The sequence below is a fragment of the Eriocheir sinensis genome, unplaced genomic scaffold (genome assembly GCF_024679095.1).
Source record: "Eriocheir sinensis breed Jianghai 21 unplaced genomic scaffold, ASM2467909v1 Scaffold1012, whole genome shotgun sequence".
In the NCBI taxonomy this organism is placed as follows: Eukaryota; Metazoa; Arthropoda; class Malacostraca; order Decapoda; family Varunidae; genus Eriocheir; species Eriocheir sinensis.
The window spans coordinates 53,546-125,634 of NW_026110311.1; the positions used below are offsets into that span (position 1 = coordinate 53,546).

The following is a 72,089-nucleotide window of genomic DNA, read 5'->3' on the forward strand; positions in this document are numbered from 1 at the left end:
AGAGAGAGAGAGAAACAGTCAATTTTCAAACCACTAAGCATATGGAACCCACATGTATGCAATATCAACTTGGCTTACTACTAAAGTGCAACCATTTTAGCGAGTCCATTGGGGCGTTGTTTCATCAAGGGTCCTTTCCTTTCAGCTGCCACACAGTCCCAACACCTATTTTTTCCTCTCATGTGTTGCCTGTAGCTGACACATGAGAGGAAGGGACAGGTGCTGGGACTGTGTGGCAGAGCGGAGGGAAGGACAGGACCCAAGGAAGCCAACGCCTCAACAGACTCGCTAAAATGGTTTCACTATAACACTACTACAATTATTACTGCTATTTCTGCTGCTGCTGCTACTACTACTACTACTACTACTACTACTACTACTACTACTACTACAATTATTACTGCTATTTCTGCTGCTACTACTACTACTACTACAATTATTACTGCTATTTCTGCTACTACTACTACTACTACTACTACTACTACTACTACTACTACAATTATTACTGCTATTTTTGCTGCTGCTGCTACTACTACTACTACTACTACTACAATTATTACTGCTATTTCTGCTACTACTACTATTACTTCTACTACTACTATATTACTGCTATTTCTGCTGCTGCTATCACTACCACTTCAACTGCTACTTCTACTACTATGGTCACATATAAATAAATTGCCTCTCTTTCTATCTTCTGTCGATATACTCACGCTGACTGCTCTTCTGAACTTGCTAACTGCATGCCTCCCCCCCTCCTGCGGCCTCATCTCACACGACTTTCTAATCAAGCTCATCCCTATACTGTCCAAACCCCTTATGCAAGAGTCAACCAGCACCTTCACTCTTTCATCCCTCACGCTGGTAAACTCTGGAACAATCTTCCTTCATCTGAATTTCCTTCTGCCTACGATATGAACTCTTTCAAGAGGAGGGTATCGGGAGCAGTAAGTAGTGGGCTTTTTTTTCATTATTTTTTTTTATGCCCTTTAACTGTCTCCTTTGCTGTAAAAAACAAAATAATAATAATAATTCATCTCTTCTCAGGTACACAAAAATACATCTGGCTCTGTAAGTAAAAATAAAAGTTATTTCTAATAATTTACTGTGATTTTTAGAACCTTTGCTTCTTGTGAAGAATTTCTATCAGGAAATGTTGAAGGCCATGAGGAGGAAAGAGAAGAATGAGGCAGAATGTGCAAGTGTGATGGAAGGGAGATCATGTTGCCCTCCCTGAAAGATGTAAAGCATTGTACTCGGTCACCAGCCACACACACACACACATGCAGGACTCTCCCAGATACAACCCTTACTTATTATGATGTGTTCTGACCCCTGTGCTGATCTAGACATCCACCCAGACACACACACACAAGACTGCAAAGGGGAGAATGCAGAAATATCGTAGTGGTGTATGTCCCTCCTAAAAACAATTCATTGACAGAAGAATTGTACAAGAAGAAGCTGGAAGATACATTGGATTGCTGGAGGAGAAAGATAAGATTCTGATAATGGGAGATTTTAATTGTAAGGAAGTGTCATGGGAAAACTGGTCAACGGAGGGAAGTGAAGCTTCATGGGGGAATAAGGTTTTGGAATTGGTTATAGATAACGTCCTCACACAGTGGGTAGAAGAAAATATGAGATGCAGAGGAGACGAGCCATCTAAATTGGCCTTGATAATCACCAGGGAGCTGGTTATCATAGAGATTATTAACTATAAGAGCCGTATATGTAAGAGCGATCACGTACTTATCGAGTACATATTACGAGGAGGTAAAATAAACAGGAATGAGGACTGCAGGAAAGAATGGTTTAACTTTAATAAGGCAAATTTTTAACAACTTGGGAAACATTTTGAGGAAGCACAATGGGATACTTTTTTTGAGGCTGAAAATGTGGAGGAAAAATGGGCTATCTTTCTACGGATTTACAACGAAGGAGTGGAAAAGTGGGTACCAAGGATGAAAGAAGGCCAGACATCAAGAGAAGAGTGGTACAATAGAAAGTGTGTTGACGCCAAGCAGGATAAGGAGAAGGCATGGAACAAATGGAGAAAAAATAGGAGGATGGATCTATGGAATGAGTACAAGAGGAAGAGGAGTGCTTATGTCAAAGTAAGAAGAAAAGAAAAAAAGAATTTTGAGAAAAAATATTGTAGACCAGCCAAAACTGCTTTATAAGTTCATAAATGGAAAGTTGATAAAATAGAGATGAGATTCAGAAAGTTAAAGTTAGTGGTGAAACTTTTGATAGTATAAGTGAAATAGTAGAAGTGATGAATAATTGTTTGCAAACAGTGTTCACAAAGGAGAGTGAGTTTGAAGGTGTAGATGCAGTGCCGGGGAATAGAGTGCATGGGTCTGGAGAGAATACAAACATCAGCAGATGAAGTTATAAAATTATTGGAAGAATTGGATGCGAGAAAATCAGCAGGACCGGATGGTATATCAAATTGGGTGCTAAAAGAGTGTAACCAGCAAATAGCTGAAAAGTTGAGCAACTTGATTAATGTTTCACAAGCACAAGGGAAGGTACCGAGAGACTGGAAGAGGGCTAACATCGTCCCAATACATAAAGGAGGAAGTAAAGAAGACCTGTTGAACTATAGGCCAGTGTCATTAACAAGTGTAGTAGCAAAGATGTGTGTGAAAATTATAAAAAAACAGATGGGTGGAGTATTTAGAAGAAAACAGTACATTAACAAATAGCCAATTTGGATTCAGAGGAGAACAGTCTTGTGTAACTAATCTGATCAGCTTCTATTCAAGAGTAATTGATATAATACAGGAAAGGGACGGTTGGGCAGATTGTGTGTATCTGGACTTAAAGAAGGCATGTGATAAAGTACCACACAAGCGATTAATATGGAAACTTAATCATGTTGGAGGTGTGGGTGGTTCAATATTGGATTGGATTGTGGACTTTTTGACGAAGAGAGAAATGAGAACAGTAATTAGGAATAATAAATCAAGCTGGATGGAAGTGACCAGTGGAGTCCCCCAAGGATCGGTGTTGGCTCCGATTATGTTTGTAATATATATTAATGACATAACAGAAGGGGCGACAAGCTATATGAATATTATGTTTGCTGATGATGCTGAAATAATGAAGAAGACTGTGTAGCCCTGAGCCAAGATCTTGATATAATAAGCGAATGGTCATGCAAATGGGAAATGACATTCAATACTGAGAAGTGTAGCGTAATGGAGTTTGGTAAGAGCAGTAGATGAATATCGGGGAACTACTCTCTGAGTAATGAAAGAATCATGAAAAAAAACTGAAGAAAAAGATTTGGGAGTGATCATAACAGACAAGTTATCCTTTGGAAAACATATAGACCGGATAACTGGGGAAACATACAATCCTCTTAGAAACATAAAAGCAGCATTAATATATTTAGATGAAGAAATGGTAAAGAAACTAATAACATCGATGATACGTCCAAGACTGGAATATGCAGCATTAGTGTGGTCACCTAGATTGAAGACAGAAATTAGAAAGTTGGAAAGAGTACAAAGAGCAGCGACTAAATTACCGGAAACTCTGAGAGAACATACCTATGAAGAAAGACTGGAGAAATTGGGACTAACAAAACTAGAGAGAAGAGAGAGAGGGGACCTAATAGCATTGTACAGGATACAAGAGGGATTGGAGAAATTGGACAGGGAAGACCTAGTGGTACGTGACAGAAGTGTGACAAGAGGCAGTGATAAGAAATGACAAGAAATACAGTTTTCCATACAGAAGTATAACAACATGGAACGGACTGACAAGGAGACTGTGTGTGCAAAAACGATTCATGAATTTAAAGCCAAACTGGATAATAAGCATTATGGAGATGGGACAGCACGAGCCTAGTACGGTATTTCACAACTAGGTAAATACACACACACACACACACACACACACACACACACACACACACACACACACACACACACACACACACACACACACACACACACACACACACACACACACACACACACACACACACACACACACACACACACACACACACACACACACACACACACACACACACACATGCAAGACACTTGGTCTGCTGCTTGATCTAGAGTACCCGCTGCAAAGAGGCCTGGAGGACAACACTGAAGTCTTCTCCCCTGTACAAGCAGCATGACTGGTGAAGCTTTTCTCACCAACCAAACTACTAATGGTGTCTCTCTTCTCCAAGGAGTCGTGGTAACTACATTTTTCACCTTTCAGCTCACCCCTGCAGGAAGGTTTGCATAGATATGACACTTTCTCTTGAGCGTTCCCCTTGGCTGCTGAAGTGTTTTCAAAATCACACAAAGAAGTAAAGAGAGCACCTTGCTGGGATCCTGCTGAACCTGATCTCCATTCTGGCCAGCAGCAGTATTTTGTAGCCAGTTTTATGTAAAATGTCTCCTGGTGACTGTAGTGCTGCTTCCTGCCTGTGTGCATGCCTCACTGTTAAACATACCTCTTGGGAGATGGTGCAGGCTGCTCTCCTCGCCCACAATATGAGGCACGGGTGAATACTCTTGTGGTCTCCAGCGAGCAAAACTTGCATCATCTACCAAGGTCTTTTCTGGTGAGTCTCCCGAGTTTGGCCGCCAAGAAACACCTCCTTCGTCCAGGGGTGAAGACCTGAGGCTTAAGGGTTCTGCTTCACCTGCTGTCTTGGCCCCAGCAGCCACTTCCCTCCTGGCTTGTGGTGGCTTGACATCCTCACACCTGCAACAATCATCATCATCATCATCACCCCAAGCTTCACCCCCTGCCCAAGTGTTGCCTCTCACCGGCAGTCACTAACAAGGACTGGACCTTACAAAAGAGTCTGTTGGAGAAAATCCTGAGCTGACTTTGCTTTTTAGAGAATGCAAGAGGATTTTCAATATCAGTTTTGATTAAAAATATGCATCTTTAACCCCTTGACTGCAAATTTCCTACCAGAAGACCTCACCAAGCTACAGGAATGGAACAAAAAGTGGCTGCTACAATAATGAAAAAAAATGGCAACAGGAATGGAACAAAAAGCAGCTGCTACAATAATGAAGAAAAATATAAAGTCCTGCACCTTGGGAGGGAATATCCAGCACACCAATACCACATGGGAAACACTCCACTATCCACCACAGAGCCAGAGAAAGACCTGGTAGTACATGTTTTCATGGTACCAATGAAACCAAATACATGCCCATCGCAGCGGACGGGTTAAAGATGCTTTATACCATAAGTTTTCCCAAGGATAATTTCCAAAAAAGCTCAAGGCTTCTCACCTGGACATTGAAGTGTTCCTCGGGATGCTCTCGGGCGACGGTGGCCTGCTGCTGTGCAGCCTTCATGGAGAGACTCATCGTCACTGCTGAGGGCGCTGTCCTGCTGCCCCGCGCTGACCTCTGTGAGTCTGCTCCCAGGCAGGCGGCAACCTTGGAAACATTTATAAAGAATAAGAAGAGGCGACACTGGCCACACTTATAACTACCATGTCTGTTTTGTTTATATTCCCTGCCTGTTCCCTTGTCAGTAATCTGTCAGCTGCAACACTTACCAGCATCTTGGTCCACCTGGGCACTCTGAGCCTGTGTCCGCACCACTGCACAGCCTTCAGACACCAGTACCAGCACAAGATCTTGTGTCAGCCAGTCTTTGGGTGTCTCAGGGAGGCCGCTTGCCTTCAGCCGGGGCACCAGGCCGCCCAGCACTCCCTGGAAGGCTCACGGCCAGCCTGCCGCTCACACAGCCTGAGAGTGAGGAAATAATCAGAATAAAAAAAAAATAACATGGAAACAAATACCTCACATACACAGTTTCTTACTAACTAAGAGTGAATGTTCATATTCTTGTCAAAACATTCAATCATTATACCTTAGGAACACTTTGGGGTTATCCAGATGATGCACAATGATACAACTAAATATTTACTGCAATATCAGAGTGAAACATCAACCAACATGAATCAATTAGGAGGTTATCAACGGAACATGACAATGACTCCATGCGCACCCTCATGGTTGAGGCCGACCGACTCAAACTCCACCTTGGCTGATTTCCCACACATTGACCCAACAAGGCTTGCAGTGGCCGGGCCCAGCGCTGGACGGGCTCTGCAGAAGAAAGTTGAAAAACAGTGTTTGTAGAAAGAAGAAAAAAGATGCTGCAACAACCACAAGAATCACCTCATTGTGTCCATCAGTATACTGGAGACAAGAATGGAAACTAATTCAGTCTTGCTAAATAACTGTTGAGCAAGCCCTTCAGTTCGGCAAAGAATTGTAAAAAGAAAAAATACACTCCCAAACCCCAGTGCTTGGTCTGCTTGAGGATCCTGATCACTGTACTGCTGAACAACAACCAAACATGACTTTTCATTCCTCTCAAACGACAAATTTCACATCAGGGTCACACAGTACTAATACACATCCCATGCAAGAAAATGGCATTACATTACTATGTTTAACCCTTGACTGTGGATTTCCTACCAGAAGACCTCACCAAGCTACAGGAGTGGAACAAAGTGTCTGCTATAATTCAATGAAGAAAAATGTAAAGTCCTGCACCTTGGGAGAGGATATCCAGCACACCAATACCACATGGGAAACACTCCACTATCCACCACAGAGGCAGAGAAAGACCTGGGAGTGTATGTTACCAGGTTACCAGCGAAGGACAAATCCCTGACAATCGCAGCGGACAGGTTAACCATCAACAGTCCACTACAGGATTATGGCCTTTCCTAGGATGCTCTAACTCTCCTGTCCTGTTAGTATACTCCTCCCTGTTCAGGCTAATGCAGGCTAATTCCATTTTTCCGCCTAGTTCTCTGTCTGGCGTTAGTGTGCTCCATCCTGCCCCGGCAAATGTTCTAATTACACCTCCACCTGGTTCTCTGTTTGGTGTTAGTGTGCCCATCCTGCCCAGTAAGGTTATAATTCCCCACCTGGTTCTGTCTGGTGTTAGTCTATCAATCCTGCCCCAAAAATGGTTCTAATTCCACCTCTCCACCTGCTGGTGAAGAGGTGGATTAGATCCTTTGTTGGGGCAGGATGGAACACACTAACACCAGACAGAGAACCAGGTGGAGCGGTGGAATTATAAACTTTGCTGGGGCAGGATGGAACACACTAACACCAGACAGAGAACCAGGTGGAGCGGTGGAATTATAAACTTTGCTGGGGCAGGATGGAGCACACTAACACCTGACAGAGAACCAGGTGGAGCGGTAGAATTAGAACCCTTTGTTGGGGCACGATGGAGCACACTAACACCAGACAGAGAACCAGGTGGAGAGGTAGAGTGCAGGCGAGATTGAGGAGGCGGGGTATAAGGACACCACTGCCTACAGTAACTTTCGGTAATGTACAATCAACTCGAAATAAAATAGATGAATTAGCAGCAAACTGTGAATATATAGGGAACTACCGAGAGAGTAGCTTCATAGCATTAACCGAAACCTGGCTTGAAGACAAGGATGTTGACGAAACAGTAAATATTGATGGTTTCTTGATAGTCAGGGGAGACATGAAGGACGTGGTGAAACAGAAGGGAGGAGGGGCGGCGGTGTACATAAATGAGAGATGGTGTACTCAGGTTAACATAAAGGAACATTTTTGTTGTGACGACCTGGAATATTTAGTAATATCATGTAGACCTTTTTACCTACCACGTGAATTTAATAATGTGACGATTATAATTGTATACATCCCGACTGATGCCACTGAGGCAATAGCGAGTAAGTTATCACTAAATTGTGTTAGAAAATACGAAAATGAAAATCCTGAAGGAATTATGAAAGTGTTGGGGGATTTTAACCACTGTAATTTCCAACCATATGTACCTTTGTATCAGCAAACTGTAACTTGCCCCACTAGAGATAATAATATTTAAGATAAAATGTATTGTAATGTAAGGAACGGTTATCGTTCTTATCAAAAGCCTAAATTAGGTAAATCTGGCCACAATATGGTGTTTTTGGCTCCCACATGTAAGCAAACTCTGAAATGTAAACTGTGCAAGAAAATTAAGGTGCAGGATTGGAATAATGAGCACATGGTGAGTCTTCAAGGCTGTTTTGATTGTACAGACTGGGATGTGTTGTATAGTGAGTCCAACTCTATTAGTGCAAATGTAGATGTTTTAAATTCATATATTGTACAGACTGGGATGTGTTGTATGATGAGTCCAACTCTATTAGTGCAAATATAGATGTTTTAAATTCATATATTGTACAGACTGGGATGTGTTGTATAGTGAGTCCAACTCTATTAGTGCAAATGTAGATGTTTTAAATTCATATATTGTACAGACTGGGATGTGTTGTATGATGAGTCCAACTCTATTAGTGCAAATGTAGATGTTTTAAATTCATATATTGTACAGACTGGGATGTGTTGTATAATAAGTCCAACTCTATTATAATGTAAATGTAGATGTTTTAAATTCATAAATTAACTTTTGTACCAACATGATTGTTCCAACTAAGGAAATTAGCATTTATCCAAATAACAAACCCTGGATAAATTCTGATATCAAAGCGTTATTGATTGAAAAGAAGATAACTTTTATAAATGGTGACTGCATGCAAAGTAAAGTGATACAAAGCCAATTAAATAGGAAAATACTAGATGCTAAACAGTCAAATAAAGTTAAAATTGAAAACTTATTTAAGTCAAATAAGTCAAAAGATGCTTGGACAGGGGTAAACTACTGAGTGGCTCTAAAAAGAAAAGGTCATTAAAAGACCCACCAAACATGTAAATGATTTGAACTCCTTTTATGCAAGGTTTGATGTGCACCATTTTAATACTGAATGTGAAAATATTTTGTCAATGGTTAGGGGCATCAATGTAGAACGAATAATAATAACTCGTGATGATACGATGAACTCCATGAAACGTATACAATGTGGAAAAGCAAGTGGACCCGATAAAATTGGTTCTAAACTACTAAAATCCTGTGCCGAGCAACTTGCTGATCCACTGTGTAAACTTTTCCAAGCTTCACTTGATCAGAGTACAGTACCGGATGTGTGGAAAATGTCAGAGATTATTCCAGTACCCAAAACAACCACCCAAGGGAGTTTAATGATCTTCGACCCGTAGCCTTAACATCAATTATAATGAAATGTTTGGAGCACATTGTGAAGAGGTACATTTGTTCAAGCGTAGATCCCTTGAAAGATATTTTGCAATTTGCTTATTGTCAAGGTATGAGTGTTCAGGATGCTGGGTTAACCTTACTTCACCAAACTTACGAACATTTAGAAATCCGAAATTCACAGGTTAGAATTATATTTATAGATTTTAGCAGCGCTTTCATTACAATTCAGCCACATATTTTACTTAACAAATTACCAGAGATGAATATCAACAGTAATCTAATACTGTGGATCTATAGTTATCTTTTGCAAAGACCTCAATACACCAAATATTTATATATATATATATATATATATATATATATATATATATATATATATATATATATATATATATATATATATATATATATATATATATATATTTTTTTTTTGTCGCGGCCTATTGCGCCGGTAGGCTTCTTCCCGGTGGGGCCTGATGGTCAGCCCAAGGCTTCTTCCCGGTGGGGCCTGATGGTCGGCCCAGCCCGTTCTGGCGCAGGCGAGTGTTGATAGTGGCGCCATCTTGTGTTGGCCCATGCTGCCCCCCGGAACTCATCTTTCAGCCTCTCTTTGGAGAGGTTATCTAGAGCCCAGGTTGATGGGTGGTCTTCAGGCCAGCATGTGGGTAGTCTTAGGCCACTCGGCAGTGACTGAAAAACCTCAACTGTGCGGCACACTAACACCAGACAAGAGAACCAGGTGGAGAGGTGGAATTATAACCTTTGTTGGGGCAGGATGGAGCACACTAACACCAGACAAGAGAACCAGGTGGAGAGGTGGAATTATAACCTTTGTTGGGGCAGGATGAAGCACACTAACACCAGACAAGAGAACCAGGTGGAGAGGTGGAATTATAACCTTTGTTGGGGCAGGATGGAGCACACTAACACCAGACAAGAGAACCAGGTGGAGAGGTGGAATTATAACCTTTGTTGGGGCAGGATGGAGCACACTAACACCAGACAAGAGAACCAGGTGGAGAGGTGGAATTATAACCTTTGCTGGGGCAGGATGGAGCACACTAACACCAGACAAGAGAACCAGGTGGAGAGGTGGAATTATAACCTTTGCTGGGGCAGGATGGAGCACTCTAACACCAGACAAGAGAACCAGGTCGAGAGGTGGAATTATAACCTGTGTGGATGGCCAGGATGGTGTGGTGCCAGGGTGGTGTGGATGACAGGGAAGATAGGGGCAGTAAGGTGTGCATGGGTGTGTGTGGATGGCCATGGGTGGTGTGGTGCCAGGGGTGGTGTGGTGCCAGGGTGTGTGTGGATGGCCATGGGTGGTGTGGTGCCAGGGTGGTGTGGATGACAGGGAAGATAGGGGCAGTAAGGTGTGCATGGGTGTGTGTGGATGGCCATGGGTGGTGTGGTGCCAGGATAGAGTGGATGACAGGGAAGATAGGGGCAGTAAGGTGTGCATGGGTGTGTGTGGATGTGCCAGTGAATGGTAAGGGAAGGAAAGGCAGGAGTGTGCTGGCCACGCACCATGGAGTCCCCAACTAGGCGAGTCTCGAACTCATCCTCCATGGTGTCTGCCAGCACCTGGAACCTATTGAAGGTAGTGGGGGTCAGTAAATCCTTGGTTGCCTGCTTCAGTTTGGCTCCATTCCTTACAGGTTGGAACCCGACATCCTGTGAAGCAGGAAGAGAAGCGTTAAGTGGGGCAGGCTGGAAGTTGTCCTGTGGGGCAGGCTGGGAGTTAGCCTGTGAGGCAGGCTGGGGGTTAGCCTGTGAGGCAGGCTGGGAGTCAACCTGTGAGGCAGCTGGAAGTTGGCCTGTGAGGCAGGCTGGGGGTTAGCCTGTGAGGCAGGCTGGGGGTTGGCCTGTGGGGCAGGCTGGGGGTGAGCCTGTGCGGCAGGCTGGGGGTTAGCCTGTGAGGCAGGCTGGGGGTTAGCCTGTGAGGCAGGCTGGGAGTTAGCCTGTGAGGCAGGCTGGGAGTCAACCTGTGAGGCAGGTAACACGTCCTCCCGTGAAGCAGGAGGGTCGTCTGGAGAGGGCACAGTCTCGGTGGAGGGCCTCTCCACCATCGATGGTGGAGTCACTGCCACATTACTTAAAACAAATTCAGTCACAGCCTTCTGAAGTTGTAATCTTTGAACGCAGAGGCGGCAAGTTCTACTCAGCTGGAAGTACTGAGCTGCAAATCGTCCGGGACAGACGTCACACTTACGGAGGTTCGAAGGCATTGTTAGAAATTTAAGCGAGTTAACAGTTAGGGCAAATATTAAAAGCGCTTTCGAAATAACTTAAAGTGTGACCATAAATTGAATTGGATAAAAATTGTGCATGGAAATTAGATACTGATGTGTTAGATGCCTCCAACACTGGGAGTTCGCTCCCACTGGGTCTTGAAAATGCCTCAAAGACCAATCGCTTGTCCTGAGCCTCAGTCACGAGAGAGACTTTCACAACCCGGCACTTTTCAGCAATTGTCCTTGAAGTTTTGTCCCATAGAATGGGGCCGGTGTAGTCACACAGAGCAGAGCTGGCAAAGAAAGAAAAGGAATCAGCAATTCGTTCTCACTTTCCGAAACGTCTAACCCAACTCTGCGACCCTTTCGAGGCCTGGCCGGTGGCACCTGTCACCAGGTGTTCTCCACCAGCTCTAGAGAGTATCAGACGCCCTTCCTGAGAGACAAAAAGCTGAAATATTCCTTGAGTATAAGAAAACCTCAGAAACTCCACCTAGAAGCCGGGAGGTACAATCTCAAATGACCCACGGAAGACATCTCTTTCAGGAGAAAACAAGAACCAGCTGTTATGCAGAATAGGGATGGGAGTACCGTCGATAGAAGGGAGGGACGGGGAGCTCACACCGACAACTGGTTCCCAGGGAGGCTTTTTAGTGAAGAGGTCGCCACACTCCTCTACACCGCAGGCCTAAATAATTAGGCACGGTCCAGCTGACTAGGACCCTGGAACTCCAGCCATTGTCTCATAAAGAGATCCTCTGCCTGCAATCCAATCCACCACTGCTGCTGCCCAGAGGCTTCACCGTGACACTGGCACGGGAGACAGATCAGGTATTACACCTTGTCCAAGGGTGACCTGAGACTATGCAGGGCAGGGACGTCTAGTTCCTTGAGGTGAAAACACTTCACCCGCATACCCGGACCTTGAGGGACTGACTGACTGGTTCTTGTTGGTATAAGGACAGGGAGATCAGGGATGAGGGAGGGACAAAAGACAGGGGAACTGAATCCCGCAACATCCCTGACCCACACTTACTACACCACCAAAACAACGAGGGGAGTAAAGCCAAACCTTGAGGTATGCCTGGAGCACATTGATGGCCTTGTTAACCTTGGTGTGGAGTGTTTGGTGGGCCAACTCGTGGTAGAGGTGGATGGCCAAGGTGGAAAGGGCCAGCGATCTTGTCCGCCACCACCGTCACACTTTCCACTATTCAGCAGCATGTTGACCAAGTGATCCTGTGAATGCAGGTGAAAAAGGTGAATAGAGTCATGCTGTCCAGCTTTGTAATGCAAGAGTTAGCCTGCATCTTCACTCCCTGGCAGCATGTTGACCAAGTAATTATGAGTGAGGGTGAAAAATAGGAACAGAATCATGCTGTCCAGCTTTGTAACGCAAGAGTTAGCCTGCATCTTCACTCCCTGGCAGCAAGTTGACCAAGTAATCATATGTGAGGATAAAAAGGGGGAGTAGAGTCAAGCTGCCCAACTTTGTAATGCAAGAGTTAGCTGCATCTTCATTCCCTGGCATCACATTGAAGAAGTTATCATGTGAGAGTAGAATCATGCTGTCCACCTTAATAAACACATGTAGGTGCCTCCCTCTGTTTCCTGTGTAGGGGAGGTGCAGGCAATCAGGAGTACACAGCAGGAGGGGCTGCAAACACACACAATGCCTCTGTCCCTCCCCACCATGACATTACAGTAGTTTAAGGGACACACAGAGGAGGCTGAATCAAAACTATACCAGACATTATTATTATTATTATTATTATTATTATTATTATTATTATTATTATTATAGATCAATAAAAGGGGCATCAAGGGGAAGTAAAACTGGTATAGACACAATCAAAGTCCCCATAATGAGCAGACACGAATATGAAAAATAAGAAATAGTTCTCAAAGACACTCAAGTGAAGAGGATAAGAAGAAAGGGACAGAAACAAACACTAACACCTCTACTCTCCTCACCTTCACGTCAGAGCAGTTCATGAGGGTGAGGTCGGGGCTGAGGGCTGCAGCACGGGCAGGGGCGGGGAGAGTGACCACAGCGGCAGCAGGGACCCAGGCAGACCCAAGGCTTCCATCTTAGGTGATTGCTGAGAAGGGGAGGAAGGAAGGTGCTGGAAAGTGTTATGAGGGGGAGTGCTGCCAGCCTCAACAGCACTAAAGGGTGTGGCTGCTGAGAAGGGGAGGAAGGAAGGTGCTGGAAAGTGTTATGAGGGGGAGTGCTGCCAGCCTCAACAGCACTAAAGGGTGTGGCTGCTGAGAAGGGGAGGAAGGAAGGTGCTGGAAAGTGTTATGAGGGGGAGTGCTGCCAGCCTCAACAGCACTAAAGGGTGTGGCTGCTGAGAAGGGAAGGAAGGAAGGTGCAGGGAGGTGTTATGAGGGGGAGTGCTGCCAGCCTCAACAGCACTAAAGGGTGTGGCTGCTGAGAAGGGGAGGAAGGAAGGTGCTGGGAGGTGTTATGAGGGGGAGTGCTGCCAGCCTCAACAGCACTAAAGGGTGTGGCTGCTGAGAAGGGAAGGAAGGAAGGTGCAGGGAGGTGTTATGAGGGGGAGTGCTGCCAGCCTCAACAGCACTAAAGGGTGTGGCTGCTGAGAAGGGAAGGAAGGAAGGTGCTGGGAGGTGTTATGAGGGGGAGTGCTCCCAGCCTCAACAGCACTAAAGGGTGTGGCTGCTGAGAAGGGAAGGAAGGAAGGTGCTGGGAGGTGTTATGAGGGGGAGTGCTGCCAGCCTCAACAGCACTAAAGGGTGTGGCTGCTGAGAAGGGAAGGAAGGAAGGTGCTGGGAGGTGTTATGAGGAGTGCTAACATAAGAAGAACATAAGAACACAGGGCGACATCAAGAGACCGAGAGGACGACACGTGTCAGCTCCAGAATCCCCCCACTACTCACGATGGGTGAGGAGGTGTAGTTTCAGGAGTTACAGGTAGAGGCTTGATCCTCGTCTACCTTCGGTACGGGCGTACGCTCCAGTACCCTGTCACCTTACTGCACCCACACCTCACTGCCACCTGTCATCCTCGTCCATGTAGCTATCCAGTCTACTCTTAAAACAAGCTATCGTCCCTGCACTAACTATGTGATTGCTGAGTCTATTCCATTCCCCCACCACCCTATTACTAAACCAATGCTTGATAATTCATTCATTCATTCATTTAATCGACGCCTGCTCCTAGGAGCTCCCACCAGGGGATGGCCACGGCAGAAGAGCTTCCATCTTCCTCTATCCAGACACTCCCTCCTTGCCTGCTCAAAGTTTCTCAAGGATCTTTCCCCCCTCTCCCTAATGTACTCTTGCACCCTATCCCTCCATTTCACTGGAGGTTGTCCTCAAGCATTCCCTCCTTCTATCTCGCTCACATACACCCTTCTGGTCATCTTACTCTCCTCCATTCACTCCATGTGGCCAAACCACTTTAAAGTCTGTCGCTTCACTCCTTCCACCACTCCACACTTCTTCCCTTCACCCCTGTGACACATTCCAAAATGCTCGTACACACTTTCATTACTCATTCCATCCATTCTACTCACACCACAAGCACTCCTCAAATAACTCATTTCCACTGCCTGCACTCTAGACCTCTGACTTTCATTCCAGGCCCACGTTTCACTTACATATGTGAGGGTTGGTACTATTACTGTATTTCTCAAATCCCTCTATACCTCCATGCTCACACTTCTGCCATTCATGATTCGTCCCAAAGACCCTACCACCCTTCTTCCTTGCAATGCCCTTTCTCTTGTCTCTCCCTCCGTACCACCATGCTTGCACATAACTGATCAAGATACTTAAACTCATTGACCTCCTCCATTTCTTCACCATTCAAAATATTTTGCATTCTTTTTCACATTCAATTCCCACTCTCAGGGCATACAAAATCTACAACCTCACTTCTACTTTGCTCACAAACCATCATTTTACTTTTGTTGACATTTTCAGCTTTTTCCTGTTACAGACACTGTCAAAAACACTGACCAAATTTTGTAGGCCAGTCTCACTTTCTGCAATGAGCATCGTGTCATCAGCAAACAGTACTGAATTCAGTACCCACTTCCCTCCCTCATCGAACAGTCTTACTCCAACTTCTCCAACTTTGCCCTTCATTTCTCTAATGACACCATCCATATAAATATTGAATAACCATGGTGACACCCTTGTCTTAGGCCCACTTTTATCTCAAAATGTTCACTTGTTTCTCCAGTAATTTTGACACATGCAGATGCATCCTCATAGAAAGACTTCATTGCACTAAGCAGTTTTCCTCCCACACCATAAATCTTTAAAACATCCCACAATGCAATCCAATCGACTCTGTCATAAGCTTTTTCCAAATCCATGAAGGCAGCGTATAGTTTCTTTCCTTTTGCTATTATTTTTTCTAGTACCATCCTGAAGGCAAATATCTGATCCACACATCCCCTTCCCTTCCTGAAGCCTCCTTGTTCTTCACTGATTTTCTCTTCTGTAAGTCTTTGCACCCTCTATCTTACGACTTTTCCATATACCTTTCCGGGTATACTCAGGAGACTTATACCTCTATAGCTCCCACATTCCCTCTCCTGCCCTTCCCTTGTAAACTGGGACAATGATGGCTTTCGTCCAGTCTGCTGGCACCCCCCCTCCCATGCTACTTCACATATCTTGACCATCCATTTCACGACTTCATCTCCTCCACACTTCAACATTTCTGCTGTGATTCCATCAATTCCTGCTGCCTTTCCATTTTATAATCTTTTTATTGCCTGATTTACTTGTTCATATGTTATAGTTCTTTCTTTATATACTCCTCCTCTGCCTCTACTCAAAACTGCTGCTGTTACAGCTGCTGGACGTCCATCCTCAAAATTCATTAAGTTTTTGAAATATTCTCCGCATCTCTCTTTCACAGCGTCCCTGTCTTTCAACATCTTTCCATTCTCATCCATAACTTCCTTTATTTTATTGGAGGTGATATTTTCTGCATTTCTTTCGTTTTACTTCTTTCCAATATGATTTCCTGTTCCCTTTATATTTTTCACTTAGTCTTTTTCCAGTCTTCATCAACTCTCTTCTTACTTTCTTTTATTGCTTGTTTTAATTTCATTTTGCATTCTCTATATTTCTTTTTCCTTTCCCTTTTTACTTGTTTAGCCACATTTCTTTCTTGAGTTTTCTTAAAAAGTTCCCTTTTCTCCTTTACTATCCTCCTTATCTCTTTTCTCCACCAGGAATTTCCTTTTCTTTTTCCATCTCTCACCACTTTCATCCCTAACACTTTTTTGTTGTATTTACCGTTATTTCTTAAAATGTTCCAAAACCTTTTTCAATATTTGTATTATCTTTTACACTTTCCCATTTTTCACTTAAGGCCTCTGCCATCTCATGGTTATACTCATCTTTTATTTATTTTTCCTGTAACTTTTCTATCTTCAATATTTCATTTTTTACTTCACCTTTCTTTTCAAACACCCACTTTTCTTTCAGCTTTAACTTTGCCAGCACTGCACGATGGTCAGATCCATTGAACATTCCTCTTACTACCTTTGTGTCACAAATTTATTTTCTAAGCCTTTCATCTACTGCCACATAATCAATCAATCCTTTTTGCTCATTATCTTCTCCCCTCCTCCATGTGTATCGGTGGATATTCTCGTGCTGAAAGAAGGTGTTCGCTAGGAACATTCCCCTCTCAGCACAGACATCCACCAGGCACTCTCCATTATCCCCCATTTTCCCACCACATCCATCACACATTCATCACCCACTTTAGCATTCATATCTCCCATCATAAAAAGTTTCCTTTCTTTCTCAAAACTCTTCAAACATGCATTCACTTCCTCCCAAAAAGCTTCCCTTTCTCTCAGTCTTCTCCTTTCACCCACACAATTCCTGATCCCTTCCAACCATAATCAGTCACACCATTCCACACTCTTTCAGACATCACAATAGCACATCCTTCCTTACTCCTGCCTCCATACTTCTCATCTATCCCCGTCCATACAACCCCCCCAGGCACACCCTCCCACGTACCCTCTCTACCATCACTCACACCAGTTCCTCGAATATGTGTTTCACTCACTCCCAACACATCCACTCTAACATTTAAAAAATTTTCAATCATCACTCTCCTCTTTTCCTCACCACCTAAACCATTCACATTAATAGACACCAGTCTCATACATTCCTTTCTCTTCTGCCGCCCTCTGGCCATCGCTCCTGCCTCTAAAAACTAGATAAAAGTATGCTTGCTAATTTCCCTCCTAAATCTATACTTTTCTAATTTAAATCCATTACTGCGAGTTCTATCCTGCTGGCTAATTCTCAGTAATTTACTTATATCGCCTTTGTTGTAACCCTTGACCCATTTGAATACTTCTATCAGATCTCCCCGCACTCTTCATCTTTCTAGAGAATGTAAGTTTAGATGTTTCAGCCTATCTTGATATGAGAGGTTCCTCAGTCCCTGAATCATCTTGGTCATCCTCCTCTGAACTGATTCTAGCAAGTTGATGTCCATTCTGTAGTGTGGGCACCAAAACTGGACAGCATAATCTAAGTGTGGCCTAACTAACGCTAAATAGAGTCTGAGAATGACCTCTGCACTTTTGTTGGTTACCGTCCTGTTAATAAAACCCAATACCCTGTTAGCCCTATTCCTCGCACTAATACATTGCTTCCTTAGTTTTAGGTCAGAGATCACCAACACTCCCAGATCCCTTTCACACTTAGACCTGCCTATCGCTGTGGAGTCTGAACTATACCCGTGTAATGGGTTTTGTGTTCCTACACTTAGTACGCTACACTTGGTGATATTAAAACTCATCTGCCATTTCTCTGACCAAGCTGACAGTTTGTTAAGGTCCTCCTGCAGTGCTCTAACATCCTCCCTTGTCCTAATAGTGCGACCTATTTTTGTGTCATCTGCAAATTTACCTATGTCACTAGTTATCCCATTGTCTATGTCATTGAAATAGACAATGAATAAAAGCAGGCCTAAAACTGAACCTTGATGAACCCCACTGGTAACATTACCCCATTCGGATTTTTTACCGTTAATGGTGGAAGAGGGAGTGCCAGGATGGGTTTGAGGAAGGGCTAAGGGACATGATTTTAGGATGGGTTCAAGGACAGGGTGCTAGGTGCTAGGATGTGTTGAAGGACAGGATGGTAGGATGTGTTTTAGGATGTGTTGAAGGACAGGGTGCTAGGATGTGTTTTAGGATGTGTTGAAGGACAGGATGGTAGGATGTGTTTTAGGATGGGTTCAAGGACAGGATGGTAGGATGTGTTTTAGGACGTGCTTTAGGATGGGTTCAAGGACAGGGTGCTAGGATGTGTTTTGTTAGGAATTAGGTCAGTTAACCAGGGGATTAGACAAATTAACGATTTCCTTTATGGAACTAGTCTCGGGCCAAGAGTTCAAGCCAACTAAGAGTATCGTCTGAGCTCAAATAAGCCTTGGATGGTACTTACATACTTCGCTCATCGGCTCCCAGACCGAGACAGTATCATCGTATTCACTGCCTGAAGACTAAACACATTTACCATGAAAGGAATAACAATAGTTCAGTGTTTCCTTTCATGAAATAATAAATAATTGCCCTTGCGGCAAGGATAATTCAAAATACCCTTCTGACCTACATGGTTGGCTTTCGGCCCACAACATCACCTGCTCTCAAGCTAACAACACCTCAGCGCTTTCGCCCCATATTAACTCGCGGCAGTGCTGATTTAAACTTAGTCTCGAGGACAACAGTACTCCTCCAGAACTTACTTCAAGAGACCACTTCTTTTGAAACCCTTCGAAAGATAAGTGCCTCCTACAGTGATTACAACTAGGTATTACTATCAGGCCTGTTAGGATTATCGTTGTAACGCTGGGAGGTGCTTGTAGGGGAAAGCCAGGCACCCCTGCTGTATTAGTGGTAAGTGGTTTGTGTGTCTTTTTGTGGAGTTGTCTTGGTGTGGTTCATGTGTCTTGCGAGAAACATAAACGTTGGGTACGGTAAAGTCACTGTATCACAACAGTTTTAGGATGGGTTCAAGGACAGGGTGCTAGGATGTGTTTTAGGATGGGTTCAAGGACAGGGTGCTAGGATGTGTTTTAGGATGGGTTCAAGGACAGGGTGCTAGGATGTGTTTTAGGATGGGTTCAAGGACAGGGTGCTAGGATGTGTTTTAGGATGGGTTCAAGGACAGGGTGCTAGGATGTGTTTTAGGATGGGTTCAAGGACAGGGTGCTAGGATGTGTTTTAGGATGGGTTCAAGGACAGGGTGCTAGGATGTGTTTTAGGATGTGTTCAAGGGCAGAGTGCTAGGATGGGTTTTAGGATGGGTTCAAAGACAGGGTGCTAGGATGATTTTTAGGATTTTTTTTTTTTTTACAGCTAAGGAGACAGTTCAAGGGCACAAAGAAAAAAAAAAAAGCCCTCTACTCACTGCTCCTGAATAGAGGTCAAGGGAGTGTCCAAAAAGAGAGGTCAATTTCAGGAGGAGAGGTGTCCTGATACCCTCCTCTTGAAAGAGTTCAAGTCGTAGGCAGGAGGAAATACAGATGAAGGAAGATTGTTCCAGAGTTTACCAGCGCGAGGGATGAAAGAGTGAAGGAGCTGGTTGATTCTTGCATAAGGGGTTTGGACAGTATAGGGATGAGCATGAGTAGAAAGTCGTGTGGGGCCGCAGGAGGAGGGGAGGCATGCAGTTAGCAAGTTCAGAAGAGCAGTCAGCATGAAAATGTCGATAGAAGATAGAAAGAGAGGCAACATGGCGGCGGAATTTGAGAGGTAGAAGACTATCAGTATGAGGAGGTGAGTTGATGAGATGAAGAGCCTTTGACTCCACTCTGTCAAGAAGACCTGTGTGAGTGGACCCCCCCCACACAAGATGCATACTCCATACGAGGGCGGACCAGGCCCCTGTATATGGACAGCAACTGTGCGGGGAAGAAGAAATGGCGGAGACGGTACAGAACGCCCAGCCTCGAGGAAGCTGAATTAGTAAGAGATGAGATATGAAGTTTCCAGTTGAGATTTTGAGTTAAGGATAGACCAGGGATGTTTAGTGTTGAAGAAGGTGATAGCTGAGTGTTGTCAAAGAATAGGGGATAGTTGTTTGGAAGATTGTGTTGAGTGGAGAAACTGTGTTTTGAGGCGTTGAAGGACACCAGGTTCCTCTTGCCCTAAGCGTTCTGTTGCCTCCAGCCTTGAATCGTTAAGTTCCTGTGGAGTGGGTCTTCTATTAAAAGAAGTTGAGTAATGCAGAGTGGAGTCATCGGCATAAGAATGGATAGGACAGTTCGTTTTGGAAAGGAGATCATCAATGAAGAACGGAAAGAGAGTGGGAGATAGGACAGAGCCCTGCGGGACACCACTGTTAATAGATTTAGGTGCAACCTTATACTGACGGCCTCTTGTGGTGCCAAGAGGTGGACTGACAAACATATCCTCGGGGGCAATAGCACAAAAACCGTGAAATATTTGCCAATACTTTACCATGTCATGTCGTAGCAGCCGACCATGGACAGAGTACAAGTCCAAAGCCTTCAGTCTCTGGGAATAACTTAGATACTGGCGATCAGATAGAAGGTTAGAAGTGGAAAGGTGCTTTTGAATCTTCCGGTTAAGGATTGATTCAAAAGCTTTAGATAGACAAGAAAGTAAAGCTATAGGGCGGTAGTTTGAAGGATTGGAACGGTCACCCTTCTTAGGCACAGGCTGTACAAAGGCATACTTCCAGCAGGAAGGAAAGGTAGATGTTGATAGGCAGAGACGAAAGAGTTTGACCAGGCAGGGTGTCAACACGGAAGCACAGTTTTTAAGGACAATAGGAGGCACTCCATCAGGTCCATAAGCCTTCTGAGAGTTGAGGCCAGAGAGGGCATAGAAAACATCATTTGGAAGAATTTTAATAGCAGGCATAAAGGAGTCAGAGGGGGGATGAGTAGGAGGAATATACCCAGAATCGTCCAAGGTGGAGTTCTTACAGAAAGTTTGAGCGAAGACTTCAGCCTTAGAGACAGATGAGACGGCAGTGCTGCCGTCAGGGTTAAGGAGAGGAGGAAGAGGAAGAAGTGAAACTGGAGGAGATATTTTTGGCTAGATGCCAGAAATCACGGGAAGAATTAGAAGAAGCAAGATGTTGACATTTTCTATTGATAAAAGAAGTTCTGGTAAGTCGGAGAATAGATTTGGCACGATTCTGGGCTGAAATGTAAAGGTCAAAGTTAGCGGGTGTTCGAAGGCTCTGGAACCTTTTGTGAGCTGCCTCTCTATCTTTTATAGCACGAGAACAAGCGTGATTAAACCAAGGCTTTTTAGCGTGAGGAGTAGAGAAAGAACGTGGAATGTATGCCTCCATTCCAGAGACAATCACCTCCATGATGTGCTGGGCACACAGAGGGGTCTCTATCCTGGAAGCAGTAATCATTCCACGGGAAATCGGAAAAGTACATCCTCAGGTCGTCCCACCGAGCTGAAGCAAAATGCCAGAAGCATTGCCTCTTCGGTGGGTCCAGAGGATGTACAGGAGCGATAGGACAGGATACAGAAATAAGGAGGAGGAGCCCAACGGAGAGAACAGTTTGACAGAGTATGCAGAAGGATTAGAGGTAAGGAAGAGGTCTTCTTAGTGTAGAATGTTAGGCCTGTCTCCAAGATGGTCAGGAATACGAGTAGGGTGCTGAACCAACTGCTCTAGGTCATTGAGGAGAGCAAAGTTGTAGGCTTGTTCACCTGGCTGGTCAGTGAAAGAGGATGAAAGCCAAAGCTGGTGGAACATTGAAATCTCCCAAGATGGAGATTTCAGCGAAGGGAGAGTGGGTCAAGATGTGCTCCACTTTTGAGTTCAAATAGTCAAAGAATTTTACATAGTTAGTAGAGTTAGGTGAGAGATAAACAGCACAGATGTATTTAGTAATAGAATGACAATGAAGTCTTAGCCAGATGGTAGAAAATTCTGGAGTGAAGGTCGTGGGCATGAGAGCAAGTGATGTCGTTGCGCACGTTGGCACAACATCCAGCTTTGAATTGAAATTTAGGATAGAGATAGTAGGAGGGAATAGAGTAGAGATAACTGTCAGTAGCCTCAGAAACCTGTGTTTCGGTGAGGAAGAGAAGGTGAGGTTTAAAGGAGGAGAAATGGTGTTCCAAAGAATGAAAATTAGAACGAAGACTGCGAATGTTGCAGAAATTGATAAGGAGGAGGTTTTTAGGAGTTATCAGGACGCCTCTCAAGTTGGCAGCCAGAAGGGGAGTCCTCCCTGGGGGAATTTATGGTATCCCCCCCCCAGGCGGGGACTCCCGAGGCTCTGTAATTTTTCGCCATTTTAAATTTTGAATTTTGGGAAAGGTGTGTGTGTTGTGTGAATGTTGTGTGGTGTAAAAAGAGAGAGGAACTGTCTTTAGAGAGCATGCTGAACTGCTCTCTGGTGTTGATGAGACAAAAGGGAAAGGATGGGTTCAAGGACAGGGTGCTAGGATGTGTTTTAGGATGGGTTGAAGGACAGGGTGCTAGGATGTGTTTTAGGATGGGTTCAAGGACAGGGTGCTAGGATGTGTTTTAGGATGGGTTCAAGGACAGGGTGCTAGGATGTGTTTTAGGATGGGTTCAAGGACAGGGTGCTAGGATGTGTTTTAGGATGGGTTCAAGGACAGGGTGCTAGGATGTGTTTTAGGATGGGTTCAAGGACAGGGTGCTAGGATGTGTTTTAGGATGGGATGAAGGACAGGATGGTAGGTAGGATGTCTCTTTGGGCAATCCTGCATCAGCTGACAACTTCCCACCTCAGTAAATTCAGGTTATAAAATTAAGATTCTTCAGAGCAATGGAATTTGTACTGACAGACTGTTACTGAATCACTACCAGCACTCTGGCACTTGTTACTTTTATGAATTTCCTGCATTTCAGAATTTGGACAACTATATTTCAGCTTACAAAATCCCCGTTAGCAAAATAAATTTTACTGGGATTTTTCAGACCAATTCAGACTCCTGGACTTCCACGACACCAACAGCAACACTCAGGCACTCACATCCCTTACAAATCCCTGCACATCAGAATCCGGACGCCTAGATTTCAGTGTAATTTCCTCCTTAGTAAACTGAGGTAAACGTAGTGATTTCTAAGACCAATTCAGACTAACCGACTTCACTATCTGGGAGGCAACACTCAGCACTAACATCCAGGCCGGAGCGCTTGGTGAAGCCCCTCCTGACGAGTCGCCGTTCACCGACGCGCTCCAGCGGCAGACTGCTGAGGCCGAGGGCGTACACATGGCGGGCCAACACACAGGTCAGAGTGTGGAGGGTTTCTGCAGGGAGGATAAAAGTGGCAGTTATGTTGGGCTGTTGGAGAGCTGCATCTTCACCAGCTACCTTCCTCTAACACTTCTGAGCTTTTATTTAATTCTTTATCATCAATGAACTCATCCCCTGAGCCTAGAGAGAGGCATGAAAACAGCCTTCATTAAAAGCAGGCCAGCAATGCTGCATATCTAAATGATTCTTTACCTATCCAAGGGCAGACAAAGTACATCAATCAGTGACATAACAAAAGCACTGCATAAGGAGGAGTAGGAGCACTTTCTCCAGCACCCTCAGCCTGTTATCTCTTTGGCAGGAAGAGAGGCAACGTGAGGCCTGGCTCCTTACCGCCCACTCCTTGATAAGCTCATCCCTGTGGGTGAGGGAGGGCAGGGTGGTCCCAGAGCTCACCAGATATGCACACGTTAAGGTTGGCCTTAATCCACGGCACGCGGAGGGTCTGAAAGGTGCGCGCCACAGACTTACACATCATGCTGGACTTTTCATGTGAGGAGTTCTAGATCAGATAATCGTTTTAGGCTTGGTTACACATGATGTCGGACTTTCAACATGAGAAATTCAACCTAAGATAATCCTAGTGACTGGCAGAGCAAAAAATGTATATTGGTTACACACACACACACACACACACACACACACACACACACACACACACAAGTTAAGCAGTGACATCAGTAATAATCACCATCATTAGAGTACTCCAGTTCCCTTGGAGAGGATAGAGTTAAACCACAAACACTTGCAGCACATTCTGAGGGTGGCAAGACACTGTGAGGAATATTACCAACAGTCATGTAACACAAAGGGGGCAGCTATGTCTTTGGCCAGTCCATAATTATACTTGTCACAAACACTTGCAGTATATTCTGAGGGTGGCAAGACACTGTAAGGAATATTACCAACAGTCATGTAACACAAAGGGGGCAACTATGTCTTTGGCCAAGCCATAATTATACTTGTCACAAACACTTGCAGTATATTCTGAGGGTGGCAAAACAGTGACGGCCTGCCTGCATGCTTGCTGACAGCTAGTCACCACTGCTAACAAGGAGCATGTTTAAGGTGCGTCTCTTCACTCACCCGCTGACTGCACCCCATACGGTCAACTTGGGTAAGCCTCCATGTAGCTGCCCTTCCCATTCTAAGAGTTACATGAGTCGTGAGTTATGTGAGCGTCCCCGTGGCCATACAATACTTATGGTTGTGACTTTACTATATATATTCTCCATTTTTTGTATTCTATTATTTTCTATCAATATTAACCGGGCAAATAAGTTTACTCTCATTATTTAATGGTCTTCTATTTTTTTTTTTTTTACAGCACAGAGAGCAACTCAAGGGCAACAAAAAGATGTAAAAAAAAAAAAAAAAATAACTGTTCCGCTCATACAGCAATAAGTCTAGAGTGGCCAATAGAGAGGTCAATTTCGGGTGGAGAAGTGTCTTGATACTCTCTTCTTGAAAGAAGTCAAGTCATAGGCAGGAGGAAATACAGACGAAGGAAGGCTGTTCCAGAGTTTACCAGTGAAGGGGATGAAAGAATGGAGATACTGGTTAACTCTTGCATAAAGGGTTTGGACAGTATAGGGACGAGCTTGAGTAGAAAGTCGTGCAGCGTGGCTGTGGAGGGGGAGGCATGCAGTTAGCAAGTTTCGAAGAGCAGTCAGCATGAAAATTTCGATAGAAGATAGAAAGAGTTGAAACATGGCGGCGGAATTTAAGAGGTAAAAGACTATCAACAAGAGGAGGAGAGCTGATGAGACGTAGAGCCTTAGCCTCCACTCTGTCCAGAAGAGCTGTGTGAGTGGAGCCCCCCCACACGTGAGATGCATACTCCATACGAGGGCGGACAAGACTCTTATATATGGAAAGCATCTGTGCGGGGAAGAAGAACTGGCGGAGACTGTACAGAACGCCCAACCTTGAGGAAGCTGATTTAGTGAGAGAGATGTGAAGTTTCGAGTTGAGATTTTTAGTTAAGGATAGACCGAGGATATTTAGTGTTGAAGAAGGTGACAGCTGAGTGTTATTGATGAATATGGGAGAGGTGTTTGGAAGATTGTGTCGAGTTGATAGGCGGAGAAATTGAGTTTTTGAGGCATTGAAGGACACAAGGTTCCTTTTATCCCAATCAGAAATGATAGCAAGGTCTGAGGTTAAGCGTTCTGCAGCCTCCAGCCTGGAGTCATGTAATTCCTGTTGAGAGGGTCTTCTGTTGAAAGAAGTTGAATAATGCAGAGTTGAGCCATCAGCGTATGAGTGGACAGGACAGTTTGTTATGGAAAGATCATTGATGAATAACAGGAACAGAGTGGGTGATAGGACAGAGCCCTGTGGAACACCACTGTTGATAGTTCTAGTAAGTAATGGCACCAGTCCTCTCTGCCAAGGATTAATTCTAGTTTTCCTGAAGGAGTCTCATTATGACACCCACCTCATGGCTGCCAGTTCTGTTCCACTCATCCATCATGCACTGGTAGTGAGGGCCGGCCACTGCAGGCACTCAAACATAATGAATGACCTTGATCAAGCCTATCGTTATGCTGTCCAGCTTTCTAATGCAGTGGGGTGTTGGGGGGTAGAGGAGAAGGAGTAGCTAGAATAATTTTCCAGGGTTGGTTATTTTTTTTTAAATCAAAGAAATCAAAAATCATTGATTTTTTTTTTTAATTTTCAGATTTTTTTTTTATTATTATTATTTTTTTTATAAATATATATCCTGCTGAGTGATTTGAAAGTCTCCATAGGTTACTTTAAGTTTAAGTTTAGGGCCTGTAAGTCTGAGCACAGTCAAGGATCCAGATACATACTTGTTCAATACTTGTTTGTAGTTGGTACAGGAGCAGGTTTAGGACAGATAGAGTTGCCTGAAGTTGTCATTTTCATGACAGAATATTATATTATTACCACAGAGAAGAATATCTACTTCTGTTACTGTTTGGTTGCTAACCTTGGTTATTATTATGATACATTGCCTGCCAAGTTAGTAAAGACTAAAGGAGGAGGATTTTGGGGGGAGCATCAATGTGTCAAAAACTGGTCCTGTCATTTCATCAAATCAGCAAAAAACTAAATCCATCAAATTTTCCAATGTTTCCATTTTGTCAAAAACAGCTTTTTACCCTTATCCCATCAGTGTAGCAACAAGTTCATATCATTTCAATGCATCAAAAATGAGAAGGCATCAATATATCAATAAATCCAGATGTTATCAAAGCATCAAATTGTTAAAAGTCATCAGAGCATAAAAAAAATCAAAGTTATCAAAGCATCAAAAGTCTAGTCCATGATGACACTGTGGGTATTACGACTTTCACAATGGTACACCATCACAACTACCTGACAATGGTACACCATCACAACTACCTGACAATGGTACACCATCACAACTACCTGACAATGGTACACCATCACAACTACCTGACAATGGTACACCATCACAACTACCTGACAATGGTACACCATCACAACTACCTGACAATGGTACACCATCACAACTACCTGACAATGGTACACCATCACAACTACCTGACAATGGTACACCATCACAACTACCATTAATGCAAATGTTTCTACATCAACGAGTAAAGTGGTGTGACACAGTATGATCGAGACTAACTTGGGAACCAAATTCTCGAACTAACAAGTGATACTCTGTTCGGGGTCACGAGGCAATATCAATGAAAGCCTCAGTCATACCCTTGACAGATCAGAACGGGTCTGTACCTTGTAGCACCAGGAGCACTTCAGCCTGAGGAATTAACAGAAATGTAAAGTGCCATCTATCAATAAGATGCCGGCCAACTACTCCATTATCCGGGGTAAGATCCACCATGGAAATGGACAGTATATTCATATGCAGTTTATCTCAGCTGTGGGCCACACGATGGACAGGCACCTTTAGTTTCTAGAGGCGGCCCACACTCGAGACAGATACGATTCAGATGATGCTGATGAAGCTGCTGTTGACTAAGAAAATCAACCTTCTCAGCAACAGAATCATTGTCCCTGCGCTGTGTGTCTGGCACCCCTAGAGAGAACGATCTGCTTCAGGCCTTGCAATAATGCACAGGTCTGTGTAGGCTGCAACAGCGTCACAGAAACCATGAGGTATCCATGTCCTATCTGCAGGGGCCAGGTGCAGGAGTGATTAGAAATATTCACTCAGCAAGATATGAAATACTGCTGCTTCATTTCTAGTTTTGAACGCTGCTGATTAATTGCAACCCCCAGTCTTCAGAGGGAAGAATGATACTTTCAATTTTATGGTTCTTAGGTTATTTATTGTAAAAAAAAAAGTCACTTGAAATAAAGACTGATATTGATATGTATCTTGTGTTCTTATTGTGCTGCCTCGCGCTTCATCTGCTGGACCTGAACATAATGTGTCTTGATGGGTTGGTAAGATCTGAAGATGTTTTTGATATTTTGGAAATATATGAAGTTTTGGATGCGTTGATTTGATTTTATCCATTTTTGATGCTTTGAAGCCATCTAGTGTTTTTGATGATTTGATAACATCCAGGCAGTTTAAGCTTTTTTATAACTTGATAAGATACAGCTTTTTGGATGCTCTGAAAAGATAGTCTTTTTGGCGTTTTGATAGGCCTGACACCCTTGGAATAGTTTTGATGCTTAGAAGGCGCCCGATTTTTACCAAGTAAAAAACATATGGCAAGTTGGCAACATTAGAGCAAGAGGATATAACAATGTAGGATTATTTATTTATTTATTTTTTTTTTTGGGGGGTATATACCTCGAAGAGAATAAATGAATCAATGCACATGAATCGGTTGTTTTACTTTACCATCTTTGGAGCACATCATTTAACTTATGGAAGACTTTTAGTAAAAAAAAAAATTATGATTTTTCAGTAAAAAAAATCAATGATTTAATCATTTGATTAAATCAATTTGATTTAATCATTGCCAACTCTGTAATTTTCCACTATATTTTTATACTTTTTTATCATGGTAAAAATGCATTTAAATATGCCTTTTGTCCTTGTTAAGCTTGGTGCTGGCTGACTGATTGATAATGGAGAGTAGTAAAACAGGAGGAGGAGGAGGAGGAATACATAGGAAGAACAGACACTAGAAGACCTATCAGTCTGTGGCGAGGGTGTCAGTTTACTACCGCTACTACTAGTAATCTACGTGTGGCAGAACAGGACAGAAAAGATGAAGGCTCCTTCCCACCCACCTCTCCCTCCGGCAACGTGCAGGAAATAGTTAGAAGAGAACACCATGTACCTTTAAGGAAGAAAGGGACATGGAAATTTTACAGTAAAGAGAGAAATAAGAGGAAATTACTACCCTTAACTTACACTACTGGTAACCTAAGCTGTGGGGGAAAATGACTTCATTACATAAGAACATAAGAACATAGAAACACAGGCAGACTTGAAGAGGCCAAGTGGCCTACACAGGACAGCCCCAGAATCCCCCCTAATACTCACGATGGGTGAGGTGGAGGCTTGATCCTCGTTTTACCGGCGGTACTAGGCACGCACCAGTAACCTGTCACCTTACTGCACCCACACCTCACTCCATCTGTCATGCGGACATTAACTGTTACTTTACTCTTTTGTTAACTTACGCTACTTGCAATCTAGGTTGTGGGAGAGAATAATATGGATTTAGGTTGAGGTCTTGCTGCAATCTGTCTGAAAACATGCGAAGAAGGGTCAGTATAATCTTATATCCCTGAAGTACTTATCCAATGAAGACTTGAAGCTATTGATACTCTGTGCGCTAACTACTGACGGTGGGAGTCTATTCCAGTGATCGACGACTCTATTATTGAAAAAACTTTTGCGCACCAATGTGTTACATCAGTTTCCCTTCAACTTCATACCGTTGCTGCGTGTTATTGTGTTGGTGTCTCTCTGAAATAGACTATCTAAAGGAGGAGGAGGAGAAAGGGGAATAAAAAAGCATTGGTGTGTTCCTATATCCTAACAAATGCTGGCAGCAGGGTGGGTGAACATAAATTACTGGAGTCTGAGGCAGAGTTGCATTGCCAGGTGACATGAAGGCAAGGGTGGGTGAGGCATGGGGGCACGTTACTGCACTCACCATCCAAGGACTGCAGGCTGGAGGGCATACTTGGCACATCCTTGTAGTGGGGCAGCAGGAGGAACCAGTGGGAGGTGTAGGGGTGGAGGCCGACCACCTGGCAGGACATCTTGGCAGGGCTCAGCGTGTGGCCTATGAACCTTGAGTTGGAGCAGCGTTGGAACACTCTCCTCATCGTCCTCTGTCCCTGTGGTGGTGCTGGCCTGGCTCTTCCTCTGGGCTGAGTCTCTGAAATGGGAAAGCAGCATTCATCAAGGCATTACTATAGGAGACAATGCACGTACAGAGGGAAGAGTGCAGTCGCTACAAGCTTCTTTCAACAGCAAGGAGGCAGCTTAATGGACAAAAATCACATTAGCAGCGACAAAAAAGCCTGCTGGACGCTGCTCTCACCAAGGAAAAGAGAATGAGCACACACCAATGTTTCAGGGCCAACATTTAGGACAGAATGGTTTTGAAGGACTGGCTCGCACTACAAACACCCTCCCCCTCTTCCTCTTCCTACATCTCTTTCTCTTCCTATCCCCTGCTCCTCCTTCTCTTCCTGCCCCCTCCTACTTCTTCTCCTTCTCTTTCTCTCTATCTCCTCCTCCAACTCCGGACCTAATATATATGCAATGATGAGGAAGAATAGGAGGAAGAGAAGGGATAGGAAGAAAAGAGGAGGAGGGAAAGGAAGAGAAAGAGGAGGGAAAGGAAAAGGAGAAGGGAGACAGGAAGAGAAAGAGAGAGAGAGAGGAGGAGGAGGAAAGGAATAGTGAATGCATCAACACAAAAGCCTGCTGGACGCTGCTCTGACAACGGTAAGAAGAATGAGAGGCTGGAAGATAGGCTGGCTGTTAATTTCCTCGTTTTTCAATATTTTCCAGAGGTTTATCATCTATTTTTGTTTTTTACAGTTGAGCACAGTTGTTCATGGGCCAAATATTTGTATACATTTTTATTCTTCATTGTTCATTTCAGCTAAATCATTCGTATTCATAATCTACACAGATGGATTGCAATGTGTGTGTGTGTGTGTGTGTGTGTGTGTGTGTGTGTGTGTGGGAGGATACCCAGAGACACACAGTGGCGGTCCCTTGCAGACTCCTAATGTTCTTATGACTAGAAGTATTTACAGGGACAGAAGGAATTTACTTCAGGGCACACAGGGACAGGATGAGAACACACAATGATATACAAGGACAAGGAAAATGGACATATGCACAAAAATAGGATACGTTTAAAAACATGTCCCTTACTTGGTTGGCGGTCATGCACGCCCACAGCCCTTAGTGCATGGCGGGCGGTGACGTGCAGGCTGTAGGCGTGGTCCACCTGGCGGCTCCCTCCTCCACGCCGCTCGATGAGTTGCTGCCACCACCCACGGCTGCTCCCTCGCCAGACGGTAAATGTCATCGCCAACTGCAGACGTAATTTCATGCAGTATATACGTACATAAATTCTTGGGCTATATTATGTCATATGTTATATAAAGATTTCATGAGATATAATGTCATGTATTATTTGAACATTTAAACTTAAAAGCCTGCAAGATGTCAGTCAGTCTACACATCAGCAAATATTGTGGCCCAGTTGTGGCGTGGGTTGTGAGAGGAACACCAAGTAATTGACCACAACTTTGCAGAGGTTTGAATGTACTATTTATAGTAAACATATAGTGGTAAAACAAATGGTTTAGTTTAGTTTGATTTCCAAGAGCTGAAGCAAAAGTGTTACAAGCCAACTTGAGCTCCCTTCCTCCTCCTTTTCCTTCTTATTACAGTTATTATTATGAGAGACAAATCAGGCAGAAAGGGAGGAAGGCTGACACTGTGAGCTTCCACCCAGCAGCCCACACACCGCAGACCACAAGAAGGAAAGCTAAAGCAATGAGAAAACTAGAAACAAGCTGAGATACTGTAGAAGATCATACAAGTGGAGGGACAGAGAGACAAGGCAACAGATATCCCAAAATACACCTCTCCTCCTCCTCCCCCTTACATTCCTCCTGGCCTGGCACCGCCGCCTCCCCCGCTGTGCTGCCTGCCACCCGAGGTTCTCCTTGGCCCAGAATGACGGGCGTGGGCATGGCCGTGATGGGGCAGCTGATTTGATGCAATGCAGGGCCGCACGCCGCCCTCGGCCCTCGGCTACTCTGTGGAGAGGCCTGTGTTAGCATCCCTAGCATTGCTGTGATGCGTTACAGTTGGAAACTCTTCTGCCGTGGCTGTCCACTGGTGGCAGATCCTAGGAGCAGGCGTCTATGAAATGATGATGATGTTCCAGCACAATGATCCTCACCAATCTGGCTTTTGTCTGAAGTCTTGTTCCTTTATTTGAGACCTATCAAGCAGACAGTACAAGTGAATGTTACAATTTTTGATGGGAAAGACAAGTGGAGTAACCCAGGCAATGTTTTAGTCTCATTATTTGTGGTATATATTTATGATCTTACTGAATATAGTGCAGTTTTGACTGGACAGATGTTATGAGTGGTGCAGCCAGGGTAATGTTCTAGAGGCAGTATTACTTATGGTATATATATATATATATATATATATATATATATATATATATATATATATATCTATATATATATATATATATATATATATATAGATATATATATATATATATATATATATATATATATATATATATATTAATGACCTTGAGTATAGAAGAATGGTGTAGTTTTGACTGGACAGATGTTATGAGTGGTGTAGCCCAGGCAATGTTCTGGAGGTGGTTTCATTATTGTGGTTTCTTACCTACATTACCTAGATGGGGAACTCCATCTAGAATCAGGTGACGCCTACAACCAAGACAGCAAGTAGATTGTCCTTTAGATGATCTGATGGTTGGCTAATGTGGCATCACCAAGACCACACAAACCACTGCCATAACACTCTTGAGCAAGTGGCAAGACAATGCAGTCAGGTTACAATCCTGAGTGGAGACACAGCACAGCACAGGACACAATTTTACAATTCAAAGTCATACTCAACAACCCAAAGTCAATGAAAATCACACAAAATTTGACCAAAAGAAGTGTCGAGATGCTGTTTAAAAGCATTAATAGAATTCACCAAGACAACTGATTCTGGTAAATTATTCCAAATGCTAATGACCCGCACTGAGAAGACATGAGCTCGAACATCAGTGTTGTAACGAGGCACAAAAAGCTTGTCTGTTGTGATTTTAGCAAAGAGGTGACCTAGATTAGGACAAAACCCTTTCAGAATGTTGAACACCATAATAGGATCAGCTCTGATCAACCTTCCTTTAATGGAGTCAAGACTCAATCTAGCGAGACGTTCACTATATGGTAGATCGTGGAAACCGGCAATTTTCTTGGTCCATCTCCTCTGAACATTTTCTAAAAGCCTGGGTCATGTCACCTGTATAAACAGTGAACCAAACCACAGAGGCAAAGTCCAAGATAGGGTGAATATGAGAGATGAAAACTGCCTTCATGAAATCAGCAAAGGGTACCCTTTAAAATACAGTAACCAATGCCTCCAGCCTTGCCAGTGATTTCTCTCACATGCAAGTGAAACCTTAGGGAGGAATACACCCTGACCCCAAGATATTTATAGTTATCTCGTACATCTTGAATGGCTTGGTTTCCTATACAATATGGTAGAGGAACAGGAGCATCAAGGAGATTCCTACAACAGTTCGTTCTGGCACATTTACCAACTGAGAAAGATAAACCCGTGAACACATACTCACTTCTTCCTCTGGCACTACTCTCCTCTACACTAAGCATACTGCACTACTCTCCCTGCCGCCTGACAGCCGCTGGTGATCCTCAGCTTCCGTGTTGCAGAGCGGCGCCCCGTGCTGTGTTTACCTTCCCTGCAGATGATGACGATGATGTACGTGGGTTGGCGCCCTTGCAGCGGGAGCACAATCCCGTGACATTCCTGTCTCGTTTCCGTTACAGTTTGCGTTTGCTTGTTCAGTATCAGTAATATTTTTTTTCTATCATTTCCGGCTGCTGGTTCTGCTCAAAGGGTTGTTTGTACGATACAACGTGGGGACTTGTTATTCGTCTCGTACTGCACCAAGGACGTCCGTCAGAGCCGCCACTTAAGATTTGCCGGACTATAGCGATAAGTTCGACAGGCCAAAACGATACTATATTGATATTTCAAATAAAAAAAACATAGTTGCATTCAAATTTTCATTATTTGTATTTTAGAAAACTTACAAAACCTGAAAAGCACCCGTTTACACGTACATATGGACGGTAATACTAGAAACGCCTGGGGTGGGGCTGGTAGAGGGGGATTCACTGAGATCTGGGGTATCATTCTGTGAACACTACTACTAGCCTTGTAATTAAAATGATAATAATACAATACTACTACTACTACTACTGCTACTACTACTACTACTACTACTACTACTACTACTACTGCTACACTACTACTACTACTACTGTGTATGTATGTATAATATATATATATATATATATATATATATATATATATATATATATATATATATATATATATATATATATATATATATATATATATATATATATATATATATATATATATATATATATATATATATATATATATATACATATATATATATATATATATATATATATATATATATATATATATATATATATATATATATATATATATATATATATATATATATATATATATATATATATATATATATATATATATATATATATATATATATATATATATATATATATATATCAAACCACTTTGCCATGAATGAACCTGTACTTTCTGCATAGAAATCAAGCATACCAACCATGCCACCTGATGAGCTAAAAGACTCATGAGGTGGCATGGTTGGTATGCGCCTGATTTCTATTCAGAAAGTAGTTCATTCCTGGCAAGTGGTTTGTTGATATATATATATATATATATATATATATATATATATATATATATATATATATATATATATATATATATATATATATATATATATATATGGCATGGCGCCCATCTTAGATATCAGCCCCTCTTCACCTGGGAGCTGGATCTGCCACTGAGAGGGGGACTGTTTCCAGCCATTATTATGGGGAGGAGGAGCGTAATAAATGAGTTTTGGTGGGAGGAAGACAGGAGGGGAAGGGACGGTAGAAGAAGCTAAGGGAGGGGAAGGGGATGAGGAGGAGAGGGGGAGGGCTGATTCGAAGGCGAAGGGGACAATGAGAATGTGGATTAAGCAAAGAACAGCTGAGGTCATGAACTTTGTGTAAAACTGGAAGGACAGCTCGCCACCTCCTCCTTCTCCCTACCCTGACATGGCCCTTGCGGAATTTCCAGTGAAGCTCTTCCCTCTTCGTCGTAGCGTCGCTTAGAGAGTTTGTTTCTGTTAAGGTATGCGTGAATCCTACAAATGGCTACAATCTCTTCCCCCTTCCAAGCTATCCTTCCGTGTAGTGTTGGTACTACAGCAAATCAAACAAACGTTGAAAACCGAAACATTAATGCATTTTAGGTACATTTCTATAATGGAAAATATTATGTGGCAAATACTTATGTAAGCAGTGCTTGATAGAGTGACATACATTATATATTGCAGAAAGTTTACATTGACGCATTTAAGGGGGTTGGCTACGGGGTATCTTCGAGGAATAAATTTAAAATCGGATAAGAAGAGGTTTTTAGCTCAAAAGGCCCTTGAAAGGGTAAATTGCCGTGTGGTGGAGTTTGCTTTCGTAAAATTAAAACCCCTCTCCGCTGGAGACCATTTTCAAATGTCCCGCGCTGTTGCTTCATAGCCAGACACACGCCTCAACATATGCAGTATCATTCAATGCTTGTATATACGTAAAATTGTATTAGAATTTTTTTTCTCAATAAATTTTGCCACTTGTGATCCTCATTTTCCGCTGGGAGGAGGGAGGAAGCGGCGAGCCGCTCAGCACTGCAATGCCTCGCGCGACACAAACGAGCGAGGTGCGTTGAAATTTTCCCTCCACTCTAGCCAAAAAAACGTCCTTTCAAATGATTTTACAAGCGCAAGGCAACCAGAAAAAGCTACAAACACTGTTCGAGAGATAGAATTGCCCAGTACGGTCATGTAGGAACACCTTGACCTTCTGACACCCTCACCTTTGGTTGATTAAAACTTTTTTATAAAGGGGGACCAGATTCCTTATCATTCTCCAGTAAGTCAACAAGGTACACACATTAATATGTATATATATATATATATATATATTCATATTAATATATATATATATATATATATACATATTAATATATATATATATATATATATATATATATATATATATATATATATATATATATATATATATATATATATATATATATATATATATATATATATATATATATATATATATATATATATATATATATATATATATATATATATATATATATATATATATATATATATATATATATATATATATATATATATATACAGAACCATCTCGAGTTTCTGCCTCTTTCCGAAGGTATAGCGCTAAACTCGAGGATCGTGAAACTCGAGGTATTGAAAACACTGAAAAAGCGCTTATCTGTTCCGACCCGTGGATTTTTTTTTTCTTTTTCTTTTTCATGTGGGCTATGGCGCCGGTAGACTATCCATCTGGGCCTGATGGACGGCCCCTAGCCCATCATGGCACAGGCAACTGTTTATAGTGGCGCTATTATAATTGGCTCATGCTGCCCCCCGGAGCTCACTTTTTTTCCTCCTTTACTCCCTTGCTATACATGGGAAAAGGAAGAAGACAGGAAGAGAATGGGTCGTTTTAAGGCCACAGATGAAGCCTTACGATTTGTTGAGCTCTGAAAACACGCTTGTGATTCGCTGGGAGTCCGATGACGTAATCGGCGGCGCTCACCCGGTCAGCGGCCTCGCTGACTTGGGGCAGTGTCACACTGGCCGTTTTCCTCTAACCGTTGTGGCTACTGGCAACGACCGTGCGCCCACCCGGGAGCGAGTTGTCGGTTGTCCGTAACCTGGTGTCACACCGGGCCTTTTTCTTCCCATCGCGTTGGCGGCAGCTAGGGCAACCGGCAACTCCAACTTTTCCGGGTGGGCATCACACGGCCAATGTCGGTTGCCCGTATCCACATTCACAACGTAAACAAAGCACTTGTCCTGTATCGACATGGTGTCGTCTGCTAAAGTAAGGGCTGTCGCGGCTTGTGCTGCCATTACACCAGTTATGGACTTGTTGCTGCAGTTAAAAGGAAGGAAGAAGTGGTTGTGGGTGTAGCGTGCCTGTGGTTCCTCTGTGCCAGAAGTTCTCATTGCTATCATTGCGCATGAGCGGCCAACCCACCCATCTAGACTCCGACCACATAAACACGTGGATAGAGTAACAACAAGCAGACACACACACACACACACACACACACACACACACACACACACACACACACACACACACACACACACACACACACACACCAGACTCATCATGAACCATGGCAAATGTTTCTCATAAACAAACATGGCTTCCCCATTTCCTAGAGTGTGTTAGAACTTATTTGGTGAGTGGTTCAGTTTTTTTTTTTTTACAACAAAGGAGGCAGCTCAAGGGCAGACAAAAAAAAAGATGATAATAATAAAAAAAATCCCGCTACTCTCTGCTCCTAAAAAAGAAACAAAAGAGGTGGCCGAAAGAAAGATCAAATACGGGAGGAGAGATGTCCTTATACCCTCCTCTTGAAAGAGTTCAAGTCGTAGGCAGGAGGAAATACAGATGAAGGAAGATTGTTCCAGAGTTTACCAGCGTGAGGGATGAAAGAGTGAAGATGCTGGTTAACTCTTGCATAAGGGGTTTGGACAGTAGAGGGATGAGCATGAGTAGAAAGTCGAGTGCAGTGGAGCCGCGGGAGGGGGGGAGGCATGCAGTTAGCAAGTTCAGAAGAGCAGTCAGCGTGGAAATATCGATAGAAGATAGAAAGAGAGGCAACATTGCGGCGGAATTTAAGAGCTAGAAGACTATCAGTATGAGGAGGAGAGCTGATGAGACGAAGAGCCTTAGCCTCCACTCTGTCCAGAAGAGCTGTGGTGGAGCCCCCCACAAGAGATGCATACTCCATACGAGGGCGGACAGGGCCCCTGTATATGGACAGCAACTGTGCAGGGGAGAAGAACTGGCGGAGACGGTACAGAACGCCCAGCCTCGAGGAAGCTGATTTAGTAAGAAATGAGATATGAAGTTTCCAGTTGAGATTTTGAGTTAAGGATAGACCGAGGATGTTTAGTGTTGAGGAAGGTGATAGCTGGGTGTTGTCAAAGAATAGGGGATAGTCGTTTGGAAGATTGTGTCGAGTGGATAGGTGGAGAAACTGTGTTTCTGAGGCGTTGAAGGACACCAGGTTCTTCTTGCCCCAATCGGAAATAATAGTAAGGGCTGAGGCTAAGCGTTCTGCAGCCTCCAGCCTTGAGTCGTTAAGTTCCTGAAGGGTGGGTCTTCTATTAAAAGAAGTTGAGTAATGCAGAGTGGAATCATCGGCGTAGGAATGGATAGGACAGTTCGTTTTGGAAAGAAGATCATCAATGAACAACAGAAAAAGAGTGGGAGATAGGACAGAACCCTGTGGGACACCACTGTTAATAGATTTAGGGGAAGAACACTGACCGTCTACCACGGCAGAAATAGAACGGTCAGAAAGGAAACTGGAGATAAAGGTACAGAGAAGGATAGAAACCGTAGGAGGGTAGTTTGGAAAGCAAAGATTTGTGCCAGACCCTATCAAAAGCTTTTGATATGTCCAGCGCAATAGCAAAAGTTTCACCGAAACGGCTAAGAGAGGATGACCAAGAGTCAGTTAAGAAGGCTAGGAGATCACCAGTAGAACGCCCCTTGCGGAACCCATACTGGCGATCAGACAGAAGGTCAAATGTGTGTGTGATAATATTATAATGATATTCTCTCTCTCTCTCTCTCTCTCTCTCTCTCTCTCTCTCTCTCTCTCTCTCTCTCTCTCTCTCTCTCTCTCTCTCTCTCTCTCTCTCTCTCTCTCTCTCTCTCTCTCTCTCTCTCTCTCTCTCTCTCTCTCTCTCTCTCCCCCCAAAGTTTCCCCTCCACTCTTCCCTCACGTTCTCTCCCCAAAGTTTCCCCTCCACTCTTCCCTCACGTTCTCTCCCCAAAGTTTCCCCTCCACTCTTCAATCACGTTCTCTTCCCAAAGTTTCCCCTCCACTCTTCCCTCACGTTCTCTCCCCAAAGTTTCCCCTCCACTCTTCCCTCACGTTCTCTCCCAAAAGTTTCCCCTCCTTCCTCCCTCACGTTCTCTCCCCAAAGTTACAACTCCACTCTTCCCTCACGTTATGTCCCCAAATTTTCCCTTCACTCTTCCCTCACGTTCTCTCCCCAAAGTTTCCCCTCATTCTTCCCTCACGTTCTCTCCCCAAATTTTCCCCTCAGCTATTCCCTCACGTTCTCTCCCCAAAGTTTCCCTCCACTCTTCCCTCACGTTCTCTCCCCAAAGTTTCCCCTCCTTCCTCCCTCACGTTCTCTCCCCAAAGTTTCCTCTCCACTCTTCCGTCACGTTCTCTCCCCAAAGTTTCCCCTCCCTCTTCCCTCACGTTCTCTCCCCAAAGTTTCCCCTCCACTCTTCCCTCACGTTCTCTCCCCAAAATTTCCCCTCCGCTCTTCCCTCACGTTCTATCCCCAAAGTTTCCCCTCCACTCTTCCCTCACGCTCTCTCCCCAAAGTTCCTCCTCCCCTCTTCCCTCACGTTCTCTCCCCAAAGTTCCTCCTCCCCTCTTCCCTCACGTTCTCTCCCCAAAGTTCCTCCTCCCCTCTTCCCTCACGTTCTCTCCCCAAAGTTCCTCCTCCCCTCTTCCCTCACGTTCTCTCCCCAAAGTTCCGCCTCCCCGCTTCCCCCACGTTCTCTCCCCAGAGTTCCCCCTCCACTCTTCCCTCACGTTCTCTCCCCAAAGTTTCCCCTCCCCTCTTCCCTCACGTTCTCTCCCCAAATTTTCCCCTCCCCTCTTCCCTCACGTTCTCTCTCCAAAGTTTCCCCTCCACTCCTCCCTCACTGTCTCTCCCCAGAGTTTCCCCTCCACTCTTCCCTCACGTTCTCTCCCCAAAGTTTCCCCTCCCCTCTTCCCGCCCACAAACCTACGTACAACCAACCTCACCACCTCACAGATGTTTCCCAACACTTTCTTCTACCCCAATCCCTATCCCCCTCTCTACCTCCTCCCCTCCTCCCCCCACCACACCCCTGCCTCCTACACCAAACAACCCCTTTCCCCCTTCCCCCTGTACCCTCCCTCCTTCCTCCAACCCTCACATCGCTGCCTCCCACACCAAACGAAGCCCCTCCCCCCCCTCTCCCTCCGCAGGTGCCGCCCACAGAACCCTGGAGGCGGATCAGCTGTGTCCCACCTGTCCTTACTTCCTGCCCACGTCCGTCGAGGTCACCACACCTGTGGGCATCCCGGCCAACCTCACCTGCGGCGTCAGGCAGCTCGGGGACAAGAAGGTGAGAGGGAGGAGAGGAAGGGAGGTCAGACTTAACCTCGTCCTTAATGGTCTTGGGTGAAGAAGATGAGGATGGAGAGAGGAGATGAATGTGAGAAGTGAGGAGAGAAAGGGAGGTCTGAGTTCACCTATTCCTTTCTGTTCGTTGGTGAAAGAGAGGAAAAGGAGATGAGGAGAAAGGTGGTGAGGGGATGAGGAGAAAGGTGGTGAGGAGATGAGGAGGTGAAGAGGAGATGAAGGTTAAAAGTGAGGAAACAAAAGGAGCTCTAAGTTCATCTATACGTATTCCTGTCCTTGGGTGAAAGAGGAGAAAGCGGAGGTGAGGAGCAAGAATAAGCAAGAGGAGAGGAGACAAAAGGAGCTCTGGGTTCATCTATTCCTTCCTCTCCCTGGTTTTCCCGTGTGAGGGTTGGAAAGAGAAGGTAAGGGGCAGGTAAAGAGGCGAGGTGGAAATAGAAGACACACGGTGAGCAGAGATGAGGGGAAGAAAGTGATAAGATGTAAGGGAAAAGGAGCTCAGAATTCGTCCATTCCTTCCTTGTTAATGGTTTTCATGGGAGAGGGTTACGAGATGAGGGAAAGGTGAGGAGATAAGGTGAGAAGAGAAGAGGTAAAATGGTGGAAAGAGTAGAGGAAATGAGTGATTAAAGGAGTTCGGAGCTAACCTAGTCCTTCTGTTCCTGGTTATACTGTGTGAGAGTTGGAAAAAGGAGATGGAGGACAGGTGAGGAGATAAGGTGAGAAGAGAAGAGGTAAGAAGGTGAAAAGAGTAGAGGAAATGGGTGATTAAAGGAGTTCAGAGTTAACCTAGTCCTCCTGTTCCTGGTTATACTGTGTGAGACCTGGAAAAAGGATATGAAGGACAGGTAAGAAGAGAAGGTGAGAAGAGGAAAGTGAGAAGAGAGGAAAGAAAGTGAGAAGACAGGGGAGAAAGGGAGGTCTGAGGTCACCTATTCCTGCCTCTTCCTGCTCTTCTTGGATGAAGGTTAGAAGGAGGAGATGAGGGGAAGAAGGTGTGGTAGAGGTGAGGAGGTGAAAAGGAGACAAGAAGGTGTGGTAGAGGTGAGGAGATGAAAAGGTGACAAGAAGGTGTGGTAGAGGTGAGGAGATGAAAAGGTGACAAGAAGGTGTGGTAGAGGTGAGGAGATGAAAAGGTGACAAGAAGGTGTGGTAGAGGTGAGGAGATGACAAGGTGACAAGAAGGTGTGGTAGAGGTGAGGAGATGAAAAGGTGACAAGAAGGTGTGGTAGAGGTGAGGAGATGAAAGGTGACAAGATGGTGTGTTAGAGGTGAGGAGTTGAAATGGTTACAAGAAGGTGTGGTAGAGGGGCGGAGATGAAAAGGTTACAAGAAGGTGTGGTGGAGGTGAGGAGATGAAAAGGTGACAAGAAGGTGTGGTAGAGGTGAGGAGATGAAAAGGTGACAAGAAGGTGTGGTAGAGGTGAGGGAGATGAAAAGGTGACAAGAAGGTGTGGTAGAGGTGAGGAGATGAAAGGTGACAAGAAGGTGTGGTAGAGGTGAGGAGATGAAAAGGTGACAAGAAGGTGTGGTGGGGTGAGGAGATGAAAAGGTGACAAGAAGGTGTGGTAGAGGTGATGAAAAGGTGACAAGAAGGTGTGGTAGAGGAGATGAAAAGGTGACAAGAAGGTGTGGTAGAGGAGATGAAAGGTGACAAGAAGGTGTGGTAGAGGGAGATGAAAGGTGACAAGAAGGTGTGGTAGAGGAGATGAAAAGGTGACAAGAAGGTGTGGTAGAGGGAGATGAAAAGGTGACAAGAAGGTGTGGTAGAGGTGAGGAGATGAAAGGTGACAAGAAGGTGTGGTAGAGGTGAGGAGATGAAAAGGAGACAGAAGGTGAAGAGGAGAGGAACAAAAAGGACTCTGAGTAGTAGTCTGCCATCATAAGAACATAAGAACATAAGAACGCAGGAGTCCGCAAGAGGCCGGTAGGCCTGTTCGAGGCAGCTCCTTTGAACGTAAGCTCCGTCCGTATCTAACCCCACCTAATATCGCTGTCCATGAGTTTATCTTATCTATTTTTAATGTGACAATTGTATTGGCACTCATCACATTACTGCTAAGCCTATTCCACTCATCCACCACCCTGTTAGTAAACCAATTTTGCCTATGTCCCTGTTGAATCTGAATTTATCCAGTTTAAACCCATTACTTCGTCTCCTACCGGTTCTCTTACCAACAAAACCTTCTGAATGTCTCCTTTATTAAAGCCCTTCATCCATTTATAAACCTCGATCATGTCTCCACGCACCCTTCGCCTTTCTAGAGAATGCAAGTTTAACTGCTTGAGTCTTTCCTCGTATGGCAAGTTTCTCAACCCCTGAATCATCTTAGTCATCCTCCTCTGCACTGATTCTAACATTTTGATATCCATTCTATAGTAAGGTGACCAGAACTGAACCGCATAGTCAAGATGAGGTCTAACTCCAACATGTGTGTGCCACCTGCCTTGATATCTCTCCCCCATAACCTTGATATCTTGATGAAGGCGCTCGCCATGCTCATCGCTCACGTCTCCAAGAGTAGCAGGAAATCATCGAGATGGCTCTAGAGGAAATGAACCTTTATGCTCATGCTGCAGCCTAAAAGATGAGAGCTATCAAGCAATGTCTCCACCAACCCTTGTAGCTTGCTGCCTTTTTGCTCCCTAAAATCCCTTCACAACAGCCACCAATGAGTCCCAAGCTCTTTTCCTACGTCAGTCATCGAGCTCGAAGTTTTGGCATTTCATTAACTTTCTGTCCCGTCAAAAACACCAGCCTTTATATTATCATAACTTAGGCCAGGAAATGGTGTATACATATGAATTTGAAACAGTCACCCTACACATTAAGAGCTTCGACAAAGTGCTTCATTAGTCCTAGTTTAATATGAAGGGCTGGGAAGATGATTTTCTCTCTCTCAACAAGGGGTTGGTGCATGATATTCTTCTTCCCAACAGTCAAACTTTCTTTTTTTAACTGGCCAGAGTTTCTGTTCCCAAAGTTTGTCTTTCGCTCTGCTGTCCCTTAAACACAGGAAACACGGATATTTTGTATGCCCTCCTTGTTGGCCGAGTAAAAAGTTGACCATTTTCAGATCCACACATATGACCCATTTGTGTTAATCAAACTTGAGTAAGTCTAATACAGTTTTAATGTGTTCAGGATTCTCTTTTAAATGCACAGAGTGACCAGTAGGAGTAATACATATTTCAAAATCTTTTTTGAACTATCTATAGTCTCCATTCATGAGGATCATACTGTAGACTCGTGTAGAGCAACCATTGCTTTTAACAGATACAATATATTTATATATTTGCGTGTGTCTAGATAGATAAATAACTGTCTAAATAAATAGATAAAATAAATATCAACATATATGATTACCTGTGATATCTCTTATAGCTATGGCTGGGGCCAATATGGACCAGCCCATAGATAAAAAAACTTGACGTGATAGAAAAAAACTATTGTCTTTTGTAAACTCAGTGACACCAAATTACCCAAGAACAGGTCTCAAACTTAGGTCACTAGAAAAAAGTTAAAACTTGTAGGCCAGTGAATTATTAGACACGCATCGCGCGCGCGCGTCCACACACACACACACACACACACACACACGCACACGCACCAATCACCAATTCATCATACCTTAGAATGCATCCTCACCCTACTCCTTCCCTTCCACTCCGTGTTTCTTCCCATTTCTTCTTCTCTTTTCTCTGTTTCTCATTCACCTTACTCCCCATCCTCACCCTACTCCTTCCCTTCCACTCCGTGTTTCTTCCCATTTCTTCTTCTCTTTTCTCTGTTTCTCATTCACCTTACTCCCCATCCTCTCTCTCACATTATCCACCTCCCGTTCATCTCCAGTATTCCTTTCCTTCATCCTATCCTCCAAAGTTCCCTCCTGTTTCTACTTCTCGTTCTTCCTTCTCCTGTTCGTTCCCTTTTCTATCTTCCCGCTCCTTCTCCTCCTCCCTCTTCTCTTCTTCGCTTCTCATACAACTTACTCTTTTTCCCTCCCTCTCACATTTTCTACCTCCCGTTCATCTCCATTATTCCTTCCCATTCTCGTTTCTTAATGTCCTTCTCTCCCTCCTAAATTCCCTCCGTTTTCTACTGCTTGTTCTTCCTCCTTCCCTTCTTCAATCCCCTTTCTACCTTCCTCTCCTTCCTTTTCTCCCTCCCAGTTCCTCCTTCCTCTCCTCTTTTCCCATTCTTCCTGCCTTCATCCCAGACACTCTTTCAGCCTAATGATAACTCAGCCCTCCCTTCCCTGTTCCAACTTTGCAGCCCAGTAATTACTCTTAGGCTCCGTCCTTTGCCCTCTTATGATTCTATGTCCGCCGGGCCGTGGTTAGGTATGTGTAGTTAAGGCATATCAAGACCTGACACACGAAACAGTACTTAGATTTGGTCTAACTACTTTTCTACTACTACTACTACTACTGCTACTACTACTACTACTACTACTACTACTATATTGTTTAAGAGAGAGAGAGAGAGAGAGAGAGAGAGAGAGAGCAAAAAAGGAAGCAAGAAGGGAAGAGACAAATGGATTCTGCCCCGGAAACCATTCCATTTCTCAGGATGATCTGTCACGCTCCTTCGGCCCTTCGTCCTGCCATCCCGGATCCGACAAACTCCGTGATCGGCGCCTTCACGGTATTTTCGATTAACTTAATATTCCCGTCTGGTGGTTTTAAGAGGCAAGTCTTGCTCCAACCCTCCTCGCCTCGGCGGGCTGGGGAGCGTCAGGGGGCCCAAGGTCTTCCTGGCGGGCGTCGCAGGGCCCAGGAGTCCTGGCAGAGCGCCTCGGCTCCCCCGGGGCGTTCATGGCGGTGCTGGAGACCCCGAGGGTCCAGGGGCGGGGGCGGGGCCAGCAAGACCTTCTCAATAACTAGACGACCCAGGTAATGAAACGCTCATTACAGGTTGTAGAAGGAAAGAACTGAAGGCAATCGTGCCATCTCTACAAAAACAACAGAAAAAATCAGAAAAGACAAAAATCTATCATAAAGGCGTGTCACCTGTGGTGTTGTGTGCTGGCATGAGTTAGCCTTTTCTGGGGTGAAGGAGACTTGCCCGTACCAGCACACAGCACCAAGAAAAGGCGATGCAGGAGAACACCGAGAAAAAGGATAGAACAGAAACAATACCAGACAAGTAATCATATAGAAAGAGAATAAAAGAAGGAAGATATAGAAAAAGGCCACCAAAAATGATAATACAGAACCACAACATCGATAAAAGGAAACTATCGTGTTATCTCATCAACTACAAAAATGAACAAAAAAATCACAGGAACGAAAAGGCAAAAAATATCTAGCATTAAGGCGTGTGGTGTTGTGTGTTGGTACGAGTGGGTCTTTTCTGGGGTGACGGAGACTTGCCCGTACCAGCACACAGCACCAAGAAAAGGCGATGCAGGAGAACAGCGAGAAAAGAGGATAGAAAAGAAACAACACCAGAAATATGAATGGTATAGAAGAGAAATAAAAGAAGAAGGCGTTTGGTGTTGTATGCTGGGACGAGTGGGTCTTTTCTGGGGTGAAGGAGACTCAGGAGTACCAGCACACAGCACCAATAAAAGGCGATACGAGAGAAAACCGAGAAAAAGGATAGAACAGAAATAATACCAGAAAAGTAATAATAAAGAAAGAGAATAAAAGAAGAAGGAAGATATAGAAAAAGACCACCAAAAAATGATAATACAGGATCACAACATCGAAAAAGGAAACCATCGTGTCATCTCATCAACTACAAAAATAAACAAAAAAATCAGATGCAAAAAGGCAAACATATCAAGCATTGAGGCGTGTGGTGTTGTGTGTTGGTACGAGTAGGTCTTTTCTGGGGTGAAGGAGACTCACGAGTACCCGCACACAGCACCAAGAAAAGGCGATAGAAGAGAACACCGAGGAAAGAGTATAGAATCAAAACAACACCAGAGTATAGGCGAAATTTAGAAAAAGAATAAAGAAGGAAAATATAGATGAAGAACACCAAAAAAATGATATGGAATCACATCGATAAAAATAAATATATAGACAAATCATCCACGTTTCGGCCCTGACTAACATCCAAAATCATGGGTGAGTCTTTTCTGGGGTGAAAGAGGCTCATCCAGACCAAGGAACATAAAAAAGGATGATACTAAAAGAACACCAAGAAAATTAGATAAAAGCAGAAAAAATGAAAAGAAAAAGAAAACACCAAGCAAAGGAAAAAATAGTTTAAAGTAAAATAAGTTAAATAAATAAATAAATAACAACAATATAATTATATAAAATTTAAAAAATATTTTAAAGATCAAATATTATAAGAAAAGGACATCATTCGCCTTAATGTCTGAGCACCAACATCATAAAAAAAAGGGCGAGTCTTTTCTGAGGGGGGGGGGGGGGGTCATCCAAACCATCACAGAACATCCAGAAAAGGGTTTAAACACAAAAAAACACTGGAAGAGGATGACTTGCTTGGCTCATGCTGCCTCCCGGAGGTCATTTGTGATGGTCATTAGGACAGCCTTGGGCCACTCGCGATGACTCCCTTTATTCGAACAGGAAATCAATATACACATAAAGCTGGAGCTTTTAAAACAAGGTAATATATCGAGCGGCTCCATACCAATGTGCTTGAAGCAAGACATAACCAGCAGTGTGTTGTTCTTGTCACGACCTGTGGGCCTGAGACACAGAGGATAGACTTTCACGGCTTTTGGAATGGAAACTGCGAAGTGCCCAGAGAGGAATGGAGAGATTACTTCCAGGAGTCACTGTATCAGACCAAAAAGGGACTGCAAATGGATGAGAGAAAAGATATAATTAGATGACACAATAAAGCCACTTAAAAAATGCAATTATCAAGACATATAGGAGAGAGGACTTCAGATTGATTAAAAGAGTGACGGAGAGAAATTAATGCTTATAAAAGCACTGAAGAGAAGGGCTTTCAGCAGATGGCGTGGTGATACAGAGAAGAATGAGGGACGTGTAGTAGAGGCTGTGAATTAGAGGCACAAGACAAGAACGAGTGGAAACGTTTGTGTGAGGCCGAGGACTTCTGCAGGGGAACGTTACAGGCTGATGGTGATGATGATTGAGAGAGAGAGAGAGATGCTGTCCTTTATTGATTATATCAGTGGTCAACACTCTTTGCTGACTCAGGTTTTGTGGTTGCTTGTTTTAGGTAGTTTTAAGGTGCTGATGTTAAATATGTCATCCATTTTTGCTAACACATCAGGTTTTCATTCTGTAGCACATCCTATTTTATGATGTACTGTATGAATAATTTACTTGGTCAGGAGAGTTTACTAAGGCTCTTCGTCTCATCAGCTCTCCTCCTCTTACTGATAGTCTTCTACCTCTTAAATTCCGCCGCCATGGTGCCTCCCTTTCTATCTTCTATCGATATTTCCTTTTTACAGTGAGTCTTTTCTTCCTTTTTCTCCTTTTTACTGTTTTTTCTTTTATACCGACAGTAATAAAGTCTCTTTCAACATTTTTTATTTTTTATTTTACTTATTATAATTTGTGCTTTACTTTTACTTTTTACTTATTTTTCTTCTTTTCTGTTATACATAGTGACAAAGTTTCTTACTTACTTTATTTTCTCTTTTCTTAGCCACAGACAATTCAAGTGATTCTACGTTATATTCATACTAGTTCATCTTTCAAGCTATGTGTAAATGCAAGTATTTTCTTAAGTCTGTATCTATTGACCTTTTTCAACTTTTCCTCCTATTATGAATTCCTCTACTTATCTCACTTTCTATTTATTTGTCTTTATATTTCCTTGCGGTTACTGTCTCTATCTTCCTATACATTCACCCGTTTGATATTTATATTCCTTTCCCGTAACCGTCATGTATATCTAATGAAGCCGCACCATACGAAACCTGACGTGTTCCGTTCTAGCTTGTGTCTGTTCAAACACTTCTTGTTTTTTGCAGTGTCCTTTTCCTTCTCTTTCATCATCCTTTCTTCCGTCTCTTTCCTCTGTCGACTCCCTCTATAGGTGCCCATTGCCGGCCTTTTCTTTTACACCAGTTTAAAGTTACTCAATCTTTTTCCAGGTCATTTCAACGGTTTCCAAAGGCTGCTGCTGAACCGTGATAGGCTGCAGATTTTGTCATGTAAATTATCTGCTGTTCGGCGCCCCAGTAACGCTATAGTGCAGCACCAATAACCTCAAGCTGACCTTTTCGATCGTACGGGGGTCGGAGACACGTGCCGATCACAGTCACGACCCTGTGTAACCTCCCGCGAATTACAGGTCGCTGATTGTCGTTATTAGGTCGTAAAGTCAGTGTGACTGGGGCTTTATCTGTTCGTATTCGAGCCTGTACACCTGTCTAATTAAACACCTGTACCTCAAGAGACGGATGAAGTGGCTTTAATAGGACAATAGGGATGTGGTAGTTAGTGTGTGTGTGTGTGTGTGTGTGTGTGTGTGTGTGTGTGTGTGTGTGTGTTTTAGTTTTATATAACATTCAACGTTGTATTGATTGCAGCAACACAGCTCTATCTCCCCTTCCCTCCTCTCTCTCTCTCTCTCTCTCTCTCTCTCTCTCTCTCTCTCTCTCTCTCTCTCTCTCTCTCTCTCTCTCTCTCTCTCTCTCTCTCTCTCTCTCTCTCTCTCTCTCTCTCTCTCTCTCTCTCTCTCTCTCACACATTATACATTTTCATTGTGCATATCAAATCGTGGGTCGTGGCAGCAACACACACACACACACACACACACACACACACACACACACACACACACACACGTTAAATGGCTGAGTCCGATAATGAGTAGTAGTAGTAGTAGCCTTGGTAGGGGTAGGGCGTGTTTGTGGGTCGCTCCGTGTTTATATGCTGTTTTTTTTTTCTGGTGCAAACACCTTGAGTCTGTAAAATTAGACGTAGTGATTAAGGAAGTGAATATCAGTGCAGCAAGGAAATCTCGATGGACGTGTAGGCTCGTGTCTATAGTGATGTGTGATTAAGAAATATCGTAAAACACACGGGTTGGGCATCTTAAGAGAGAACGGCGGGTGGCGACCGTCGATGCCCCGCCCTGACCTCTGACCGTGCAGTTAATGGGCTGGGACGGAGGGTTGCCAGCTACCCACAGGAAAACCATATGAAGCGACAAGAGAGGCTCGCCCCGCACCTCCCAAACTGGCGGTTCTGTAGCTATGTATAATTAATTTATTACTTGTATTTAGTTCATATTAGCCTTGAAAGAGAGTGAAAAACCGGTGTTGGCAGTCGACCCGCAGACAACTGCATACGGTGCGCACCGGTGGGGCGGTGTTGTTGTTGGTTATGGTCGAATCAGTGTTATCAATATTTTCATTTATATTTCATATCCACCAGAAAAAAAAGCAAATATATTTACTTAGCGTAATGAAATGATTGATATGGAGACATAAGTTAACGTAAAGGAAAGAAACGGAGCCAGCTACAGCGCCTTTGCAGCTTAAATTTTGTCATATGAATCAATTAATCATTTCATACACCTTGAAATAGGCTACAACGTTTATTTAGTGACACTATTATTATTATTATTATTATTATTATTATTATTATTATTATTATTATTATTATTATTATTATTATTATTATTATTATTATTTTTTGTCATTGCTACTATTATTAGCGTTGCCATTGTTGTTGTTGCTATTATTATTAGTATTACTATAATATTCTTGTCATTATTATTATTATCCATATTGATTGTGTTCATATTATCACTGCTATCAAAACTACTGCTTACATTATTATTGACGTTAGTGACATTAATATACTTTTAATACTTTGTTTACTTCTGTTCTGATGCAATTACAATTATTACTCTCTCTCTCTCTCTCTCTCTCTCTCTCTCTCTCTCTCTCTCTCTCTCTCTCTCTCTCTCTCTCTCTCTCTCTCTCTCTCTCTCTCTCTCTCTCTCTCTCTCTTTCACCCTTTGAAAACAATGTGTCAGCCTATTGTATTAATTATAAACCTAACAATATATCTAAGTGTTGGCGAGGAGCAATGGTAGTGAAAAATAAACAATCATTCTAGTATTACCGTAAAGGCAGAGTAAGCATATGTAAGTGTATGTCTGTGTGTAGGTATATGGGGGGAGACATGAGTCAAAGTGGGGTCTACTACTATTGCTCTATTCATCACCACAAATAGCATCTAAGATACACTAGCATGCATAATGGCACCGAAATGGAGCCCCCTCAATGTTGCATTTGTTCGTCTCGAAATCAAAACTGTGTTCAGTGCTCGTGAACTGTAAGAGAGGTGGAGATTGTCGAAACTCAAACCCTCAACGGCAGGATGTGGAAAATGGTGAGCAAACAGAAGTGGTGCTGGGTGGACAGGCCAATAAAGGCGCTGGAGATGATCAGGTGGAGGGGGGTGCAGGTGGCGAGAGACAAGGGCAAGGTGACCAGGGTGAGGACGCCTCGCGCGAGCTCCGCTTCTGGCAGAGGTGGACACTCGAGGAGACAGAGGAGTGGGTGCGAGACGCTTACAATCATGTGGTAACGTTTTCTCCCAATAACGTATTTGAGGCCCCGAGATGTAACGCCACCAAAACCTTGATAGAGGAGAAAACCTACCTCATTAGAGCGTACAACAACTCCACGCAAATCGCCCCCTACGCTTTAAAGATTCTGGCCATACTACCGCACCTCATATGCCAACGGACTCACAAAAAGTCGAAACAATCTGAGGACGTGAGGGCGGTACAAAGAAGAATGAAGGAGACGTCCGGAAGCTACTTGACGAGGCAAAAACACTGCAGGAGAGACTAGGCAGACGTAACAGTCGCAAGAAGGACAGTAACGACAGGGCTAGAAACTTTGCTGACAAGATGAGACAAGGCAAAGTGGCCATGGCAAATAGGTCACTGTCACTAGAAGATGAGGCAGCGGGAGTCCTTCCCATGACGGAAGAGACACGCCAGATCCTTAAGGACAAGCATCCAGATGCTAAACCTGCACACCCAAAAATGAAGTTCCTTGGGGACTACACCCCGCCGCATCGAGTTGTCTTCAACCATATCAGCGGTGACGTGATCTGGAAGCACACCCTTCAGACGCAGGGAGCGGCTGGACCATCAGGCTTGGATGCTAAGGTGTGGAAACACCTCCTCAGTAAGAACATCTTTGGTAATCCAGCTGTGGATCTTCGCGACGCAATAGCCGCCCTAGCAAGAAAATTGGCGTCAGAGAATTGCCAACACCTCGAGCCTTTGATGGCCTGCCGGCTCATCCCGCTGGATAAAAAACCAGGCTGTCGCCCCATCGGGATGGGGGAGGTGCTCAGGAGGATCATAGGCAAGGCTGTCATGGAGGTGGTGAAGGACGACGTGAGGAAGGCGGTGGGAAACCTTCAAGTGTGTGCGGGTCAGCAGGCTGGGTGTGAAGCGGCCATTCACGCCGTCAGGAAAATGTTCGAAGACCCAGAATGCGAGGCGGTGCTGATGGTGGACGCTGCAAATGCGTTCAACAACATCAATATGGAAACAGCACTGCACAACATCAAAATCAAGTGCCCTATATTCGCCCAATATATTGAAAATACATACAAGGAACCTGCCAGACTGTTCATCAGCAGTCATAATGACCAACGACTTGGAGACCCGGTGGCCATACAATCCTCAGAGGGATGGCCAGGGGAACCCAGTGGCCATGGCAATGTTTGCCCTGGGAATGATGAAGCTGCAGGACATCATCCGCCATGAAAACACCAACGTCAAACAGGTGGCGTATGCGGATGACCTCACCGGGGTAGGAAAGTCTGCAGACCTCAGGAAATGGTGGGACCTCGTCAATGAACACGGCCCTAAAATAAGGTACCGTCCCAACGCCACGAAGTCTGTGGTGATTGTAAAACCAGAGGCATACGATCGGGCCAAAACAGCATTCCAGGGCAGTAACGTGAAACTGTCAGTGACTGGAGAAAGACACCTCGGGGTAGCCATTGGAACAGCTGAATACAGAACCGAATATGTGAAAACAGTTGTAAAGCGCTGGGAGTCCGAACTGCAGAGGCTGAGCGAGATCGCCAAAACAGAACCGCAGGCAGCCTACGCAGCATTTACGTACGGTGTCAAGCATAAATGGAACTACCTCATGAGGACAGTTCCTGATGTTGCTCCGTTACTAAAACCTCTGGAAGATGCTATCAGAAACACCTTCATACCGGCGATAGCAAATGGGAGATTTCCCAGTGACCAGGAGAGAAGATTGCTGGAGTTGCCGCCAAGAATGGGTGGGCTCGGCATCACCAACCCGCAAAATCTGGCTGTGTCTGAATTCGGGAACTCAATCCGAATCACAGCCTCCTTGACCGGATATATTACCAATCAAAATGAAAGGGGAGAAGACAACCCTCAAGATATTAGGTCACTAAGAAATGAAATCTCCATAAACAGAGAAGGAAAACAGAGAGACACTCTGAGTGACCTAATGAGAGAACTCCCAGAAGACACAAGGAGGAGGACAGATATTGCACAGGAAGTGGGCGCTTCAAACTGGCTAACCACACTACCTATCAGGGCAAAAGGCTTCAACTTAAACAAAAAAGAATTTACTGATGCCCCTGCCCTCAGGTATGGCTGGCCAGTGGATGGGCTCCCAAACATGTGTAACTGTGGCTCACCCTTCAACCAAAATCATGCCATGACATGCAAGAGAGGAGGTTTCGTCTGCATGAGACATGATGAAGTAAGAGACGTAACAGCTCAGATGCTGAAAGAAGTCTGCCACGACGTGACTGTGGAACCCATGCTGCTCCCTCTGCAAGGCGAACACCTCGCCAGACGCACCGCTAATGTTTCGAACGAAGCACGAGTGGATGTTAGCGCCAGAGGGTTTTGGACTCGTGGACAAAGGGCATATTTTGACATAAGGATCTTTGATCCCATGGCCCATTGCCACAGAGACCTGACCCTTGATGCAGCCCACAGAAGAAACGAACAAGAGAAGAACAGAGCATATGAAGAAAGAATACAGAATGTGGACCAGGGCTCCTTCACCCCGGTAGTATTCACGACGGCAGGAGGGATGGGACCAAGGGCGCAGAGCTTCTACGCAAGACTCGCCGAAACACTGGCGGATAGGAAACAGCAGCCAAGAAGCAGTGTGGTCGCCTGGATGAGGTGCAGGCTGTCCTTCTCCCTCCTGAGGTCAGCCTTAGTCTGCCTGAGAGGAACCAGGTCACCTGCACCCAAAACCACCCGCATTGCTGACCTGGACTTTGAGGCGACGGTGGTTGATAGTCGTATCAACCACAAGCTCTGTTAGCTTAAAAATAAAATGTTTAGTAAAGTTTGTAATATTAAATAAAGATGGTTGTCGGCCACAGTCATTGGCGGGGTGGGGCCAATGAATTGCTTTGTGAAAGGATATGAGAGAATATACCGCTCACAACGCATCTCTAATAGATGGAGGCCCGTAGTAGTAGTAGTAGTAAAAGAAGAAGTAGTAGTAGTAGTAGTAGTAGTAGTAGTAGTAGTAGTAGTAGTAGTAGCAGCAGTAGAAGAAGTAGTAGTAGTAGTAGTAGTAGTAGTAGTAGTAGTAGTAGTAGTAGTAGTAGTAGAACAAAGGAGTACAAAGGAAAAGCAAACATCAACAGACCTCTTGGTACTAACTAGGCTGTAGCCTTTTTATTGTTGCTACCATCTACTCTAATCTACGAGTCAGAGACACAGGACAGCAAAGAAGAAGGCTCCTCCCCTCCCATCAGTCCCTCCAGCCGAGGCTGGCATGAAAAGGATGAATACCATGTAGTATAGAAAAAACTACAATGGAATTTTACATGGACAGAAGGAAGATCATACACGACAACTAAGCTAACACTACTTTCTGTTGGACCGGAGCAAAATAGCGGATGTTCGGGTTAGCTTCTAAATATGTCTAGTCGGTTTTTGAACGTGCAAATAGTTTCGCTTCCGGCGACGTTTTGAGGCAGACCATTCCATACATTGATGACGAGTGTAAAGAAGAAGTGCTTTGATTCATTTGAGTTGAAACGCTTCCTCGTTATTTTGTATCCATTGTTTCTTGTTACGCTTGATTGAGAGACTGTAAAATAATCATGAACATTAACGTTGTCGAATCCCTTGAACATTTTAAATACTTAGACAAGGTCACCTCTTAGCCTGCCTTTGATAAGCTGAATAAGTTCAGCTAACATAAGATCAAAAGAACGTAGGAGTCTGCAAGAGGCCGGTAGGCCTGTACAAGGCAGCTCCTTTGAACCTAGGCTCCCGTGTATCTAACCCCACCTAATATCGCTGTCCATGAATTTATCTAATCTATTTTTGAAGGTGATAATTGTATTGGCATTCACCACGTGACTGCTAAGCTTATTCCACTCATCCACCACCCTGTTAGTAAACCAATTTTGCCAATGTCCTGTTGAATCTGAATTTATCCAGTTTAAACCCATTACTTCGAGTCCTATCCGGTTCTCTTACCAACAAAACCTTATGAATATCCCCCTTGTTAAAGCCCTTCATCCATTTATAAACCTCGAGCATGTCTCCACGCACCCTTCGCCTTTCTAGAGAATGCAAGTTTAACTGTTTGAGTCTTTCCTCGTATGGCGCCACTATAAACACTTGCCTGCGCCATGACGGGCTGGGGTCGAATACCATCCAGGCCCCTCAAGCAAGCCTACCGGCGCAATAGGCAGAGACGTAAAAAAAAAAAATAATAATGGCGAGTTTCTTAACCCCTGAATCATCTTAGTCCTCCTCCTCTGCACCGATTCTAACATTTTGATATCCATTCTATAGTAAGGTGATCGCTCGAACTTATTACTCCAAGATCCTTTTATTTGCTAGCTTCAGAAAGTCGCACTCCGTTAATTTGATAATGAATACGATCGTTGTTGATTCCGATATGCATAACCTTGCACTTTTCAATATTGAAATTCATTTGCCATGTTCGTAGTAGTAGTAGTAGTAGTAGTAGTAGGAGGAGGAGGAGGAGGAAATTGGTAGGATTGAAGAACATGGAGATTAGCATAAGTTGACATCACACTGAGGGAAATGAAGGAGAGATGGAGGTGTTTGGGGTGGATATTGGAGGAGGAGGAGGAAGAAAAAGAGGAAGAGGATGCAGACTGGTTCAAAGTGGTGGCAGGTAAAGAAAGGTGGTTTTGTAGTAGAAAAGAAAATATAGAAAAAAGAAACAAAAGAGGATGAAGTGAATGGTAGACATATAAGTGCAAGGTGGGCAGTGGTTCTACCTTGAGGAGGAGAAAGGAGCGACCCAGGAGGAGGAGGCAGGTGGATGACTGGCAATTCGTGGAGGATGCTGGGAGAGAAGAAAATAAAAGGTAAATAGAAAGATAGCAAGTGGAGGCCAGTGGAGATAGGTAAAGAAAGATAAGATAAGGTAAGGTAAGGAAAGGTAAGGTAAGGTGAGGTAGGGTAAGGTAAGGCAAGGCAAGAGATAGATCAGTAGTGGAGATTGTGAGAGGGAGGATACAAGACCGCTGTTGAAGTGGAGGTATTCAGGGCACGGGAGATAAGTGGAGGCCAGCAAGGAGACTAAACCCGCTAACAGTGTGGAGAACAAATGCGGAGATGAGGGCAGCGTGGGGAGGCGGCTTAACCTGATGGACCTTCCAGGAGCCTACCAGACGGATGGGGGTAACAGGAAGGGGAAGGGAAGGAGGGAAGGAGGGGGAGGGAACTGGCAGCTACTAGGGTGTAACTTGTAAGTACTTAGGGGGCAGCGTTACCATCTAATGAGGTTAAGATAAGGGGTCTGATCGCCTACATATCAGGGTATTAGAAACGACCCGGTATGCGGGTAAATTGTTTTCATCTCAGGGAACTAGACGTCCCTGCCCTGCATAGTCTCAGGTCACCCTTGGACAAGGTGTAATACCTGATCTGTCTCCCGTGCCAGGGTCATGGTGAAGCCTCTGGGCAGCAGCAGTGGTGGACTGGACTGCAGGCAGAGGATCTCTTTATTTTTTATTTTTTATTTTTTTATTTTTTTACGTCGCGGCCTATAGCGCCGGTAGGCTTTTTCCCGGTGGGGCCTGATGGTCGGCCCAAGGCTTCTTCCCGGTGGGTCCTGATGGTCGGCCCAGCCCGTTCTGGCGCAGGCGAGTGTTTATAGTGGCGCCATCTTGCATTGGCTCATGCTGCCCTCCCGGAGCTCATCTTTAATCCTAGAATCTAGAGTCCGGGTTGATAGGTGGTCTTCTGGACAGCATGTGGGTAGTTTTAAGCCACTCGGCGGCGGCTGAAAAATCCCAGCTTGGTGGCACCGGGCGGGGATTGAACTCGCGTCCTCCTGAACGCGGTGGTGTTACTCTGTCGATTCAGCCACCGCCTCCCCTTATGAGACAATGGCTGGAGTTCCAGGGTCCTAGTCAGCTGGACCGTGCCTAGTTATTTAGGCCTGCGGTGTAGAGGAGTGTGGCGACCTCTACACTAAAAAGCCTCCCTGGGAACCAGTTGTCGGTGTGAGCTCCCAGTCCCTCCCCTCTATCGACGGTAATCCCATCCCTATTCTGCATAACAGCTGGTTCTTGTTTTCTCCTGAAAGAAATGTCTTCCGTGGGCCATTTGAGGTTGTACCTCCCGGCTTCTAGGTGGAGTTTCTGAGGTTTTTTTCTTATACTCAAGGAATATTTCAGTCTTTTGGTCTCTCAGGAAGGGCGTCTGATACTCTCTAGAGTTGGTGGAGAACACCTGGTGACAGGTGCCACTGGCGAGGCCTCGAAAGGGTCGCAGAGTTGGGTTAGACGTTTCGGAAAGTGGGAACAATTGCTGGTTCCTCTCCTCCCTTGCCAGCTCTGCTCTGTGTGACTACGCCGGCCCCGTTCTATGGGACAAAACTTCGAGGACAATAGCTGAAAAGCGCCGGGTTGTGAAAGTCTCTCTCGTGACCGAGGCTCAGGACAAGCGATTGGTCTTTGAGGCGTTTCAAAACCCTGTGGGAGCGAACTCCCAGTGTTGGAGGCATCTAACACAGCAGTATCTAATGTCCATGCACAATTTTTATACAATTTAGTTTATGGTCACAATTTAAGTTATTTCGAAAGCGCTTTTAATATTTGCCCAAACTGTTAACTCGCTTAAATTTCTAACAATGCCTTCGAACATTAAGTGTGACGTCTGTCCCGGACGTTTTGCAGCTCAGTTCTTCCAGCTGAGTAAAACTTGCCGCCTCTGCGTTCAAAGATTACATCTTCAGAAGGCTGTGAGTGAATGGAAAGTCAAGCACAATGATCTTGAAAAGAAATTTGTAGCCCTTCAGGAATTTGTTTTAACTAATGTGGCAGTGACTCCACCATCGATGGTGGAGAGGCCCTCCACCGAGACTGTGCCCTCTCCAGACGACCCTCCTGCTTCACGGGAGGACGTGTTACCTGCCTCACAGGTTGACTCCCAGCCTGCCTCACAGGCTAACCCCCAGCCTGCCTCACAGGCTAACCCCCAGCCTGCCTCACAGGCTATACCCCAGCCTGCCTCACAAGCTAACCCCGGCCTGCCTCACAGGACAACCGCCAGCCTGCCTCACAGGCTGACCCCAGCCTGCCTCACAGGCTAACCCCAGCCTGCTTCACAGGCTAACCCCCAGCCTGCTTCACAGGCTAACTCCCAGCCTGCCTCACAGGCTAACTCCCAGCCTGCCTCACAGGACAACTTCCAGCCTGCCCCACTTAACGCTTCTCTTCCTGCTTCACAGGATGTCGGGTTCCAACCTGTAAGGAATGGAGCCAAACCGAAGCAGGCAACCAAGGATTTGCTGACCCCCACTACCTTCAATAGGTTCCAGGTGCTGGCAGACACCATGGAGGATGAGTTCGAGACTCGCCTAGTTGGGGACTCCATGGTGCGTGGCCAGCTGGTTGAGTTCTGTGGTCGTTCATCAAACGGCCGCAGAAAACGTTACTGCTATCCAGGTGCCAGACTGGACGACATCACCGCAGCGTGCGATGATGTCACGAGAAATGCCGACCGAAACACCCTCTTTGTCATTCACGCGGGGACGAATGACGTAAAGAAAACCGTTCTGAGGAACTGCTTGAGAAATACCGCCGCATGATCAAGCAGTATAAACGTAAAACGGATGCCAGTAACATCATAATCTCAGGAATCCTCCCGAGGGTTGGTGCCGAGTCTAGCTTTTACAGTAAGGCCTTCAGCACAAGCAACAAACTTCAATCCCTTTGCTCACAAGAAAACGTCCAGTTCGCTAACTTGTGGAACAATTTTTACTACGATTCAGACTTGTTCCTTCCTGATGGCATTCACTTAAACCTTGTTGGAGCAGCCCGTCTCGGGAGGCTGCTCTGTGACCAAGTGGCTCTTCGAAAGCCAAAAAACGCGGAGGCGAGAACACCAGCAGCTCCACCGTAAGGGTGCACTCAACCCGCAAAACTCCCGACTCGAATCACATTAAAGCTTGCTATGTAAACGCTCGTAGCCTACGTAACAAATTTGAAGACTTAGAAGTCCTCGCAGCTACAAATCATTATCACATCATCAGTCACAGAATCTTGGATAGACACTTCAAATAGAGATTTCATTGCGGAATATAGATTACCGGGTTATACCATTTTTAGTCATGAAAGAGAGAACAGACAGGGTGGAGGCGTTATCTTTTATATCCACAACTCTCTCCATCCAGTATCCGTGAAAACAGATATTATAACCAATGTAGACACGGTCTTCATTGAAATTAAAAATAAATCTTGTAAAATAGTAATTGGACTTATCTACAGACCGCCAAGGCAGACTCTTGATATCGACCATGCATTAAGTGAATTATTATTAAAAACAAGTAGCAGTTGCGAGGCAGTAATTGTTGGGGACTTTAACTTGCCAGTGAAAAGATGGGGTGAACCGTTGAACTGTCATACAGGGCTCGACCTGTATACAAATTTACTAGAAAGTGATTTGCATCAACACGCTCAAGAACCGACTCGGGAAAATAATATACTTGACCTTATCTTTTCAACGACAGCTGATCTAGTTAACGAAGTAAATGTTGGTCCAATTTTTAGTTCTAGCGATCACCGAACAATCACATTCAGCATCAATATGAAAGAAAGTAAAGTAACTCCTAGTAAAGAAAAGGTGCCTGATTATCAGACAGCGAATTTCGTAAGACTCCGATCAATTCTAAATAATTCTGACTGGACTGAAATCACGGCGGAAACAGATATTGATAAATCTTGGGGGGCCTTCACCACAATATTGAACAATGCCATAAGCATATGCGTACCCTATCGTAACAGACGTTCAGCTTCAAAGAAGAAACCCAAATGGTGGAATAACGAAAATCAAAATAGCCTATCTCTTAAAAAATGCGTATACAGTAGTTACATATCAACTCAGAGCGAGGCTGACAAACTAGAGTTGGACAGAATTCGCCGCGAAACCAAGAAATTAATAAAACGAAGCAAGAAAAATCTTGAAGAATATATAGCGGAAACAAGTAAATCTAACCCTAAAGAAGTTTTTAGCTATGTAAATAATAAAAAGTCACTCACTTGTGGTATCGGACCGCTTGCTAATGAAAATGGTAACCACACGAACGATGAAAATGAAATGGCTACAATCCTAAATAACTTTTTCGCATCCGTATTTACCGACGAAGATTGTTTATCACCTCAACCGCCGGAGGTTAGAAGGGCCGAAAAGATGTTAAGTGGCGTGCTCATCGTAGAAAGTGACATTTTACGCACAATTGAAAAGATTAAAGTAAGCAAAGCTCCTGGTCCAGACAAAATTACCCCTAGGGTCTTAAAAGAAATCAAACATCAAATTTGTAAACCGCTCTCCATCATATTCAATAAATCTTTAACAGATGGAAAAGTTACGTCGGATTGGAAACTTGCAAATGTCACACCAATTTTCAAAAAGGGGGACAAGTCTCATCCAGGAAGCTATCGACCAATTAGCCTGACATCGATTGTTTGTAAGTTAATGGAGACTATCATTCGCGACAATATGGTGAAATTCTTCGAAGAAAATAATATAATAAATAATTCGCAACATGGCTTCCGTAGTAAATGTTCGTGTTTGACTAACTTACTTGATTTTTTTCACTATTAGTCCAGGCAAATTAGCAGTTTTAGGGGAAAAAAATCATAAGTTTTTTATATTTGGCAGGAAGACTCTTCAAGGGTCATAGAACAAAGATCTAAAGAGTTCCCCTCCATCAAGTGTGTGCTTCCCCCTTTTTTTGGGGGGAAACCCCCCTTTGGAGGGTACTTCTCATATTTACTCTTTTTTCTCAAAAACGGTGCATCGGACGGGTAAAAGGTATGTGGAGCAAAAAAATAGAAAATTAAATTCTCCACAACTTCATCTCTATGTCTTTTTGCTCTAAATATTACGGTTTTTGCGGAAATGAGGTCGAAAGTAGTAGACTCATTTTCGCCGATATTAAAAAAAATCATTTTGTCCTTACGCTTCGCTTTATAACTCTGAAACTGATAATTCCTCATCAAAATGCCATATAGATTACATTGTAGAGTAGAGATTAAGGTTTCCTGAGTTCTTACAGTTCTTGATGGAGTTATGCACTTTATTCCACCCATTGAATGAAATGTTCCTTTGCCAGACAAGGTTTGAATGTTGAAGTCTGCGTTATCAAAAACATACTGACAAAATGAATCTCCTTCCACATCTGGTTTCCAAGAAATTGCAGCCGATGACTCAAACAGTGAGACATCATTATAGGCAGAACAAAATCCAAAGTTTGATACTGTGTTAACAATGGTTCTAGAGCCAGTTTTCCGAAATAAATATCCTGCCAAACCAAGCAATAGGCAGGACAAAAATGATCGGGGACGTGTTGCAGAAATTATTGCATGTGCAATTGCTGTACACTTCTTTTCTAATTTTCCCTTATCACTCTTTTTGTCTTTTTGAACAACTAGTTCTAAGAAGGCATGTAATGTTTCAGGCACAACATCATCTGCATTTTTCATAAATTCAGTGATATCTGGATAATCTGTGGTATTGTAAGGATTTGTTCTGATATCCTCACGAATTATAGTTGCTGCAGCTTTTACGATTCTTAATCTTTCATCTTTCTCACTTTTCTCTCTCTCTGTGTACCAGGTATTGGTCAGTTTTAGTCCAGAGCCACGGAAACAAACTAATGTTGATCTTTTCTTCATTTGAAAGAACAATACTCTATCTTCATATGTGTCCATTAACTTATTTTTCAATGTTTTCTCAGTTACGGATGAACTTTCTGGCATATTTTCTTCAAGATTTTTCATTAAGTCATGTAAAGTGAATTGGCATTCTTCTGATTCCTCAATGTACCTACATAGTTTTTCAAAAGCACAGTCAATATGCTCATCTTTTGGACGTCCTCTTTTTAAAGATGATGATGTGTTGGTAAAAAAGTTTGAATAGCAAACTTCATGATAACGGGCTTCTTCAGCAACAAGACACAGGACACTGTTAACTCGTTTGAATACTTTGTCACCTAGTTCATCTTTTCTTTCTTTAGCAAAGTCTGAAATTTTCTTTTCAGATGCAGAACTCTAACTTCCCAAATTTTTCTGCGTCTGCTCACATTCTTTTTCTTTTCAATTGCAGTATCACATATATCACTACAGAATAAGCACTTGTTTTTGAAATCAAATTTTTCTTCTGATCTCATGGTTTGCTTTGTTTCTTGCAACCTTTCTCTTTTCTTTTTTTCATCTCTGGCAATATTTTTCCCTTTTATGTACTCACGCCTACATATTTTATGCACTTGAATAGTGTTCACTTCCTTTAGCATTTTAAAATTTCCGTCATTTCTAATTTTACTGACACGTCTCAAATTATGTATACCATCTTTCACTTTCACTGTTTCACCTTCACTTAATGTCTTTTGGCAACAAAAACACATCTCATTACTTGAAGCCATGGTAAATATTTTGTTGTGTTCACTTAAGTCTATAATATATCATTACCATTATTTCTGAAAATAATTTCATTCTATTCTGAAAAGAAAGAAATCACAAACCTGTTTACCACAAATGAAGAGAGAAATGGGCATGGTATAATGTTATTTTCAAGCTTGTTCAGTATCAATTTACAAAAAAAGCTTTTGATGTAAAAGCAACATAGCCGTGGACATCTCAGGATTTACAGTTTTATATTTGTTATTCTCTTTCCCCTTCTTCTAATATTTAGACCAAAACAAGGATACCAAATGAAACCTGAATCTCTACTCTACAATGTCATCTATATGGTATTTTGAGGATAAATTATGAATTTCAAAGTTATTAAGCAAAGTGTAAGGACCGAATGCATTTTTTTTAATATCGGCAAAAATGAGTCTACTACTTTCGACCTCATTTCCGCAAAAACCGTAATATTTAGAGCAAAAAGACATAGAGATGAAGTTGTGGAGAATTTAATTTTCTATTTTTTTGTTCCATATACCTTTTACCCGTCCGATGCACCGTTTTTGAGAAAAAAGAGTAAATATGAGAAGTACCCTCCAAAGGGGGGTTTTCCCCCAAAAAAAGGGGGAAGCACACACTTGATGGAGGGGAACTCTTTAGATCTTTGTTCTATGACCCTTGAAGAGTCTTCCTGCCAAATATAAAAACTTATGATTTTTTTCTCCAAAATGGCCTTTTTTCGTCTAATTTGCCTGGACTATATATTTTGAGGTGTTCGATGAAAGCAGAGCAGTAGATATTATATATCTGGATTTTCAAAAGGCATTTGATAAGGTCCCCCACCAACGATTACTCAGCAAACTATCGTCGCACGGTATCTCGGGTAACATTCACAATTGGCTTGCGGACTGGCTCTCTGAGCGGAAACAGAGAGTAGTTCTAAACGGTGTTACATCTAACTGGCTCGATGTCAAAAGCGGCGTACCTCAAGGATCAGTACTTGGCCCCATGCTCTTCTTAATTTATGTTAATGATATCAATGATGGGCTCACTTGCAAAGTATCAAAATTTCCTGATGACACAAAAATTGCTCGTAAAGTAACTGCGACACTCGACGAAGAAGCTTTACAATCAGATCTAGATCGACTTGCACGTTGGGCCAATCAATGGCAAATGAAATTTAACGTTGACAAATGTAAAGTGTTACACATCGGAAAAAATAACAATCGCGTTCGGTACGTAATGAATGGCCAACAACTCTCTGCAGTAAGTAAAGAAAAGGATCTTGCAATCACTATATCAAGCGATTTAAAGCCCGGTCAGCATTGTTCAGAGGTAGTTAAAACTGCAAACAAATTGCTTGGCTTCATCGGACGAGTCTTTAATAATAAATCGGAAAAAGTAATATTAAAACTATAGAATTCGTTGGTTCGACCCCGTCTAGAGTACTGTGTACAGTTTTGGTCTCCCTAGTACAGAAAGGACATAGAAAAGTTGGAAAGAGTTCAACGGAGAGTAACAAAGATGATTCCTAGGTTGAGAAATTTGTCATATGAACAAAGGCTTAAAGAAGTAAATTTATTCAGCCTATCAAAACGAAGAATGCGAGGCGATCTAATAGAAGTGTTTAAAATGTTTAAAGGATTCAGTGATATTAATGCGGAAGATTACCTTACAATTGATCGATCAAATAGAACAAGAAGAAATCACAATTTGAAGATAAGTGGTAAGAGATTCTCGTCCCACGAAGCTAAACACTTCTTCTTCAATCGAGTGTTTGGAACTCTCTACCTTGTGGTGTCGTTGATAGTACAACAGTTACGGCCTTCAATAATAGATTAGACAAGTGTTTTGAATCCAACCAGCAATTAAGATATTACTCATTGTCGTAATAACGTTAAGTTCTTTCGAATACTGGTGTCCTTGTCCGCTTTTATCGCCCGGTTAGTGGTAGCAGTAATGGTAGTTCTTTCCTCTTTCCTACATAATTTCCATGCAGTTTTTCCATGCTGCATGGTTCTTTTTCCTTTCCTGCCAGCTTTGGCTGGAGGGATGGGGGGGTGGGGAGGAGCCTTCGCCTTTGCTGTCCTTCATCTTCCACCTTCGATTAGATAGTTAGTGTAGCTTGTCACAAACAACCTCGTAAGGACCAGCAGGTCTGCTGTTGCTTGTTCTTCCTTTGTGTTTCCTTGTGACCCACGAGCACGTTATAAGGGGAGAAGGAGGAGGAGGAGGAGGAGGAGGAGGCTATTGCTATATTAAGAGATGGGAGAAGATGTGGAGGAGAGGAGAGAAAAGGCCCCCAAAAAAGATAAAATAGAGAAAGGACTAGAAAAACGTAAAAGACGTCATGGAATAATCAGGGAAGAAAACAAGAGGAATAAGGAGATAAAAGAGGAGGAGGAGGAGGAAGGGAAAGGGTGGAAGTAAGATCAGGAGGAAAATGAATAAAAATTAATTCAAGAAGAGAAGCAAAGGAGAAAAAATGAAGACAGACGAAACAGGAAAAAAAATATGAAAAAAGATAAAGAAAACGAAATGAGAGGAAGTTGAAAATAAGAAGACCAAAAATACAAGAACCGAAAAAGAAAAAACAATGGAAAAAAAGTGAAATAAAAAATCAAGAAAACAAACAAAACGTAGAAAAGAAACAAAGAAAACCATGACCTGAAAACGAAAGAACCGAAGGAAAAGACAAGAAAAAAAGAAAATAAACAGAACACGAAGACCAGAGGTAAGGCAAGTCGAGGTCACAATTTGAGACGAAGAAGTAGTGGGCAAAACCTTTCCCTCAAGAGCATCACGTCCGTCTGTCAGGCCCCGCCACGCCCCTGACCAGCGCCGAGGGGAAGCAGCACAACAGCCTGGCTCCCCACGCCCTTGTCACCCCCCCACACACACACTCAACTTCCTTCTTCATCCCTTCTTTATTCCCTCGTATTCTTGTTCTTGTCCTTCCCTTATCTTTTACCTTACCAACTCATTCCCTCCTTCATTTCCTCCTGTTCTTTTTCCTAATCTTGTCGTCCCCTTATTTTCCTCATCCTATTTTCCTTAAAACCCATCCATGGTCTTCCTTTTATTTTCTTCCTTTCATCTATAGGTCTGGATTAGACTGAGCCGAGGAAAGGAAAAAGCGAGAGAAAGGGAAGGAAGTAAGGAAGGAGGGAAGGAAGGAATTAAGGAAAGAATGAAGGGTAGAACTACGTTTTTAGTGGACTTCATAATAAAAAGTGAAACATGAGTGAAGTGAATGAAAGGAGCGGCTGAAGAAAGCAAGAATGAAAGAAGGCAGTGATGGGGGGAAAGGTTGAATGGAGAGATGGATTGAAAGGAAGGACGAAAATAGAAAGTGAATGAAGGAGGAGAAAGTTGGGATGCAAAGGACAGATGATCTGAGAGGAAGAACGAAAGAAGGAGGTGAAAGCTGGAAAGTTTAGTCGGCGCAACATCTGTGGTCATATGCCGGAGAGAGACAGAAGGGGAAGGAATTATAGGAGAAGGGAACAGACCCCAGGAGACGGGACACAACCCCCGATTAATACCTGGTACCCATTCACTGCTGGGTGGACAGGGGTGTAGGGTATCGGAAAAGCCGACAAAATTTTTCCATTCCGCCCGGGAATCGAACCCGGGCTCTCTCGGTTGTGAGCCGAGTGTGCTAATCACTGCACCACGAAGCCTCCTCTTAAGGAGAAAGAAGAAAAAAGGAAGAGGGAGGAGAAAAGGAAGAAGACAAAAACAGGAGGAACAAGAAATGAAGTAAGAAGCGATAAAGAAGACGACAAAGAAAAGAAAAGAGAAAGAAAATAAGGAGATAAAGAGGCTGCCGGAAGATAAATTACGAACTGTTAACGAGGCAAAAGGACGGAACGACTTATAAAGAAGAGAAAGGAGAGAAGACACAAAGGCAAATGGAGGCAGAGGAGGAGAAAGAGAAAGGGAAAGAAAGAAAACAAACAAAATGTGTATAAATAGAGGACACACGGAATGCCAAGACAAGCGGGAAGAAAAAAAATGGACTAAGAGGAAATTAGCCTGAAAAAAAGTATAAATGAACTGAATGAGAGATAGAGGGAAATGATGATGTGGAATGGCCAATGGCATGGAACGAAAGGAGGAACACAAGGTGAAAGGAGGAAAGGGACGGGGATGAAGGGAAGCAAGGACAGACAGTAGGCGAAGGAAATGGTAGAATGACACGGAAAAGAAAAGAAAAGAAAGCTGGAAAGGACGACAAGAACTCATGGGAAAAACAGGAGGAAGGAAAAAAAGAGGAAAAGAACAATGGAAAATGAGAGGGAAAGGAAAGCATGGATGGACTGAAGGAAAACGACGATAAGGGAAAAGGTAAGAAGAGAGAGAGAGAGAGAGAGAGGGGACAATAATAAATGATTTAGTGTAGGTCACATGTTGGAAGGTGGGATGAGAAGGGAAGTATTAGAGGAAGCAGGAGGAAAGAGGAAGGAAGGAAAGAGGGAAACAACGAGGGACTTGAAGGAAAGGAAGAAGGAAAGAAAAAAAAGAAAAGGAAAAGTGAAGACCGAGTTAAAAATGTAAAGGAACGGACAGGGAAAAGGAAGAAGAAAAAACAGAGGAAGAAACAGACGAATGAACGAACAATCAAACGAAGGAAGGAAGGAAGAAAAACAAAGCAACAAAGCACACGTGAACAAGGAATAGAGGCAAATTCATGAGGGCAAAAATTAAGCTGGGAGGGAATGGAGGAAGAAAGGAAGAAGGAAAAAAGATAGGATGGACGAAAAACAGGAAGGGAGCGAGATAATAACATTAGTGCTCATATAAGGGAGGAAGAAGAAGGAAGAAGGGAAGGAAGAAGGGAAGGAGAGTGCTTAGAGGCAAAGAAGAGGAACCTTAAACCGATTCCCTTCCCATCTAGTAAGAGGAAGTGTAAGATGATTGGTCTGATGAAGCTTTGAGTGGTGAGGCGATTCAGCCGGTGTGTGTTGTCGATTTAGGGAATGTAATGTAGGGAGAGGAGGAGGAGGAGGAGGAGGAGGAGAAAAAACTAACCTATTTCACCGTTCGTCAGGGGAAAGGAATCAAGTTAGTCGTGCGTGTGACTTTGGCGGTGAGAAAATGATACTTGTGGGAACGTTCAAGCAAGAGGGACTACGCATATTAAGCTGGTTGGAGACGAGTCTATGGTAGTGGGGAAAAAAATCTTATTACAACGCTTAAGCTTAGAAAAAAAAAGTAATGAGATGGAGTGTGGCGATGAAGAAAATAACAAGTCCAACATTTAAGTTTGGGAAAGAATAGAGTTAGCGAAAGGTGTTACTGGTAAGAAAATGATACTGGGAAACGTTGTTGGTGTAGTAATGAGAGTAAAATGGCCTATTCCAATGTTTGAGTTAGGGAATAAAGTTTTCATTCTCTCTATCAAAACCACGACCACGTTCTTCAGTGAACATCCCTTCGACTGCCATCATCATCTTCCTTTCAGCATCCTCACCACTAATGCACTATTCACTCAACATCTATTCTAAACGAACATCACCATCACCTTCATTTCACGCTATCATCACCATCTTCCCTCACCACACTCATCCCTACAGGCATTTTGCGCACATTGCCACCACCAACATAACCATCACCATTCACCATCAAAATTCATCCCCATTCTCCTCCTCCTCCTCCTCCTCTATCATCGTTACCAAGCCTAAAACAAAGCTAGACAGATGGAAAAGAGAAAAATTGATGGTGGCCGTCAACTCAGCCTAGAGACGGATTAAAAGATCAAATAAAATAAAACAATAAAAATTTCCCGCCAACGAAGTGCTCCTTTAAAATAAAAGAATGAATGAAAAAAGTAATGTTCGTGTGTAACACCAGCGTTTTAATAAAAGGTGTTCAGTCTCCTAATTCTCTCCCTCTCCCTCCTCTCCTTCCTGCTTTCACCTATTTTTGTACTCCGACTTTCCTTCATGTTTTCATTTTCCTCTTATTTTCTTTTACTTCTCTCTTTTCCCTCTCACTTTCCTTTTCCTCTTACTTTCCATTCCTTTTACTTTCCTTTTCCTCTTACTTTCCTTCTTCTCTTATTTTCCTTTTCTTCTTACTTTCCTTTCCCTTTTCCTTTCCTTTTCCTCTCACTTTCCTTCTCCTCTTACTTTCCTTTCCCTTTTACTTTACTTTCCCTCTTACTTCCTTTTCTTCTTACTTACCTCTTAGGTATTTCCTTTTACTCTTATTTTCATTTTCTTCTTACTTTACATTCCTCTTACTTTCTCCTCCTTTTACTTCCTTTTCCTCTAACTTTTCATCCTCTCTTAGTAACTACAAGCGTCATCTTTTCTTGCATCGGTGTTCTTTACTGTTTCTCCCTCCTTGCGTTGTTCCCTCTCTTCTTTCCTTCTTCGTTGCATTTCTTCACCGTTTTCAACATTACCTGCACGCATCTTTTCTTCCGCCATCGTTTTTTTCTACTCTACCCATTTTTCTACTTATACCCATTACGTGTTTTTTCCTCTCTTCTTTTCTTCCTCGCCCCCATTCTCCCCGCGTCTATTCGCCGCCTTAGTCTCCACACCTTCTCTTTAATGGTCCGAATACGAGGCGACCAAAGGCATCCTCTGCTCCTCTTTTATCTCCACTACTTCATCTGTTCTTTACACTTTTCCTCCGCTCTCTTTCTTTTCTCCTTCCTTTCATCTTTGTGTTCATCTCTCTGTTCACTTGTTTCCGGAGTAACTAAAGACAACCAGGTTTAATATGTTTTCCTGATTTCTTTTCATTTTACATCTTCCTTTGGCCTTTGTGTCTAATTCTTTCTCTTTTATTTTACTTTCCACAATGTCTCCATATTTTTTTTTGTTTGTTTCTGTGTTCCCGTCAACGAAAGTCGGTCAGTATCCTTCTCTTTTATCATTTATCTTTTGTTCCATTCCTAAGTTTTTCTTTTTCTAATATTTTTAAAAAGGCAGCATAATCTGTCTTCACATTTTTAAAAAGGCAGCATAATCTGTCTTCACATTTTTAAAAAGGCAGCATAATCTGTCTTCACATTTCTTTCTCCATTTACTCGCATCTTTAGCCATCAAATACAGTCATTACTTTTCTTCTATGCTTTTAATTCGTTTGTTTCACATTTTTTTTATAAACGTTTCACTTTTTCGTTTTCCCAGGCCCCTAATTCTCTTCTTTCCCATTCTCGTAAATTGTGTTTCCTCTCCATCTACGGCGAGGAGTACACAGGATGACTCACTTCTTCCCTAGTCCCTCATTTGTTCCGTCTATGAGCGTGGACTTCTTACCATGAATACTAACTTCACAAAATGTACGTAATTCCCTAAGAATTTTATATAAAAAAATATATTAGTTGATAAAAACAAAAAAAATATAAAGCATGATAAAAAAAACAATACATGTAAATAAATGTACATGAAATAGATAAAAAGACGGACATGCAATAGATTAAACCACAGTACGTAAATAGATGAAAAGACACACTTATGATTAAATGAACAATACACATAAAGCACACCAAAAACATTCAACAGATACAAGATATACATAAAATAGACAGCACAAAATTTCATACAAAAAGCAGACACGCGTAATATACACAAAAAATAAGACACAAAAGCTAAAAAAACAATCAACAGGTAGATAATTGGCTGAACAAACAGGTGAACAGGTGACCCAATGAGAGGAGGAAAACACAACACAAGTAGAGCAGGGAGGGAGGGTGGGGGGAGGGAGGGAGGAAGGGGGTTTGCTTGTGAGGAAAGGGAGGGGAGAAGGAAGGGGATGAAAGGAGAAAGAAAGCAAATAGAAAGAGAGGAAGGAGAGAGAATGGGGGAGCAAGGGGAGGAAGAGGGGTGAGAGGGAGGCAGAGGAAGAGAGAAGGGGGAGGGAAAAGGGGGAAGGGGAGAGAAGAGAAGGGAATGGGAGAAAGAGAGAAAATCAGTTAGGAAGAGGGAAAAGGAAGCGAAGAGAGGGAAGGAGCAGCGATAGGAAGAGGGAAGGGGAAGTAGAGAGGGGGGATGGGGAGGGGGGATAATAGGAGTCGGTTTGCAATGAGCTCCCCACGTGACCAAAACCCTCATTGAGCTGACTTTACCAATGTTGTCTTAAGGAGGAGGAGGAGGAGAAGAAGGAGGAGAGGAATTTGAGAAAAGATGGAATTGGAATAAAAAGTGAGAGGAGGCCAGAGAAAAAGAGCAGAGGAAAAGGAAGAAAAGAAAAGAATGAGAATGAATAGTTGGAAATATTTATGTTGTGAAAAGGGAAAACAGAAAAGTAGGAAAATTAAAAAGTAATCTCTCTCTCTCTCTCTCTCTCTCTCTCTCTCTCTCTCTCTCTCTCTCTCTCTCTCTCTCTCTCTCTCTCTCTCTCTCTCTCTCTCTCCCACCATGCAAAGGATATTGCTAAATTAGAAGGTGTTCAGCGTCGGGCAACGAAAATGATCCCTTCCTTGCGCAACAAATCCTACGAAGAAAGGCTTTCTACCCTTAATATGTTCTCTCTTGAAACGTCGCCTCCGAGGAAAACTGATCGAATGTTTTAAAATACTTAATGGTTTCACGAATGTAGACAGATCAACATTGATTATGATCGATGACACTCTGCGCACGAGGAACAATGGCGTAAAACTCAGATGTGAACAAGTAAATTCAGACTGCACAAAATTTTTCTTCACCAACGTTGTAGTGCAAGAATGGAATAAGCTTCCACCATCAGTGGTCCAGTGTAACACGATTGACTCCTTCAAAAATAAGCTCGACCGTCACTTCCTTCAACTTAATATCAACTAGAGTAGAAATGCAACGTTTTGGAGTCTTCTGATTAATGTAAAATCACTTAGGTTTAAGGACAGACCACCAAGTCTGGACCATGGGGTCTGTGGTCTGATTTTCTATGTAAATCTATGTAAATCTCTCTCTCTCTCTCTCTCTCTCTCTCTCTCTCTCTCTCACTCTCTCTCTCTCTCTCCCTCTCTCTCTCTCTCTCTCTCTCTCTCTCTCTCTCTCTCTCTCTCTCTCTCTCTCTCTCTCTCTCTTCCTCCAATCTGCAGCCTCTTTTCCTTCCTCCTCTTATATCTCGTATCTCCTTCCTCTCACTTTCCTTCCTCTTGCTCTCAAACTGACTGACCTCTCACCCGACCCTTCCTCCTCCTCCTCCTCCACCTCCTCCTCCTCCCCTTCATTCCTTTACATATATTCCTCCTTGTTTATCTATCTGCCCTCTCCCCCTTTCCTCCCTTCCTGCCATCTTGTTTTCTCTCCATTTCTCCGTCATCTCTTCTACTGCTTCCAACCTCCTGCTTTATCAATCTCTTTTTCCTTCTTGCTTCTTCTCTCCCATTTCTTCCACAACCTCAAAATATCACACCTTCCTCCTGCGTCTGTTTCCTTCCCTTCTTTCCTTTTGCTTCTCTCTCTACCTCTTCCTCGTCTTCCTCTCGTTTCTTCATTTTCCTCCTCGCATATTCCTCATCTTTCAACCTTCTTTCTGCCTTCCTTCCATTTTGTTTTTCTCTTCTTTCACTCTCTTAGCACCATCTCCTCCTCCTTCTCCTCCTCCTCCACCTCCTTCCCTTAATGCTCCTCACACTTTCTTACGCCTCTTTTCGTACCACATTTATTTCCTCCTTTCCGCCTTTCACCAGCTTGCGTCCACCTTCCTTTTTCCTCCTCCTCCCTCCCTCCTTCCCTTCCTTCACCCTTCCCACTCTCCCTCACTTCCGCTGCCTTGCTACGTATTACCTCCCTCCTTTCCTCCTGCTCTGAGCTTGCCTCCCTCCGTTCTTACCTCCTTTCTTCCCTTTCCCTTTCGTCCGTACCTTCCCTCCATTCTCCCACTCCATGCACTCCTTACCCTTCCTCCCATTCCTTCTTCCTCTCACATGTTCCTCTCGCCTCCTTGTCTTCCTGATTGTTCGTCCCTCCCTGCCTCCCTCATTACCGTTGCACCCCTAGTCGTCTTCCTTTCATCCTTCCCTCTACCTTTCATTTTTTTCATCTTCTCTCCTTCTTCCCTCCACTTCCTC

General features: G+C 43.5%; 1 protein-coding gene and 1 long non-coding RNA gene across 3 annotated transcripts; one reads left to right on the forward strand and one right to left on the reverse strand.

The window, feature by feature from the left end:
• Positions 1–11,866: 11,866 nt before the first annotated feature.
• On the reverse strand, positions 11,867–31,827 carry LOC126988937 (uncharacterized). The gene is made up of 6 exons (XM_050847363.1): positions 31,697–31,827; positions 30,955–31,117; positions 29,714–29,941; positions 23,493–23,623; positions 13,302–13,429; positions 11,867–12,566 (listed from the first exon to the last, which is right to left on the reverse strand). The coding sequence occupies exons 2-5, from the start codon at positions 31,109–31,111 to the stop codon at positions 13,319–13,321; spliced, it is 627 nt and encodes a 208-aa protein (XP_050703320.1). The 5' UTR covers positions 31,112–31,117; positions 31,697–31,827; the 3' UTR covers positions 11,867–12,566; positions 13,302–13,318.
• LOC126988939 (uncharacterized) lies at positions 13,437–14,132 on the forward strand. 2 transcript variants are annotated; one of them, XR_007742678.1, is made up of 3 exons: positions 13,437–13,699; positions 13,783–13,865; positions 14,032–14,132. It is a non-coding gene; the product is annotated as an uncharacterized LOC126988939 (long non-coding RNA). The 2 variants fall into 2 exon arrangements; XR_007742677.1 differs by having other exon boundaries at positions 13,437–13,626; positions 13,710–13,865.
• Positions 31,828–72,089: the final 40,262 nt, after the last annotated feature.

What these genes read in the sequence shown, in the direction of transcription:
- LOC126988937 (XM_050847363.1), bottom strand. Translation starts at nt 31,111, where the DNA reads ATGACATTTACCGTCTGGCGAGGGAGCAGCCGTGGGTGGTGGCAGCAA. An exon ending in CAGCCTGCAGTCCTTGGATG is followed by an intron (nt 23,624 to 29,713) that starts GTGAGTGCAGTA and finishes TCCTCCCTGCAG; the next exon opens with AAACCCTCCACACTCTGACC. An exon ending in CCAAGCGCTCCGGCCTGGAT is followed by an intron (nt 13,430 to 23,492) that starts GTTAGTGCTGAG and finishes TCCCCTTCTCAG; the next exon opens with CAATCACCTAAGATGGAAGC.